This window comes from Pipra filicauda, unplaced genomic scaffold (genome assembly GCF_003945595.2).
Source record: "Pipra filicauda isolate LSUMZ 115617 unplaced genomic scaffold, ASM394559v2 scaffold61_size3293851_pilon, whole genome shotgun sequence".
In the NCBI taxonomy this organism is placed as follows: Eukaryota; Metazoa; Chordata; class Aves; order Passeriformes; family Pipridae; genus Pipra; species Pipra filicauda.
Window position 1 is genome coordinate 1 of NW_024104776.1, and position 72089 is coordinate 72089.

The 72089-nt window shown below is 38.1% G+C and overlaps 1 protein-coding gene across 2 annotated transcripts; it reads left to right on the forward strand.

The window, feature by feature from the left end:
- Positions 1–100: 100 nt before the first annotated feature.
- On the forward strand, positions 101–23610 carry LOC114001115 (F-box only protein 15). Of its 2 annotated transcripts, none has more exons than XM_039388200.1 (9): positions 101–276; positions 2195–2299; positions 6511–6753; positions 7039–7248; positions 9362–9491; positions 11812–11894; positions 13045–13190; positions 18684–18808; positions 22120–23610. In XM_039388200.1, the coding sequence occupies exons 2-9, from the start codon at positions 2196–2198 to the stop codon at positions 22387–22389; spliced, it is 1311 nt and encodes a 436-aa protein (XP_039244134.1). In that variant the 5' UTR covers positions 101–276; position 2195; the 3' UTR covers positions 22390–23610. The 2 variants fall into 2 exon arrangements, with proteins under 2 accessions (XP_039244134.1, XP_039244135.1); XM_039388201.1 differs by lacking the exon at positions 101–276 and adding an exon at positions 2956–3154 and having other exon boundaries at positions 2239–2299.
- The last annotated feature ends 48479 nt before the right edge of the window (positions 23611–72089 follow it).

Here is a 72089-nt window from a genome sequence, read left to right on the forward strand (position 1 = left end):
TTTTAACATGGTGATAATTGTTCAAATCTGTGAGCAGATATTATGAGTTGCCATGTGATGTATTCCCTGAATCCTTCCTTGATTGTCTAGGTGTGTGCAATATGCATATTTCTTCATTTTTTGAAGATGTGACTCCTAATGGGTTTTCTTTCTTAGAAATAGGCTAAGGACATTTGCTACCAGGCCTGGGGAATGTTCTGAAACTGTAAATGCTGGAATTAAAAGTCTGTATTTGACGCCTGCTCTAAAACGGAAACCAAGGGTGTGCATTGAGAGGTGAGTATGTCTTTAGTTTAGGAGTAAGAGCAGAAGACCCCTTGCAGACTCTAAGCCGTCTTTTGACTGCTTACAGTAATTATGTTCATATTTTGAAGATTTCTATGTCAAATGTTCTGAGTTGAAAAGATTTGCTTTCCTGGCCTGCTTCGTGATCCTGTATTCACCTTCTAATATTTACTGTCATGATTGTCCTTTGCCACCTTTTCTAAGTTCATATGAAATATGTAGCTTTTCCAAGTCATGTGAAGCCTTCAGCAACTCCTTTGCATGTCATGAGCAGTGTTGTTCTTTGAGAATAAAAATTGTTGTTTTATTACTTCAATAAAAGCCAATTTGGAATTAAACTTTGTATTTTTCTCTTGATTCTTGGTTTTTATTTTGTATAGAGAGGCTGAGGATAGTGGAGTGGGATTGAGGGGGGAGAAATAAGGGACTGTTGCATATTTGCTGAAAGGTAAATGTTTCCCTTCCTGTTTAACAATGAAAGGGCACTTTCAATATAATCCTGAATTTTCTTTTTGAAAATTAGTTACATTTTTACAAAGAACCCCATCTAAGAATATTTTACCTGAAAGATTAATTAATTTTCCTTGTTTTATTCATTTGGTAGCTTCCTGTGTAAGATTTCTCTGTTTTGCATTGGATGGCCAGTTCAATACCTTTATGCTGTTATTCTGGTGTGAAAGATGACAGAAAAAAGGAAAAAAAATCCTTTCAGCTTTCTTCAAAGAAAGAATAATATGGTTGTGAAAACTGCTGTTGAGAATTCTCGATCAAGTGTATTATTTTATTTAATTTGCCTATTTTTAAGGGATCACTTCTAAATTCTTTTTGGAAAAAATGCACTACTTTGGGCTTTCAGTTTATGGGTTATTTTGCATAATAACCGTGCAAAGTTTGGCATGTTGCAAGTTTTGGCACATTGCCTCAGTGTTGTTACAGCTAAGATTCTGAGGTTTAATACAAACATTGGAGTATTGGCATTATCGTGCTACCCTTGACAGCCCTGTGCTTTTGGAATAAAGTATTATAAATCAACAACTGTTGTAAATGACACAGTAGTAAAAGGATGAGGCACAGCTGGGGCACTGACTTTCACAGCACCTTGTATTTTCAGTGGTGATTTTGATGTGACCATACTGTATGCTCCAAAAAATTAGAGTATAAAATGCATGTATTTTAAATTCTGTGCAGTTATGAGGTGCCTCTTGAAGGGTATGAGGTTTCTGTCTGTTAATGATAAAATCATGGTGGCTTATCTCCACGGTATCTTGAGCTTATCATGCTTAGACTGCCACTTGCATTTCAGGCAGCCTTCCAGATGCACAGAAACCTTAATGATCTCAAGATGCCACTTGGCTCTTATGTGAAAGTTCATGTTTTTCTGGTGAAAACTGCATGAGAGCTCTGAGCACATGCTGTTTGAAGATTATGATGAAGTAGAGCATGATCTTACTGTTTGACTAGGACATTTCTGTCCTGTTCCATCCTGAAAGCTGATGCCACAGTCAGGAGGAGAGATATCTGCAGCTTTGGCAAATACTGGTGGTTATGGACTAAATGTTAAAATCGTGGTACAAGCAGTAAGAAACTGAGATTGAATGAGGTAGTGTCATGTCAAACTGGGTTAAAGTTAATAAAGTTAGTGAAAATGCAAACCAATAACTTTTCATGTAATTGTTCTGTGCCACTTCAAAAAGTTGTGATGAATTGTTTTACGCAGATGCCATATATAAGAGAGTGAAATCAGAACCCAAACTCTGGGTTAACTCTTTAGGTTTTTGATTTGTGTGTTTACAAGCTGATAGTTTCCACCTCTTTTGTTTTGCTCTGGTTTGAATTTAAAATTCTTTGCCTGTGTAATTTCTGGAATTTGCAGGTAAGTCTAACTGTTCTTCTTTCTCCTGTTTTCCAGCATGCCATCAGAAATGCTACTGAAGATATTTTCGTATTTGGATGCTGTGTCCCTGTTGTCTGTCGGTTGTGTGAATAAACTCTTCTATGATCTGGCTAATGACAAGTAAGGAAGAGGGAGGGTATAGGTGCTGGTCTCAGTCAGGCAGCTGTTGAGTTACCTGAGTTATGGGTCTTTTTAATTTAGTTTCTCTGATGCCAGAGCACTGATGCATGAGCCTATGAGCAATTACTCTGCTGCAAATATACTTCATAGCCTGCAGTACAATGTATTATATGGAATTCTAGCTGTGCAGGCCCTGTTGTTTAGTGGGAGTTATGAAGTGAAAACTAAATACAGCGCTTTGAAATGTTGCTATTTGCATTTGTTTTGTTGTAAAATTTGCATATATTTGTTTGTATTCACATGCACCTGCACAAGCTTTTTGAACTGGGCAGTCCTTAGTGATGTGTAGCCAGTGGCTTTCATAATTTTAAAGTCCTACTTATTAGGTCTTTCATCAGGTTTTTGCAAAGGGATTGATTTAATCAAATGATCCACTAGTAGGTTTTATGTGTTGCTCTTTCTGTCAAATTTTGGTGACTTCTGCATGAAAACAAAGAGACGAACATAAATACCAACATATTTTTTGTAAGCGACTGCTTATACAGAGTTCACGAATGGCTCCTACCAGTATCATGATAATTTTGTGAAAGGATAGAGAGGAGAGACCTGAGTTGGTACATGATAATTGGGATGTCTGGGTATCCTTTTTTTTCTAGGATTCTGCTGCATTAGTGTTGTTTGAGTGAGAAAATGTCTTCCTGTATAGGAAGTTGCTGTGTCTAGTATGAATCCATTTCTCCCTTATTTGCTGAAACTTGTGCAGTGAATTGGTTTACATTGGCATTGACACCTTTAGAACTGATTAATCTAAAGGGAAGACTGTAATCCAGATTTATGTTTTGAAGCTGTCAGCAGGTAAGCGTGGATAAAAATTGCATAGTTGACAAATTATGTATCTTAGTATGTGTTTTCCACTTCAAGATAGTAAGATAGGATAAAACCATTGTGACTCTACAGGGAAGGATGATTCATCTGTCTCCATCTCAACAATGTCTGTTTCCATTTTCTGATCTTGACAGAGATTACTGTATGTGCACAAATGGAATTTGGGGAAGAGCTACTTCCTTTATCTAGGAGATTGACTGGTTCAGTGGGACCAGGTCATTTTCCTGCTGGATTTTCATGAACCTTTTTGAGACCTCAAATCTTGTTCTGAATTACCAGAAGTTTTAATTGAAGTCCCTGCATATTTCTCTGACAAATCTGATCTTGTGTTTTAGGCGGAGTATCTATTTTAGGTTTTTTCTTCTGTCCTGGATGTACAGGGTGCTGTCCTTTGTGCAACAGGACCATCAGTTTTTCATTATGATGTGTCTGTGCTGCCTAATGCAGTGCTTTGTCTTCGGGCTCTTCAAATTATGTCTGCGCTTGAACAGTTCCTTGGCGTTGATGGCTTCCAGTATAACTGTCAAGACAAGGAAATGTTTCTGAGCCCCCTTTCTGCACTCTCCTTGCCCCATATGTTGTTTTTCCAGCCTTCTTGTTATGCCTTGTGGGAAGCTCACATAGATGGTCTGTCTGAAAGCCTGCGGATTTTCATCACCTGCAGATTGTGCATGCGCGAGAAGTGAGAAGCCAGAGCATGGGGGAAGAATCTTTTTGCTCTTGTGGTCAGGTGGTGATTGATGATGAACTGTGTCTGATTCTGGCATTTGAATTAGCAGTAAGAGCTTTGTTTGGCTTGTAGTAACATCCAATAAGAGGCCTTGAGATTAAGTTCACATTTTGAGGCAAAAAGTGCATGTATTCTGCTGTGAAAGAGGCAAACCTGTACTTCCCAGTTGGATACCTTTTTGATTTATCTGCCCTGACTTCTTCAGAAGTTGAGAATGAAGGGGCAGTGATGCTTTCCTAAACACTTGTAATTCCAAGTCCTTCTTTTTCTCCTCTACCTCCCTGCCCTAACTGAATTTTAGAGCTTCTTGAACTGATTTCTCATCTCCTTGCACAATGCTTATTTGGAAAAGGAAGAAGCAACATGTAGCTGCGAGTGAGGACAAGTCTGCTAGGTATTGGTGACAAATCTGTCTTCTGTCACCTATATTGCCTGAACCTGAACCTTCAAAATGCAGGAAATGCCTATTACTAAGCTCTGTCTTTTCAGCATCATGCAGTCAGATGTGGAGTATCTCTCCCCATGAAAGAAAGGATGTCTCTCTTGGAAAGGGGTTTCTAGTTAACAGGAGAGTGTTATAAGGATATCTTACTGGGCTATTTAAACTGGTTAAGACCAGTGAGACGATACACAGCTCAGTTTCCCCTGATGATGATATGTCAAGGACATCTCTCCTCTGTTTTCATTACCCCACAATTCTAAACTGCTTTGGAATTAAATAAAAATTTTCTCCCTCTATTGGAAATGTTTTATATTATGTAATAACCTGGTCGCTTTTTCTGGTCTTAAAATAGAAGTATCTTAAATCTTTGTTTTACTTATGGAATTGTTCTTTATGTTCCCCTGCCCCGATTTCGTAGAAGCGAAAGTCAGATGGTCATGTTGACTGTGAACCCCCACCTTTCCAGTCATGGAAGCTCGTTGCTCTGTGTTTTAAACAGCTTTGTCTCAAAAAATGACAGTGGAGCATTCTGTATATATCTGTACAGCAGCAGGCTGGAAAGTTTTTTCAAAATTCCTTAGTATGTTTGCATCAATAACCAGAACCTGACTCTCAGCATGTAGGGGCTTATTCTTAGCTGATGAATTGAGAATGGTTTTGATGGATAGGAGGCAGTGTGGGATGGATTCAGTCCTTGAATGCTTTAATGCTTCAAGGAGAGAGAAAATGCATTACAAACCACATTAATGTAAGTTTGCCTGGGGATAAGTGAGGGCTGGTAAAGGTAATCTTGCTGATAAATGGTAGAAAATGTCTCTTGAGAATTTGTTTCTCTTGCTATTAATTTTCTTTAGTGCAGTTATGTAAACTGTGTGTCTAGTACTTCAGAATTAGAAAACTTATTGGAAACCTTTATTCACAGATTGTTGTTTAAATTCTTGTAACTTCTTGTACTCAGTATTCCATGAACTGTTCTAGAGATATGGGATATGAGGGGCGGAAATGTGACCTCATAGTTTTCCTTACATGGAATAGCTGAAGCCATTATTCCTGTCATGTTTCTTTGTCTTCAGAAGGTCATGTCTTCTGTCAGGTTTTCCAAAGAGAATGCAGAAGGGACTGAAGTGACACTGGTACCACCAAACATAGGTGATTCTAATTGTCCTCCTCCACCCCACTTTCAGTTGTGTGAGGAACTTGAGGGGTACAGGTTATCTTTGTTGAGTAAGAGTTGTTAAACCGCTTTTTCCACTAGCTGATTTTGTGTGAGGAGGATGCATCGTTTTGGGGAGGAATTTTCAAAAGTAACTGCTTAACCCTTATCAGTTCTCACTTCACTTGCTGAGTCTGAGCTTTGTCCTGGATCCCATATTTTCAGGAAAAGAGACAAGACTTACCTTTTCATAGTTTCCTTATGATAGCTTTATCTCAGATCTGTTTGTTTTGTTGTTGTTTGTGTTATCATTTTTTTTTATTTTTAAATCTGCTCAGTGTCTATCTGTGAAGGAAGTAGCAGCATAAGGGGAAGGAAGGCTTTTTAAAAACCACATGCTCTGGTGTGCTATTGAGAGATATAAAACAGTGGGAAGTTCTCAATATCCAATTAGTCTATTTTCTAGAGCACTAGTCAAACATTTTCTGTGTATGTAATTGAGATGTTTATTAACCTGATTGAAGTATCATAAGACTTAACTGAATAACTTTTTCTTCCCCCCTTCTTCTACCATGGTAGAGCAGAAAGTTTTAATTGGATTTCATTTGGTATGTATAATCTAGAACAAGAAATGTGTTCTGGGATTCCACAGTCTTTTAGATAGCCTAGTAAGCCCATGAGAAATGCTGACATCTAGCATCCTTGGATTCCTGAGCCTTCATGTTTGCACCACGGAAACTGACCTTACGTGGGCTTTTGGAAGGTCAAAATGGGGAAAAATGTGCAACCGTGCCCTTGTATTTTCTTAACTCATAGCTAGGAGGCTCCAGTTACTGCTCTTCTAGAAACTTAGATTTAGATCAAATGTAGTTTGCTGATAATCTGGGACTTCATATTTTTCTGCTAACATTATGCTCAAGCATAGGTGAAATGTGAGTACAAAAAATTGACTATTCTTGAAACTTATGTGGTTTTCCTCTTTATTCTATTTTTATTTTCAGTGGAATTTGGCTGAAAATCTATTCCAGTTGTTTGCAGCCAAAAAGGACAACTTGGAAAATGAAGTCTGAACAAACAGAAGCTGTTCCCTTGGGCTGTGCTGCTCTACATGATAAAAAGCCTGGGTACTGGAAGAAAGAATACATCTTGAAACAAACAGCTGCTGTCAAAACTAGAGTAATGCGACTTGCTAAACCTCTAGATCCTTATACAGGTCTTCCGTGTAAAAACAAAGTAGCTATGAAGTAAGCAATTCCTTGTCACAGAAGTGGTTTACTCAAGAACAGTGTACAGAATATTAATGGCTTTGGAAATGCTGGGGTGGGGGTATGGAAATAGAGTTATAACATGAGTATCATAATGAGAAGATATGATAGCCTATAAATAACTGAACCTGAGAAACATAAGTAGCAGCTAGTAGAAATTTGAAAATTCTCTTGCAAGCATAGTTTAAGTTTTGCGATTTTTTTTTTTTTTTTTTTTTTTTTTTTTTTTAATATCCCTCTCCCCTCTCAATTCCTAAATAACAGACTCTCTGGCTTGAGTTGGATAATTGTTCTAAAGGACAAAAATGGAAAAGAACATGTAACGGAGAAGGCAAACCTGTCATTTAAGCACACATCTGTTACCATACTTTGGTATGGTACAAACTGGCCGTGCTTAGACGTCGTGTCAACCCTAAAACTATTTGGAGTTACACCGTTGCTTCTTGACCAAAATATGCCTCCCAACAAGAATGGGTGAGTTTTAACATAGGATTTTTGAGGTGTCTTTTGGTGTAACTGATTGATAACATATTTGTAGGAGCTATCTGACCTTGGTTTGGCTCAACAAGTTAGTTCTTTGTTAGAAAGCCTGTCTGTAGCGTTTCTTCCAAAGCCTATGTTCTTCTCTTCATTAGTAGAGCTTTTTAACAAGAAACAGTATAATCTAACAAGCTATGACATTAATTCATAGGTTAATGTAGCTACTGGCATGTGATATACAGACTGATAGCTCCTGCCTTGGAAAGCTGAATCTAAGGCATAGATACAAATGGGTGTGAAAGAAACATGTAAATCTAGGAGAATTTAATGTGAGACGTTTAGCTTGGAACAGTTCGTCAATATTTATATGGCTACAGTCAGGTAATATATGTTGTTAACATTTATTTTCCATGTGATAGGTATGTGAATTTAGGGAATTTGATGTGTAACTGTGAGTACAATCTAAGTACATGCATTTAAAAAAAGAGTCCACAGCTTATCTGTTATTTTGTAGCTTAAGCTGTACAATGCTTTTCTGAAATTATATTCTGAGAAAAAATATTTAAATGAGAAGTGTCTATTTGAGATATATTTGCTTGCTGTCAAGGAGTTTTGCACATGTTTGGGTCTGTGTGTATTGTATGTGCAGTATCAGCTACATGCTTCTTACACAAAGCTCTTAGCCATATGAGTTCTGAAAAGAGAGAATTGTTCTCCTACAAAAAAACCTGGTTCCTCAAGCAGAAGCAAAGTATTTGCTTAAGAAATAAATCAAAAGAAGCCTTTTGTATAAAGTCAGTTGAACAAGTCTTGCAGTCAAATTATGTGGGAAATATAGTTGATTTACCAATATGATGATTCATAGGTAGAAAATAGTAAAAGAAAACTTGCAGGCAGTTGGTGTATTTATTTCACAGAATAAGTTTTTGGAGCTTGTGAATGTACATGAATATAATGGTTTCACCAATATCAGAATGTCAGTGTTAAGACTATAAGGAGCTGTTGCAGGGACTTCGGGAATGTTCCTGTATTGATGTGAGCCTGATTGACTTAGAGATGGGAAGTGTTGATGTTGATTAGGAAGAAATTCTTTACTGTGAGGGTGGTGAGACACTGGAAGAGATTGCCCAGGGTTGGATACCCCAACCCTGGCAGTGTTCAAAGCCAGGCTGAATAAGGCCTTGAGTGACCTGATCTAATGGGAGGTGTCCTTGCCCATGGCAGAGGGCTTGGGACTAAATGATCTTTAAGGACCATTCCAACACCTTAACATTCTGTCTGTGACTCTGTGATGTCCTGTCACTGCTGCAAATATTACAGTTTAAAGTAATGTGATGAAATTCCTCTTGGTTGCTGTCTTCCCAGCAGTGTGTGGTAGGTGATACTACAGTGATTCTAATGGTAAATCTAGGAACTGTTTTGAATATAATAAGAGCCCAAGTCTACAAAGGGTTTTAGAAAGACTTCTCTCTCCATTCTGAATAGGTAACACAGACTCTGCTTTCTGGTCTTTTTTTTTAGTGCATTATTAGTTAATAATAATATCTGTGAAGTCTGAACTTTAGTTAAAGGGTGTTATGGATTTTATATGAAATTAAGACATATAAAGATATGTAAAATAGCTTTAATTACAGGTAGAAAAAATTGCTTAAAAAGAAAAGCTTGCTCTAACAGAAGCTTTTAATTTATTATATGTACAGTTTGATCCTTTCCTTTGGATTTTGCTTCTGTGGAGGAAGAATTTGCATTAGCAGCTTGCTTCATACTGACAAAACTTCAGTGATTCCATTTAGTACCATCATAGTATTAAAAACAAATGGTGAAGTAATTCTGTGGGTATTTTGAAAAACTGGGCAAGCACATAAGTTTTTCTTCATTTTTAAGAGTATAGTAGAACTTCTTATGGTGTTTTTGTTTCTTTTCTTGTTAGGGATTGAGTTCCTGCTAATACACTGTAGTCGTTCAGACATATAGTTTATGAGTGTGCATGCTGAAACTATTTCCATTGCATGCTGTTGGTCAGATTTCAGAGTTAAAAATGAAATTGGGCTGAACTGTAACATAAATGAGACATAACCTTTTTGCTACATTTATGTTCTGTTCAAAGACCTCGACGACTTTCCTTAATTGCTGAATACCATCTTGCTAACCTGACTGAAAGCAGTGTAGCGGTTGGTGCTGATGGCCTTGTTCAACTCTTCAGTGTGAATCCAGGACTCTTAATAGGAATTTGGAAGGTAAGATAACATTACATTTTGTTTCAGTATTTTATTATGACTTGAAGGAACATATTTTTTTGCCTTGTAGTTTGGCATTTGGGGACATTTCGAGGGTTTTTTAATCTTTTTTTTTTTTTCCTTTGGATTTTGGAAGATCTTGTCTAACCTAGTAACAGCAAAATGCAGGTAGGGACAGCTAGTTGATGATTTATTGTATTCTAAAGAGCTGTCTGTACTTTTAAAAAAAATCCACCTCTAATCATCATTAGAGGTATCATACATTATTAGATACCGTGTTCAGTTTTATTTATGTTGCAGTCTTCACATGCCAAAGTTTGATATCCTGGAGTTATTTTAAATAGAATAGTTGGAGGAGAGATGTGCTTCTTCCCCTGATTCATGCCATGCCCTGTCCACATCACTCAAAGTGATGAGTCCCCACAAGGCAACTTAGCTTTAATCTACATCAACAGGTAGCATTATCCTGTGCCAGCAGTAGGAGTGCTGTAAATCATGCCCTTTTGGGGGTATTAAATTCTTGGTATTGAGGGTCTAATTTAAGCAGTTAGTCTCTGTAGGCTGTGTGTAGAGATGAATGTCTTCAGAGAGCAGTGCACAACATATGAAGTAGACTTGTACATGAAAGGAATCTGTATCTCTGCAGAGAATACTCTGGGACCTTGGTGACTGGCTGAAGTTACATTAGGCTAGGTGCTGTGAAAGCCTATCTCAGGGGTTCTGCTCTTGGTCTGATTTCAGAGGTGGCAGCCCTTTCTTCCTCCCTCAGCCATATTACTGATGTAGATCTATGTTACTTGACACTGGCAAGAAACTTCCCTCAGGGAGCCTGTGAGCAGTTGCTCAAAGCTGTGTCTAATTTCCAGCTGGAATTGTGGTACCTCAAATGTGCACAATCACCAGAGGCATTTAAAACCACGGAAGGAATATTTCTTAAAGATAAGAGTGAAAGTCCATTTCCTAAAACAATTGACACTGGCTGACCTGCATAAACCTATTACAGGTTGTCTTAATCTGTGAAGAACTCCAATAAATGAACAACAATTTCTTTTGTGTCTTCAGAAGTTTACTAGGTTCTTGGCTCTATAGTCTTGCTAGTGCACTGCCCCCTCCCATGCTTGGAAAGATAACTCTTTCAGCACCTGGAAATGGTTCAGTCATAACCAAGTTCCACACAGTTGTTAAGCGTCAAGTGCCTCACTGTAGGAGCTTTTCTGAACAGCAGTTCTTATTCTCTGTGTAGGCAGTTAACTGTAGATGGGTGTAGGAATTGCAAATGCCACATGTCTTGGCATTTTACGCATAGCTCAGCTGCATAGCAGAATCTGTTGATGCTGGTAGTTTTGGCAACCAAGGACAGGTTGTGTGGCCCTTCTGATATTTGGATAGAGAAAGAGTGAGAGACTGTGATTGATAAATCTCTATTGTTTTATCTTTTAGAGCTGTAATTTTGCACTATGAAACTACAGGAGTAGTTAAGAACCCAAAAGTTCGAACAGAGGATGTCATTTTCTGGTAACCCAGAAATAAAAATATCTCTGGTAACCAGAGATAAAAATAATAGTTGCCCACATTTCAGGACAGTGATAGACTGCTAGCTGTGAATAGTTTTACTATTGACTTATGTGTTTGCAAATGTAGGACTTAAAAAATGCATTTAAAAAAAAAAAGAGCTGAAATCCTAGCATTCTGTATTCTTGGAGTAAATAGATACCTTTGTCTGTATTTAGCTCCCACATTGAGCTCTGATGTTTTCCGTGAGCTATGTTAGGCCAATAGAGAGTTATGTCTTAACATTTTCCCAGGAGTATGTAATCTGGTGAAGACACCTGAGGTTTTACTTTGAAATTTACCATTTCTGTTGAATAGTTCTGTATTCCTTAGTGATGTTAGCCCTCTTTGCAAATAATTCCTTACATATGAAAATAAACTTGATGCTTAGCTATTCAGTAGCTGGGGTTAAGTCCTGTTTAATTCTGTTTAATTTAGGTATCCATTTTAAAGTGGTAAGTAGAGGCTAGAGGAGTACAATTCATGGTTTTCTTTCATAACTTTTGCCCTAATATAGCTTGTTTCCCTCTCTTCTCCCCCAATATACAAATGCTGTAATCTTTAACATATATTCTATGCTCTTGTGAAAAGACACTAGCAGTTGTTGGAGTCCAAGTGTTAAAGCAAGCTGTTATTAACATTATTACAATAAAGGGCAGAGTAATAAGCCGCAGCATTTATCTATGAATTTTAATGCTCAGAAGGACTTTGTGGGGAAAATAAAAGGCGTTTCCAGATGAAAATACATCTACTTTAATTAACTTTTCAGGAGAAAAATGAAATTGCTTTTGTTATGGTGAGTCTTCATTATCATCAACTTCTTGAGAGAAGCATTCTGGGTTCTGCTACTGTGTAAGTTTGGTTTCTCCTTTGTGGTTAATAAAGATAACCTTTTGAATAAAGCTTTTGAGTTTTACAGTTAAAATTGGCTGCTGGTAAGAGGTTTATATTTAGGCAGTATTTAACTATTCTTGTTTAATATAAACAAGTTACAGTAACTATATACAAGACTGTAGAAGCATTTTCATACTAAAATGTTGCAATTGTTATGCTGCTGAGGAGATAATTTAGTTTTACAAGTGTGCTAGTACTTGCTGTATTGAGAAGGTTAGAAATACACTGCCAATACTTCCTCCCTTTTCACAAGCAGTCTTTCTATTCCCTCTTCCAATCTGAAAGACATAGAAAAGAGAGAGACATTTTAGGAAGTAGGAAAGTAATCTTTAGCTGTGTAAGAGGGGAGAAAAAAATTCTGATAAACTGGTAAGGTGCCTGCATTTATCTTTCAGTCCTACTGGGAAATTAGCTGGATTTCTAATGAGGTATTTGTATATATGTGTGTATTGCAGCATATAATATAATACAATACCTGTTTATACACTGTAAACTGTTTAAAAGGATGGAGTTTGTTAGCTTTGCTACAATATTTGTGGAATTTATTTTCCCCTCAGCTTTCTATTCAGATACTGTTGTATCTACTGGTAGTCTTATGTGCCCACTGTAACTTAATGTGGCTCTTTTTAGCACAGAAGGTAAGATTTAACACCGTCTCCCGTACTACCAAATAGAATCCTAAGTAGAAGGTGCTCAGTTGCCTCTGGCATTTGGTCTCTTCAGGTCATTTGTGTGCAGTAGTTTTTCTTTTGGTTAGGCACAGACAAAATTATTCCAGTAATTGCTATTTCAGAGAAGTCTCTAGTTAGTGGACTTTTAGATTGGTACTTAAGCTGATGCTTTTTTTCTTTTTTGGCAACACATCCATATTTTGGAGTTTAACAGATGCACCTTTTAAAGCTGACTGCCATTATTTTCTGCCTTTGCTGAACAGCTGATTAGAAGTATTATGTACTGTAGAAGGTAGCTTAAAAGAAGTGTGATAAACTAGAGATGTTTGATTTCAGAACTCTCTAAAGATGATAGTCTAAGTGTTGGGCTGTGTATTATATCTCTTTTTATTAAGTCATTTCCTCCTGCTTAATCACATTATTATTATTTTTTAAAGTCAATATGCCCCTCCACCTAATAAACCTGTATTGGATGATATTGACCCAGAATATGGACTACATGACTACAGCCTGCATCTGGAAATGCATGGTAGAAGCTGCACCTACCTGCGTGGAACATTCAGGAACCTCTTCTGCAGAAAAGGTATAGTTGACAGAACAGTAATGTCTGGTTTTAAAATAATCCCTGTTATGTCTTTCCCTCTTGTATCCAGTGTCTCTGTTTTAAGGGCAGAAACTGAAATGGATTTTTAAGAGCAAGCTGTCTCTCCATTCGTTTTGTCATTTCTTTATATCTGCATGGGGTGTTGTGTGGCATCATAAGTAAGCCTGCTCTGTGTGAACTCTGCCTGCTGTTAGGCTGACATGGTGTCAGGCCTGAGACACAAGTTCTGCAGATTGTCAGGGTGTTTTCGTTTGGTTCAGTGCTGTGTTAATAATGCAGTGGCACAGCTTTTGGTGCAGGTTGATGTTCCTTCATCTCAGATGCTATAAAGGAGAGACAGTTTGTCCTCATACATTTTGGAGGCCTATTTCTGTAGAATTCTGCTCAAGTATACTTTAGGTGCATTGAAAGAGTAAATATTTAAATATGTTTGTAGAAGTTACTGTGAACTCTTAATACTTACAGGTTTTTTATCTCAGTCAATTTAAGGTTGTTCAGATTTCTCTGACATCCTTTCGTTGTGCAGTAAACAATTTCAGTGATTGTTTTGAACTTTGCTGCTTCTTTTGGTTTTCAGCATTTCCTTTCATAAGACACAATGGACCATTTGTGTTGTTTTTGTACAGCTCAACTTCATAATTGTACTATGGTTTTGCACATATATGGGCGATTTCTCCTTTGACTGAACTTCAGCACAGTCCTTCCTACAGCTACACGGCTGTCTTTCTGTCAGCAGATACAGATTAAAATATTAAAATAGAGCAATTAAAATTAAATACTCTAAGTTAATTATTGCTCCCCAGTATTTTTTGTGATAACGGCACTACTGAGCCTCCTGTGGATTTCAGAAAATGCTAGTTTTGCAGACAGTAGAGGGCGATGTTGTCAGGCTCCAGTGCATTTACGGGGTTACAACAAATTTCCTGTGATTCGTTTTTGTTTTTGTTTTTCCTTTTGTGTTCGGTCACTCCAAAACCTATCATTTAGATTTCAACCTTGTGCACAGTGTGGAGTGTTGTAGTCCTTGAATCTGAAATATGTATGTTTTCAAATTCCATAAAAACTGCAAGCTTGAAATAAAGGAATACTTCTAAAGGCTAAAACTTCAGTGAAAGTCTATCCATATAGCAAGAAATCTTACCTGAGGTGTTGTGCAATACAGGAGTCCTCTTTATACCCTCAAAAGAAAATTCTTTTCTAAATTGGCCAGGTGGTTGGGGTTTGTGTTTTGGTTTCTGGTTTTAATTTTTGAAGCAAATATCATGTTTTGTTTTCTCAAAATTAAATTTTATGCTCCTAGCAATACAGTTGCACAAAAAGAAGCAGTATTGTGGCACACTTCACTTTTTTGCTGCTTAGAATCTACTTCCTTAAAAGATTATGCTGATGTTTATGCAAATGGTAGCAAATGTCTATGACCTACAGTTGTGATACCATCTCACTTTGCATGTTACAGAATCTGTTTTATGATCACTAGTGTTTTCTGAATTGTTTTGGTTTTGTGACCTTCAGCAGTGTGACAGCCACTAGAATCTGGTCTTATAGGACATCGGACATCTGAAGCCATGGTTCTGCAGACAAAAAGCTCATTTGTCATCTAGTCCCTTCCCCGTGCTTGCACAGTAATTACAATAATTTGACTTTCTACGAAAATGTTGTGAGGCAGCTTAGGGCTGTCTGCTTTCACATATTTTCATTGTGATTTATTGTTCATTTTGCTCTTTCTAGTAAACATGGTGTTTCTGAATGTGGCTGACAGTGTAGATTAGTCCAGGCTGGTTGTATTTGAGGATTTGTGCTTTGTTTGTAGGCTCCATTCTAATAATACCCTTTGTCCCATTCTCTGGGTGGACTCTGAAGCATAGAGGTCTCAGGCATACTGAGAAGTCTTGCTATTTCTTAAAATTCTCTACCCGCTCCAGATTTATTTTAAATTATGGATGTGACATGCCAGTGGCAGTTTCCACAACATGAGACACAGTTGTCAGGTATTATACTGGTGTTTTCCTTTTTATTGGTTTCCATTAGGAATCTGTGCGTTCCTAGGTTACCAGAGAATACCCATTTGTATTCTGCAAAATAACTGATTTATATGTTTGAGTTTAGTTTTATTTTTGTCTGCTTTTTGTTAGTGCTTATTAATGTTGTGCTTCATCTTTCTGCTCTATTTTCAGTTCTTTTTTCAGAATTCTTACTATTAAATATAAAAAGTTATATCACACTTCATTAAACCAAGCAGATGGAGTATATATGGCTTCAGATTTTTTTTTTCTGTTATTAATACTTGCATTGCAGTAACTAGCTGTTTTGTCACTTTGTTTTGGTTAGGTTTTAGCATTTTATTTTATGCTCTCTTTCATGTAAACAGCATTGGTAATACAGTCTTTTTAACAGATAGTGTAGAGTGAATATGCTAAATACTTTAAAATCGAATTGAAAATATGTAGAAAACATCCCTTGTTTTCAGGAAGCTATGACAGGCTTTTCATACGATGGGCCATGAATCTAGCTTCTTAATAAACATTCTTGAAATGTATTTCACTAAGTTTTCAACCTTTAAGAAAAGCTTTGTAGCCACATGGTAGTTTAAGCTTTGGCTTTTCAGTGTTATTTCTTATTGATGTAAATTGATGTGTTGTGCTTGCAAAATATAAGGGGTGATTTTTGTTTGTTTAGAGAGCTGTTAAGATTTGTTTGTAAAATTTCGTATCATGTATTTGAAATGTTTTGCTTGACCTTGGAGATTGATTTGCAAGTTTAAATGACCATTGCAGTGTGCTAAGGCTGGTTGTTGGCACCAGAAGTAGTGTTAAGCACAGCCTTTCCTCTGAAAATGCCAATCATATTACAATTTGCACTGAAGGCTTGGTTAGCAAAACAAACTTCCTTGGCTTTTAGCTAAAATAAGTGCCTTGGAACTATTTGGCTGTTTGCTTCTTTCCCCTGAGGTTTGTGTACATGATACATGATACATGTTCTTTTTATTGGTATTACCTTTATCTGAAAATTTTTGTTCCCTATTAATTATTCTGCTACTTTGCTGCTATATATGTCTTGCATAAACCCTGGACTGTAGGTATTACAAGAGGGCAATGAAACAAAGTATAGATCAGGCTGAAGAAAGCCCTGTCCAGTTTGCTTCTTCTGTGTTTCTCTTGGTATGTTTAACATAGCTTGTTCTGCCCCTTAATTTCTTTTTCTCTTCTGACTGGGGTGAGGAAGAGGAGATATTAGTACTTAGCCTTCAGCTTCTTGCTCATTTCTAGGCAGACTTTTCCTTTTTTCTGGTTATGAGGGTTGCAATGGACCTTTTATATTTAAAAAAAAATATATAAAGATTGGATTAACTAACCCATGACTAATTAGCCCTCAGATTCCTGATCTGTTGCCTATTTCTGTTCTGGCTAAAATTAAGAAGTAACTGCAGCAGGAGGTTTATAACCTTAGCCAGGTGACCCATCTAGCAATGCTGTATTAATGCCATGGTATAGTAGTGATGTCCTAGGCTTTGTGAATTTATTAGCAGTATGCTTTTTACAACCTGCTTTTATTCCATTCAAATTTTAATTTTTTTGAATAAGAGAAATAGCTGTTTCCATTCAAATCAGAATTGCAGATAACTTTGAAAAAATGCTTGTTGACCGATGTTTTCAAGTCTCTTGTATAAAAGCTCAATTTTAAATGTGAACTTTTAGTGTTCACTCAGTAAACTGTTTATTTAAAATATTTTTACCTCGAATGAAATCAAGTAATTGGATTTGATATATTGAGGTTTGGAATTGAACCATTTGGGTAGGTATCAACTTAATATCTTTTTTGCACTTGGAGCTAGATCCTGGAAATGAATTCTGCTTATGTTTTTCTCACCGAGTTCTTGGAGACTTCACTGCAAGGACAGTGGGTGTCACTGTCTGGAACATTGCATATTCTTTCAACCATACAAAATATCTCCTGGACAAAGTCATGTTGGTTTTGCTATATTCACGCTCCTATTCCTGATAGTGTCTGTACCTGAAAACCTGCAGGTTTTGTCCTCTGTCATGCTGGGCTACTTTCTCCCCAGAGTAATTATTCTTTGAACTCCCCACTTGTGAGTGATGCCTTTCCAGCATTGGTTTGTGGCAGGCATCTCTCGGGAGTTGCTCGGCCCCACAGTACCGATACAGAGGAGTTTCTGGCTTCTCTGGTAGACTGTGGGCTTTCTCCGTCACTGCCTCCAGCTGTCTGCTTAAAGCAGCCACCAAGCAAAGGTTTTGCTGCCACTACACACAGGCTACAGCTGTTTAACTCACAGTCAGCCTTTCTGATGTTGCTTCTTCTGTCTGCAGCCTTGTGCTGTTACTTGGGCTTGATTGAAGGAGAATCACAGGCAAAACGTTCCTCTTTTTTCACTTTCATCACTTTCTCTAGGCCCTTCAAGCCCCTTCAGCTATTATCATATCATCCAGGGCCTGCTACTGGATCCCGAACAAGCAGTATATTCCTGGGAATTCCTTCTCTCCCTTTCTGTATCTCCTGCAAGTGCTAGACACTTACTTCCTTTCTTTATATTGAAGTTTCTAGTGCTTTTGTTTGCTCTTTTAAGGGAGTCTCTCTTGTTCAAGGAAACTTGTTTAAGGGGTTTCCTACTACGAAATGTGCTTGTGTCATGATGTGATGCTTTTATTTTTACTTTTTTTGTAGTCAGAGATCACGTTCATTATGATGTACCCCAAGTTATAATTAAACCATTGGACTGTGTGGTTAACTTTCCTTCTCTGATAACAAGGGAAAAAGAATAATTAAAAACAGTTGATCTCTTCTGAAAAGAGAGGAAGAGATACCAAAGAAATATGGCTATATGTAGTAATAAAAAAAATCATTAATCATAATAATTCTGTCAAAGAAAAAAAGAAAGTGAGCCTTTGGAAAGCTGTTTAAAAAAATGAACAAATCCATAATTTAAAAACTTGATTTAAATCAAAGCATACTGCATGTCAATTTAAATGATGCAATATCCTTTCCAAGGAGGATTGATAGTTATCCTTATACCCTGTTGCATTGTGTTATTTGAGTTACCAGTCAGAGTTGAGAGATTTAAATAATTTTAAAAAAAGGGCAGGGAAGGTATCATAATTTGTTTCATGTGTTATGTGTTGAGCTTTACTTTTGGGGAGTGGGCAGTAATTGAGGCACTGGTGGCATGAAAATGAAATGTTGCATCCTTGTGTAACTTCTTTAGGTGCCATTCATATTTTTATACTAAAAAATACAAAAGACCATTTAGCTGCTACTTCTACTGTGGATCACAGAATTGAAGCCCTGATCTGCAACTTAATTTCTCTATAATGTGCTCTATCTAGCTGTTGAAGTATGTCAGGGTTCCTTATTGGTGAGTGAGAAGAAAATAAAGACATGGAGAGAAAATAAGAGAACATTTACAGTGTATTTGATTTGTTCTGGTATAATGTTATATATTGTTTGTATTTTCAGGTGACATTGCAAATGGATACTTGAGGCTTACAGTTGTAAGCTTAAAGGATAATAGGAAGCACTTGCCTCTTATTGGGACACCTGGCTTATCCTGGGAAACAGATGTGTTTAAAGGCAATGTAAAGGTCAGAAATATTTTTTGTTTCTGGAAACACTTATCTCGGAACTAAGTTTGTGTATCCTAAGTATGCTAATTTTTAAAACAATGTTTTTGTTTGTAGAAGGTATCTTTAACTAGAAAAAGACCTCCATTCAGATATTGCAAAAAATATGTAAATTTTGAAAAAAGACCAGTTTTATCCTTTCTGTCCTGTAGTCTAGGTTGCATGATAGAATCACTGTGTATATGTAATGACTCCAGTGGTTTCCACTCAGCAAGGTGCTGTGACTGACCAGCCCTGCTTGGAAATGCTGGACAAAAAAACTGTAATGCAGATGTACTTTTTGTGGGTTTGTTTGGTTGGTTTGGTGATTTTCTTTTTTTGTTTGTTTGTTTGGAGGTTTTTTTGCAAGCAATAAGCCTTGAACCCCTGGGGAAATACTGTGCAGTTCTGTGCTAGTACATATATGCAGTGGAAGTTAGGAAATGCTGGAGAATGTTAAAATGCCAATGGACACATGCAGAAAGTTACAGTCCACATTCACACAGTCAGCACCTAGCTCAAGTCGTGTGCATCGGTCAGCTAGTTTAACTCTTTGTGTTTTAGAGGAATGCTCACTCATTCTATTGGATAAAATTCCTAAGAGCATTATTTCAAAGAAAGTTTGAGAGTAATTCTTCAGATTTTGCAGTAGTGGTGAAGGCACTTATTTTTAAATGTACTTCAACTGCATGAATATTTCAGACATTACAAAAATTCTGATAAATGTAATGTAAGCACTACTGAAAAATTATCTAGTTCAACACTTGGTTTTGATTTTGGCACTTGTTTTGAAAAAAACCTAAAAATTAATAAAACTGTTGTTTCTGTTAATCCTGCATAAATGTGGAGTGGAATATTGTTTGATAACATAGTTGAGGGAGACTTTTTTACCAAGGCCTGTAGTGACAAAACAAGAGACAATGTTTTTAAACTGAAAGAGCATAGATTTACATTGGACATCAGAAAGACTTTTTGGGTTTTTTTACACTGAGGGTGGTGAGGCACAAGATCAGATTGCCCAGAGAAGCTGTGGATGCCCCATCCCTGAAAGAGTTCAAGGCTGGATGGGTCTGGGAGCTACCTGGTCTAGTGGAAGATGTCCCTGCCCATAGCAGTAGAGGTAGAACTAGGTGATTCTTAAAGGTGTCCTCCAACCCAAACTGTTCTATGGGATTAACAGCTGCTTGGCAGAATTTTTTTTTTTTTTTTTCATGAGTAGCACAAAAGAATTTGGGAAGTTAACTGTCAGAGGAAACAGAGAGCTATGGCTGTAGTTTTTAGTTTTTTAGTTTTGGTCTCTGTCCTGTGTGCTTACAGCATAAGTTATACTGAATATTTGTTTCTAGGAAAAAATAAAGAATACAAGATTTTTTTTAAACTCCTCGTTTTGTGGTGAGAGATTGAACATGTCAGCGTAAAGCTGTGGGTAGAATTCAGTGTGGTTTTTAACATGAATCTCTAAAATTGTTAAAATGTGGAGGCCAAATAACAACAGCCACAGAAGCAGGATGTGCCGCTACTTTGAATTTATTTGAATTTTGCTCAATGCTCTAAAGAAAACAAAAAACCCCAAAAGCTTTTTTTTGCACTTCTGGGTATTTTTTATAAAAAATTAATTGCTGAAGTACAGATAGTTAGAAATTGTCATGATTTAGGAATAGTATTCTCAAATTTAGTGTTCCCACTGCAAACACTTCAAACCACACCCCCCTTATCCCTCCCCTGTCCTCCTACCCCTCCCTTGCAGTGGCTGGAGAGGAGAACTGGAGTCACAAAAGCTAAACAACATGGGTTGAGATAAGAACAATTTACTGGAAACAGCAATGAGATAAGAAAATGAACAGTAATAGCAACAGTATTAATAACAATAGTGTACAAGAGAGAGGCAAGTGATTCCCATGGAAATGCTCACTGTGGAACCCGACCCAGCTGTGCCAAGCTGCCCTGACCTGGAAGTGTGCCCTTCCCCCTTCCTGGAAATGGTGTGAGGTGGTAGAGAATAACCTCCGGGTCCTAGTCATGCCCCTTCCTGGCTATTGCAGAAATTAACCCTATCCTGACTGGAATCAGGACAGAAATACATGGGAAGAACCCAAACATCCCAACACTCAACACCACCCTGCTTTACTTTTCATAATTGGCCTTTTATATATGCAAGTTGTCAGACCAGAAAATAGTAATTTTTTCTTGTTTCAGCTGATTTTATAGCTCATGTAAGTTTATTACATCATCATTAGGTTTGATTTGAATTTTGTATTTTCAGCATAGTCTACAGTAAAAAGCTTAGGAAAATTGTATGTATCGTATTGCCTTGCATTTGTGCCATCTGCTCTCTGTTGTTTGATTGAAGTAAAGTAATAGTGAAATCAGTGTTAAAGCAACAGAAACACAACTATGTAGTACAGAGAAATAAAGCATTCAAAGTTATTTTTTTCTTGGCATGGCATATGTGATGTTGGTTTGTTTATGCTATTGGAGCATTACTCCTGGAAGTAATGCATATATACTACATAATTAAGATAATTTGATTTATTTAGTGATTTAGAACTCATGAGAATAAGTAACAGCTGATACTAACAATGACACGCAACTCCTGTGCTTTTAAAGGACGTGAAACTATCAGTTTGCAAGTGCTGAAGAATTGGCTTCCTGCCATTAGCATTATAAAATGCTGTAACTTGTAATGTTGTAAAGAAACATTTTCAAGAATTCGTAAAAGGAGGAATTATTTGAAGGGTAGAAAGGTATATTAGTATTACCTTTTTGGGAACCGAAGCTTGGAGCCATTCAAAAAGTGCTGTAAAGCTTCCTTTTACAGCTGACATGTTAAGGGTAATAGTGTCTGTACACTTCCTTGGTGTGGTCTCTGAGTATCTCTGCAAACACTGGTGCATTCACACAAGTTCTAAACTTGATTTTTTACTTAAGTTGCTTTCTCATATTGGAAGGACTGTCATTTGTTTGCGTGGTAAGGTTACTAATAATTGAGAAACACAGATGTTAAAGGCTTAAAACTGTTCTAGAAATAATGTCTAATTTGGGTTGGCAGTGCTACCTTCTGTAGTACAGCTTGTGATGTCTGTACATTGCAGTCTTGATTTCTGTAGGAAACCTCTAAATAAGTGTTTGTTGCTTTGCAGTAATCAGTGAAGCACTGTCAATTATATTTTGAATTTTTAGCTTTCATACAAAAAATTACTCTCTGAACCCTTGATACTTCTCCTAAAATTAGGGACAGATCTACTTACTGTGCCACGGCATGGAGAAATAATCTCTTCTGCTTGTGTTTGTAGGACTGCTACATGATGAATCTTACTCTTTTTGATGAAATTGGAGAGCCCTTCTGGTGTTTCAGTGCCCCAGTCTGCATGGAACTGTCTTCCAAGACATCTGGCCTTTATGATTACATGGGTCATATCTATACCACAAACTATGCAGATTCAGAGGGTAAAGTTTGTGTTAAGTTGGTATGGCTGGAAGAAACCAGGCAGTATATTATAGTCAACTTGGTGCTTTATGTAAGCACCGAAAAGGTAAATAATTGGTATGGAACAAATTACTGACTTGATTGGGTCACTAATTTCCTTGCTTTAAAAACCAAACCAAACCAAAAAACACACTAAACCTTTGACGCTCATTGATACCAATGAGCAAGACTATTCCTGCAAGTTTTTCACTAAAAAGTGCAATTGCATAATTTGTTTAATTGGTATTGGAGAGATCGAAGAGACCTATTGATATAAATGATAGTTTTTCTGCTCTGTTGAACATCACATGGTTAATCTGTTTCTGATACTGAGTATATTGAAATTATTTTTATGAATATTTATAGACACTTGTTGCTGTGGTTAAAAAACTGCTTCTTTTGAGAGCCATACTTTGAAGATGCCTTATGTGATGTAAACTGCAGTTTTTGAGAACATTGACTTTTATGCATAGTAATAAAACAGCATGTGTTTTGTTGCCTTCAGGTTTGTTGAAGTGTTATTGCTAAATGACAGGTTTTGTTAAATGCAGAAATACTTCCTTTTTTTTCCCCCCCAGAAAATACTTAAATGTATTCTAGTAAAGGATTGAAAAGGTAGACCGGAAGTCACAGATCCAAACAATATGGCAGTCAAGACATTTGTCAAGAAAATCACTTGTAATATCTATGATGACATTTCTTTAAATTCCTGTTTGTTATCTTTTCCCATTTTCTAACCTTTTGTCTGATTTGAGCCCAGGTACTTGCCTTATGTATTTGCCTTTGACTGGATCCCAATTATCAGCTCATCTGCTCGTACTGAATGTATGTAACATTCAGTTCTTTTGGAAACAATGCATATCTGATACTGTTTGTTTAACAATACATATAAAAATTGAATGTGTCTGCCTGATCTTTCTGGTTCCTTGGAGTAACTTTAGGACCAAATTTTTTACTTGCTGTATTAAAAAAAAAAATTATGTGATATTGGAATTCCACTGTCATTACCTTTTGTGTTACAAACCACAGCAAATTCAGTTTCACAGAATTCTGTTAAGAAAAATGAACAATTATATTGTTGACCGCTGTGATTTTTGTTATGGCAGTGATTTCCTTAAAGTCGCTCTTTTCTTTATTTGTTTACATACATTAATTGGTTTGTGCAAGCAATGTTTGTATGTAAGTACTTGTGTTCCGTGCTGCAGAGGCAGCAGGAGATATATACCACTGCCATAAAGGTGTTTCTTAATGTAACTTTCCAAGATAATAAAGCTGAGGCTGATACAGCTCTAGTTGGCCTTGTATAATATTGCCTGAAGAAGAAGTGGAAATGTTTCTGTGTTTGGTCATTAGCCAGTCTAACAAGCATGATCAGCTGCATTTCGTGTCCTTTCTTACTGACTGCTGATGGTGACTGTGATCCCTTGAAGTGATATAAATGTTTTAACAAATGGACTGGACGTGATGAATGCCAGAACAACAGACACTGAAATTCATCTGAACAGACAAGTGGCCAGTCAAGCTTTTTTTTTGGCTGAAGTTAGACTTTGAGGTACTACCTTTTACAAGGAATGGAAGCCCTCTCAGTCGTTGGCCTCACTGCTAAGCCTATAAACAAAGATGTACAATTATTCTGGCTGCGCTGATCCTTTGAGATGTGCAGGTATGTTCTCTGACTTGCTGTAAAGCTACCAAAGTCAGTAGGCACTCAGCAGCCATAAAATGGTAAAAGATCTATCACTGCTCATTCTAGCTGAATTTTTGTTGCATTTCCAGTGTTTGTGGGTTTGGATTTTTTAAAAATTAAAGTACTTCCTTTTAATAAGCAATTGCTGTTTCTAAGGCATTGATGGTTTTATACAGTTGAATGTTTTATAGAACATTTTGGTGCCACTGCTGGAAATGAAACAGGAGAGTAATACTGTCCCTATCCCTAATACGCCACTTTAGTAGCCTGAAAGTTTACTAACTGAATTGATGAGGAAGAGGGTAAATCTTTAGCAGCACTGTCAACCTAAAAAGTGATACAAGGCATGGCAGAGTTTCCTGACTATTGCTAACTTGTGCTGTTCATAAACAACAAGTGTATGCAGCAAACCCAAGCAAACTGTTCCAAGACCTTAAAAAATGGACCCAACTGTTGCAGAGCTGTTTTCACACATCTTTGCTGAAGGAAAGGACCGTAATCATGTGTTTTCTGAAGATATGAAGGCTAATAATCCCTATTTATATCTTGAGATAGGCCTTAGATGGACCTAAACCTGCTTTAGTATTTATGCCATGTGAACACTCCTTTGATTTCAGTTGACAGTTGCTTTTAATTGCACACAGAAATAAACTCGGTAATGACCACCTGTATGATCAAATCTGGAAAGCTACATGTGCCTTCATTCAAACTGGCATTTCTTCAACATCTTCGTTTCTTTGTATAAGAAAGGAGATACACTAAACCTCCACAAAGAAAAGGGATTACATTAGGTAACTGCAGTGGCCCATTTCATGAAAGAAGGTATCTGTTACAAAAAGCTACGTTTTGATAATATCTTCATCTAATCTTCTAAGTCCCCTTTTATACACCTATTGCAAAAGGCAGTAAGATGAGTTGCATGCCCCATTCTGCAATAAAAGATTCTTATGTATAAAAGACAATTATTAAGACGAACAGGAAAAGTGGAGGCACCAGTTGAAATCTGATCATCAAAATACACAACTGATTGTGACACTAAGCCTTACAGCACATTTTTCCTTTAATGCCTCAGTGAGAGGAAGTATAAGCACTTCTAAGTGGGAAAAAATATGAAAGGTTTTACTTGTATTTGTGTGCTTCAGGTAGCAACTCATCCAGTTAAAAGGAGAGCAGCCTCTAACAACTTCTAAATGTGTATGTTTAAGCAGTCTGCAACAGATAGAACTGTAATATTTTTAAAGGGTGATTTACCTGGTAGGCAAGCATAAAAACAGAACTTATATTTATTTTATTGCAAATATAATAGTGTTCATTTAACATAATGAGCTTAAATTGCATTGAAAAGGAATCAGTTAGTATGAAAGAGTGATTTAATGAAAGGGCTTTTATGAGACTATTCCAACAGTGGAGAAGTTGTCTTTCTAATAGAACTGCATGTAAATGTTAATCCTGCCACTTATCTTTGTTTTGCCAGACGTCTGCTGTGTACCTAAATGCTTCCATATTCTGTGTTCTTTATTTTTTTTTTTTTAAAGAGGTATTTCTAAAGGGAGAAGGTTGTAAATGAGCAATTGATTAATATTCTTGGACAGTTAATGCGATCTTCCATTGATAATAAGCTGGAACTGTGTTAGTTTATGTTATGTGAACAATTGTCTTTAATTTTAACACTGCCACTCTGGAATCACTGCTCTTTACTGCAGTTGGCTTACTTTAGTGGGGAGCTAATAGCAGCTATATATTTCTGAAGTCTTTGTAGTGTAGGCGAGTAATCACAGTATTTTTCTTCAAACTAGCCTTTCAGTTGTTTTGGTTTTTCTTCCCTTTTTGCTATTTCTGTTAGAGAACCACCTCTATTACAGAACATTTGCTTTCATAGTGCATTTCTGTTCCAGTGTGCTTTTTATATGTGGAGTTTAATACAGTAAGCAGTTGTACGGTGTATAACCTCATCACAGATTTTTTTTCCCCTGCCTGGTCTCTCTCTGTCTATTTAGAAGGTATGTTTTGATTTGCATTCATCCGTTAGATATTTAAGTCTGGTCTTGATTTGGTTGAAACTGGTCTCATTATCTCGTGCTTGCTTTTTGAGACAAGGACTGTCTTCCTTTTTTATTTTTTTTCTTTTTTTTTTATTCAACTACGTAGCGATTTGATACTGGTGATAGAGTACTTAACAAAAATATATGTATAGTATAAGGATATCATGAGCTGAAATGGATTGATAGATTAAGAATCTAGACAAGTGATCAAGTTTTATATCTTCAGTATGTCTTAATGAGTTACTGTCCAGCAACAGTCATGTGGTAGCCTGCTTTGTATTTATGAGATGTTCCAACTTATTCAAACAATTAGAAGGAGATTTAGGTAACAGCATTTGCTCTTCTGCCTTTCTGACATATTAGTACAGCTCAGCTGATACATGTTTTCTAATTAAGTTGTGATAACTGAATCTGAGCTCAAACATAACTGTATTAGAAACTGCACAGATAACAGTGTTTCAAGAAGTTAAAATGAGAACAAGCTATGGGTTTTATTCTCTGCTTGTGTGCAGTGAGTTGTAGGGGCATTAATATGAAAAGGTAAATCCTGTCCTTGTTTCCTGTCTCTTGCATCCATCATAAATCAAAAGGGTAAATGGTGGCAACAAGGATAACTAGTGAGTTGGGTGTGGTGAGGAATTTATCAAATTGAATGTCAAAGCATTGCTCATTCTGTTCTTTCTTCAAATTCTAAGACGTAAGAGAATTTCTCATGCTGTGCCTCTTAAAATGTTTGTGAAAAAGGAGTAATACTACTTGGTATTAATGCTGCTTCAGTTGTAGAAGTGTTTATAATGAAGTTGAAAACTGTAAGGCTTTTAAACATACTGCAGACAGCTGAAGTAGGAGGTACTCTTTCTGGGTTTAAGTTGTTTGTCTCCTTTGAAGAGATTTCTCCTTTTGAAAGGAAATGCATGTATTAGTCAGACACTGATCATCTGTTGGTGGGTGGAATTACTTTTGTTCTGTATAAAGGCCACTTAGAATATATGTTAATGATTATTTCCCTCCTGAATCAGTTAAAGTTAAAGGCAACTGTTTTGGTGTAAACTTATAAAAAAAATGCAAGGTAGGGAAGAATGTAATAGCTAGGTAATGTCCTGTTTATTCACTGAAATACTATAAATCAGTTCAATCTGCAGGGATTGTAAAGTATTTAGCTATTAAACAAAAAAACCCACCACCAAGTCCCTCAAGCTAACATAAATGCTTAGTATGTCAGAGTTCAGTATCATAAGTATCTCTTCTGTACCAAAGATATAAAATACATATTTACAAATAGGGCAAAAACCCCTCTTGATGTTCAGAAGAATCTGGAAATAATGATTAAAGATTTAAGAAAAACCCCAGGAACTTAGAAAGTATACTGCAAGCTCTCCATTTTTGGAAAAGTCTGGAAAGAATGAATTAAGTAAATATTCTTATCCGTGATTATCATTGTTATTTGTTTTTTAACACCTCGATTTACAACTTCACCTTTTCTGATAGAAATGTGCAAAGAGTGTTTACCTAGTGAAAACGTTTAACGTAAACCTTGAAAGAGGAAAAATACTCTGACACTAAATAATTTTATTCCAGGTTTACTACCCGTATGGCATGGTAAGTAAAAGAATGTTTTGAGAAGAAACCTCATCATAGTAACTATGCCACATGTCCACCATGTTCTGTTCTAATGACATACGTATATAAGGATCTTTGCAGTTTTAATTCTGTTGTACAGTACTTAGCGGAATATTCTGGAATATTCGCGTGTGAGGAAGGACAGAACTTTGTATCAGTGGTGTTCTGCTGTTCCTGAAAAGACATTTAATGAAGGTTAATGGAATAATTCAGTTATTAATTTTTTAATTTCAAGTTTTGCATCTACTTTCATATATTGTAGGACATATGGTAAAGACTGAATTGGAAATACAGTGTCTTTAGGAAGTAGTGGAAGTAGTAGAACTAATTGACAGCCTGCTTCTTTTTTTAATCTCAGCATTTCAGTTTTACAACTTATATTTTCAAAGCATGAGTAGAAGGCAGTTATTTTGGCCTTTAATTTTCACTAAGTTTTTAACTGTGTAGGAATTTGTGGAGATCGCGGATTCTTGCCCGATTTTACTCAGTATACCTGAAGCATCAAAAGGCAAGAATTGGGGCCCTAGTTGCCGTTGGAGATCTCTACATGTGGGTTTGTTTGGAGTACTCTTTCAAATTGAAGTGCTAATTAACCTGTTTGTTGTTGAACTGTATATCACAGAATCACAGAATATACCAAGTTGGAAGGGACCAACAAGGGTTGTTGAGTCCAACTCTAGTTCTGCACAGGACCATCTCCAAGAGTCACATGAAAAAGCTTGCATTGTTCTCTGCAGCTCTATTCTGTTAAAATCCAACCTTCACTGGGTTCTTTCTCAGAAACATGAATTCAGAATGTATCCATTCCTGATGAGTACATTCATGCATTGCCTTATTTTCATTAGCCAGCAAACCAAAGTGTGAAAAAATCTCCCACAAAGTTTATAGTTTTTGAGAGACAGAGGCTTTTTTTCTGGCATCTCCCCACAACCACTATTTGAAAGTACGCTCTAATCTCTGGGGTACATGGGGCCTTCCATTTAAGCTACTCAGTGCACTTACATGTGGAATTTTAATTTACTGTCATAGAGCACTCTTTTATTTCTTCTGCTGTGCCTTGATCCCTCATTTTGCACCTGCAGTAATTTTGTGCAAATTGCGTAGTGTAATGTTGCAATGCAAAGAGGAAAATGCCTGCAAATTTTGAAGTCCAAAGAGAGTCTCATCTGCAAATCAGACTGCACATCCATATTTGTGTTACATGGGACATTTATTCTAGGATTTATTAGAACTGGAGTTTTGGTTGGTGCTTTAGCTCAGCTCTTTATGTTTATTCGTACTAATTCAGTAAGGATTTCCAGTGTAGATGTTCTCCATAATTTCATATCTCTATGAGAGCTGAAATAAATTATCTAGCAATGAAACTGGACAGAATTATATTCAATAAGAAGAAGGAGCTTTAGATTTTCTGGTTTGTGTTGATGATTTTGTCTTGACTGTTAAAAGTTCAATTTAAGCAAATGACCTGTTCCAACTAATGCTTGGGTAGTTGCATAAAAACAGTCTCGATTCTTGCTTTATGTGCCAGAATTTATATAGAAACTAAGACATTATCAGACTGCACCAAATTTATGACTGCTTAATCAACTGAAAATATTGCACACCATTTGACTGTTGTAACAGCTACTGTAGCTTCCTGTCACAATCTTCTTTGAAAAAATAATTTATTCCCTTTTAGAGATGAGAATAGCAGAAGTTGATTTACCCCTAATTAATAATTATATTTGTGTAATATTTTTGTCAAGCTTCTGTTATGCTTATGTACTTGTAGTGTAGACACACTTACCTAGGTAGAGCATATGTGTTGATCTGTGAAAACTTATAAACTTATCAGGTTATCATAAGTTTTTCTTTCTGTGAATAATTTCCTTTAAATCTGCAATTTGAATCTTTTTCCAAGGACTGACTTTTCGGAAGTTATTTTGTTCAGAACCCAGATGTGATTTTAAGTCACTAGATGTCTGTGTCTCCTCCCTACTCCCACCTTCCCCCCTCCCAGAGGCTTATGTCACATCATTGTTGTGACAAATTCTCATTTTACTTCTTTAATGATTTTTTTTTTTCTAGTTGTGTGGAAGCACCAGGCATTTGACATTCCAGGCAGCTCCTATGTAGAGCAATCTCATTCCTTTCATTCCCTTTATCTTTCTTCAGTTATATATAACATACACTAACTTGCACACAAAGTCCTGCACATAGAGAATGGCCCATGACAGTTCACTCTGGTTCTGACACGGGCAGCAGCTGGCATCTCTGCAAGGTCACCTGCAGTTAAGCATTAATTTTTCTACCATTAGGATGCTGCTTCTCGAGACACCAAAATAGCTGGTGGTCTGGCCATCCTTGTAATCCGTTTCCATTGAATGATTTTGTCTTGAAGATGCTTGCCTGCACTCTCCATTAATTTGTTGATATATTTATTTCCTGTAAGTATTCGTATGAGAAAGCAAAGAACTTTTTTATTACCAAAGGAGTGTGGGTTAGGCAACAACTAATAACTTTTAGGCACAGGTTGCTATCAGTGTTTCCCATGTGGCAGGCTAAGACTTTAACTGAAGAGTTCAAGTTCCAGAGTTGTTCTGTCTTGGAGGAAAATGAATGCTTCCCCCTCCTTGGCTTCCTTCATGTACTATGAAGGAAGCGTGTACATGCTTCCCCATGTACAAGCTTTCCCATGAAGGTAGCAAATGACTGTAGTAACAGGATTCCTACCTTTGGGAGCTTGCTGAAGCAGGTGAGATAACTCTAAGGTCTTTGAGCCTTAGACATGAACTTTCTTAGACCAAGGTAGAGAAAAGAGCTTATCATAGAGCTTGTCATGAGACAAGTCCCAGAAGAGTGATGGAGTTCAGGTGGAAGCAGAAAGTAATTTTGGGTGGCCCATGGAACCCACTGGTTTATTGTAATCCTTATGGAGAGTTTCATTTCTTATATTTCCAGGATGTCTCTCAGAATGCAAAATTTACCCATGAGCAGTTTACTGAGCAGTAATTTACTGGAGTTTTTGGAGTAGCCCTTCTGTGCTGTAGTTGTGTTACTGATGATACCAGTCTCCTGTGCTGTGGACCACTGTTGAAGGTTCAGAAAATGCAGTGCAGGACTGGTACAACAAATGTAGCCAACAAATGTAGCTATTTGCAGCTTGGAAACTACAGCAGGAGACCACAAGATACAGGTCACTGGGTAACAGCCGGTACAAAGGTTGCAGTTGAAGGTGGAAAGAAGTTTTGTACTTCAGGCTTCAACCTGTACCTCTTTTTCTTATTTTGTTCTGTTGCTTTTGCTTCTTTACCTGTTTCTTCCCACACTTTACATCAGTTACTGCCCTTGTCTTACCATAATCCAAGTGGTATTCATAGAGGGAATCATAGAGGGATTGATTTATCTGCTGAATATTTAGCAGGTTTGCTGTTGGGAGCTGCCTTAGCTTTTTTAGCCTCATCAGTGTCAGACAAATTGTCTTGCCACATAGTGACTACCACAAATCTTGTTTGATCTCTTCCCACAAGTATGGAACTGACAGTCTTATGCAGTTGTGGGTCAATTCCTGATGGCCTTGAAAATAACCATCTGCCCACTAGATTACAGCAACTGAGAGACAGAAGATTGCAGTATAATACAAATGTATAAAACAGCAAAGTTATACAGAGTATGTCACTCAGGTAGCATCAGTTTACTACCAGCAGAATTGGACAGGTTATAGAACAGTTTTAGGCATTTGTAAGGAAAATGTGAATTGAAGCAATAATTTAATATGTGTGGTAGCTACAATGTGGCAACAGGGACTTAGTGAACTTTCTAGTCATCTATTCTCTAAAGGACGTAAATCATAAACCAGCACTTTTCCCCTGCCACTTTCGATAATGCTCATTTTCACATTACACTGCCATAACTTTGAGAGGCAGTGAGAGAAGTCACAGAGGCATGTGAGATTTGTCTCAGCTGGCAGAACTTTCTGGATGTAAAATAGGGAGAGGGGAAAAGAGAGGGTCCTTTTGTGAACATACTCAGTTTTAACTTCTGTGGCAGCTTACTGATTGTCATGGAAATACCCAAAAACAACTACACTCCCCCCCACTCCCCTCATTCAGGGGCACCCAAAGGGTTGAAGGATCACTCAAGGGTATCCATGAGAAAAATAGTCAATCCCCAGGAGAAGGGTTGAGGGCACTCAGTGCCAGGAACTGTCCTTGCATGACATCCCAGCCCCAAGGGAAGGGCTTCCCCTCGCAGACCTGCTGCTCCCAGGAAAACCACACTCAAGGGGGTTTTCCAGCAGGGTGCCATGTATGACCTGGCAGGGTTTTAGGGCTTGTGGTCATGCGTGGTAATGGTCCAGAACTTCTCTGGGCCTCTGTGTGTCTGTGTGTGTGTGTGTGTGTGTGCCTGCCACTAAAGAATGTTAGCATAAAGAGGAATTTAATGAAAGCATCTGAGTTTAATGAGTTAATTTCAGCTAAAAGGAATTTTGTAATTTGCACTGAAATTGGTTAATCTTATTCATTGGGTTTAGAAAACTCCTGTTGATATTACAGGTGATGCTCTTCCTAGTTAGCATTTTAAGTGAGTTTAAGGCTGTGGAAAGTACTTCCTTTAGGCAGAGATATTCTAAGTGGATCAAGAATGGTGCAGGGTGCATCAGCAACTTCAGCCTGGGAATGTCACCTCCAGGCATAGGCAAATAGCTCTACAGTGATGTCCTTTCAGCTTTGCTTCCTCTAGAGATACTAAGGATGATGCAGCATGTTAGCAGCATCATCATCATCCAGAAATTCCACCTTGCAATAGCATAAACCTGCAGTTTCATTACTTTCACATTTCTTCAGTTAACTGTGGGGAGAAATAGGTTTTGACATCAAGGAGTTTCTGTCTGTGTTCCTGCTTTTCAGTTATGTGACTGATCTTATCCTGCTGCCTTGAAGTCTATAAGGTAGCATATCTTATCTGTTAATGAAAGAAGGCTATGTTGAATTTCTTTGACTGTATTTTAACCAGTGACTTGAAAGTACTTTCTACAAAATCTCTCTTTGAGTATCTATGCATACATCTAGTTTGGGGTTTTGTGAATAAAATCACCACCTGCTTCTTCCATAGTCCCATATTCTTTTTCAGTGAGAATATTGACAGAAGCATATCTGCAGGAAAGGGTTTGATCCCAGCAGGGCTTAAGTGATAAGCATAGTTAAATGTGATCATACATTTGAAGTGTCTAAAGTTCAGTCAATACATAATTTACTTCTTGCTATTCTCATTTCCCTCATTGACTTTTTGAGAAGGTGTATCCCTGTACTCTTTGCAAAATTTCTTTCTCTGTCTTTCTAGCATTACATTGGAGGCACTGATCTTGTGTTGAAGCACCTGCAGTCATGTAATGAATGGTAAATTGCATCTTCTTGTAATGTTTCATAATCAGATTACTGTAGGAAAGACAGTTTTTTAAGGTTTCTCTGAAAAACAGATTTTTCTTTCCCTAAGAAGTGAAGATTAGGGGTTGGAAATGGATGCTGAAAAGAATTCTGAAAGTAGCTGAAGTGCTGCTCCAGTTAGCTGGGTTAGCTGAGCAAAGTGAAGTTCATGTCCTTTCCCTTTTCCCCTTTCCAGCCAATGTATCTTGAAACTGCAGCAGTAAATCTAGGGATAGTCACACAAATGTCCTTTCCAAGTATCTGCTCTCCCCATGGGGTTGCACTGATGAGCAATCTTTAGTTTGTAGGTCAGGATTCATTTGATGATATGTGCTTGGTTATCACTGCCCTACAGTCACTCATTGAAGAGCTATTTACTGAGTGTGCAGTTCTAGTTCATCCTCATTGTTGACCTTGGAGCTTCTGCACTTTTTGTCTTGAATAATGTTTTCTCAGATTTCACAGAATATTGGAAGGGATCTACAAGGATCATTGAGTCCAACTCTTAAGTGAATGGCCCCTAAAGGAATTGAACAGGGATTGAAACCTTGGTGTTACCAGCACCAGGCTCTAACCAACTGTTTTGTTCAGTAGCAATCCAGCTCCCAACTAGCAGTTCCTGACTCCTCAGTGAATTCTGTTCCAGGCTCCTTATTTTCACTGTACCTGAGTCAAACCCAGTGTTTCTACATCCTGCTGTGTTAACTTCTATAGGGTATATGAAGTAATTTTCTTTGGGTGGAAGACTCAGGATGGTTCTACTGTAAAATGTGTGAGAGGAGTCAGAGTTGGACTTTGCTGCAAAGGTTTGCATAGAAAGTGGTTTGTATTTCATTTCTTCTCAGTTAATTTGTATAGTTGAAATGTAATTGTTCAGCTAAGCTGAAGCAAGAGATTGCTTTGAAATGTTTCTTATGCCAGCAGATCTTTATCAGCGAACCAAGAATCAACAATTTGTCCAGATTTTAAAATTCTTCACAGCCCCTCCTCTGCAAATGACTTATATATTTCTCTTGATATCATAATAATGTTTTTGTCTAGTTCTCTCTTAGAACTGCTCAGTTTTCTGTACGACATGAAGCTGGATAGATTCTGAAAATGTTCTACTTTCCCTAAAAACCTCAAAAAGGCAAAGTTTCTAAGGAGTAACCCAAAGTATTATTTTTATTATATGATTTGGAAGGTCTGATAATTTGTGTTAAGCTTTTGGCAGTGCAACCTTTGGCAAAGTGGTTCCTTAGTGTAGATCTGTAGAACTATGTGCAGGTTCAAACAAAAGTACAGCTACGGCATCACAGGGTTAACTTGTTCGTATGGGACTGTGTTGATGCAATTCAGGAATGGAGGCATAGTGTTAGCTTGGGTATTCTGAATTATTCTACACAACAGAATGTTAAATTATTTGATTAAAAAAAAAAAGGCAACCCCAAGGCTGAAAATCTGTAAGCATTCTGAGTTATTAGCAAGTCCTCCTCCTGAATGAAAAAAAAATAAAAAAGTAAATCTACAGGCTACACTGATTCTGAAATTGATTTACAGCATCCAAAGGTAGCCAAGAGCAGTCTATTATGTATGTGATGAGGTTAAATAAGACACAGCTGTAATGTGACACAACTGTACAATATTTCTTACACCTGATGGACAAAGATAGTTCCGCATGTGTTGAAGCCCAGTAATATGGCACGTGGATGTAATTTGCAGTAAGTAGGTTAGTCTTAAGTAGTATGCAATGCCAATGATAGCTGAAAGATGATTCTAGCAGGTAGCAAGAAATAAATGCTTTTCTGAATTAAGAAGCAAGATGTGCGTTGTAACAGCAAAGTTTTAATAAGATGGAATCTTATTAAGGAAAATTGAGTATAATGCATTATAGTGCTACAGAAAATGCTCTGGTTGCAGAATGGATTATAAACTTTGCTATTATTAATAGTAGATTATGATAGTTTGGCCACACTGCCTCAAAAAAAATGACACATTCAATGTTCTGGTGGAGAACACTCAGTGGAGATGGTTTTAATCAGGCATTTGCATGGCACGATTTGTTTCAGATGTTCTCTGTTGTGCATATAAGAATAATTTATTTTAGCAGCTGGAAAATGCACTTAAGTCTGTGGTATACATTGATTTGTAATTTTCTATTTTCTTGCATGCTGATGGCATTTAAAGACTGAATTGTTCACAGCAGTAGATGTTTATTCTAGGGGAGGTAGAATAACATTCTTATATGCTCAGTTGGATCTTGTTAGAACGCCCTACCGATTTTGGTATGTATTTGAATAAATGGATAGATATGGACAACACAGACTCGTGCAAACTCATAATTATCTGCACCACATGAGACATTGTAAAGAATATTGTCTCAAAACCCCATTGTCAGCATTGTGGGGAGTAAAGATAAAACTGCAGCCCAAAGCAAACTATCTTTGGCTGACAGGGAAAAGGTATGTTTGCAGAGAACAAAAAACTGCATTAGATAGGGGAATGACTTAATGGAAATTTGTCTTTTCATCTGTCAATGAAAAATTACTGCTCCAAAGGAGTTAGTCTAATAATGTCTCTAATGGAGTCGTCATGTTTCTTTAGAATGTGAATGCATAGTGCATCTTCCTCAGTGTACTTTGTAGTCTTTTTGCCACCTAGCAAAAACTAGAGAGGAGAAGAGGAACTGCCTTCTTATTTTAAAGTAATAATGTCCCATTTCCACTTTTTGTACAACTTTCTTTACCTAGGTAGCTGTGTTTAGTAATGTTTACCTCTAAAATAATAGTGGATGTGCTGTTATCTCACGTGTTGAATACAGGTAATTCTTCATTTTGCCCCTTGCATTTGCGCCCTCTGTTCTGGGATCTGTGGGAGGAAAGGATCCCTTTGAGAGGGATAAAGAAGCTGGAGATGACTGGAAATTATTTTATAAGAGCTGATCTGAAGTTAACTTCTAAGAAAGTATTAATGCATGGTTCTAGAAGGCATCTGGTTCAAGATTCTGATTCAGTCTTTAGATCCGTAGTGACCAGGCTCTGTTGAAGGCTAACTCTTCCTGCATTACTGTGCTTCTGATGCTGATGCCTTTGAGGTGTTCTGGTGTCCTCACAGAAACCACTTGAGTTATCCTAAATCTTTCAAATCGATAGCTTTGTAAAGAGTAGTTGATGGTGATAGTTGCCACTTCTTAAAATTTGCCATTTTCTGAAATGTTAAGACAGAAGTTTATATTACAGTTTTGTTTAACATTTTTAAACTCTGCCTTTTTGTTTTTGCAAGGTGCTTTACAGTAAAATGACTGAAATAATTGCTCCATCACCCATCCAAAAAAAAGAGAAAGCCACTGTCAAGCAGGTACTTTTTGACATTTTGAAAATGTGGGTGGTCAGAATAGAAAGATGCTTTGATATAAGAAGATCAACGTAATTAAGGCTCTCAAAAAGTTCAGCTGTTAAAATCTGCTCTGGTAAGATGAATAGATTTTAAGGAGTCTGACTTGGACTGGATAAAAAAGACATCATCTATATCTCGTGCAGTGTACATGACATCAATTCAACTAAATCTTTTCTTACAGCTTGTTTTTGTGACCCTCCAGGGGTTTTTTTATTGTGAAAAATTCTCTCCAATTAAAATAAGTATTTGAGCAGTGGCAGGGAATAAAGTCTTTGTATTGAAATAGATTCTCATAGTGATTAATAACTTGTGGGTTTAGAACCTAATTGCAGGAGTAGGGCATTGATAGAGACAGGTGACAGATGTATTCTTCTGTTTGTCATTATCGTGTTGTAATAGTTGAGAAGCAAGAGTGAACTTATGGAAGTGCTCATTGATAAGAGTTACGTATTTCAGTCCAGTATTTTGTGCAAAGCCTTTTAGAATGCAAATATATTAGAAATAACTGCAAAGATTAAAGGTTGTTGTGTGCAAAGCCTTTTAGAATGCAAATATATTAGAAATAACTGCAAAGATTAAAGGTTGTTGTGCAAATCTTCTTCCTCTTTATGGCAATTACTCACTTTTTTCAAGCTGACTTCCATGACTTTCACCTCAGTATTAATACTTTAGCTGAGGGATATTTTGTCCTACATTTCCCAGAACGCTTATGTGGCTGACATTTGAATATTATTAAAATAACTCATATTCTCTCACTTTGGTGCCAGATTGATGGCTTATGACTTTCTCATGTAGTGTCATAATCAATTCTCCTACAAAGTGCCTTATTGTACAAAACTGCATAATAATGTATAAAACTGTGTATTATTTATTATTTCCATCTTGAGGCCTTATTATTTAATTAACTCTGACCTTTTCTGTCAGATCTATTGTTTCAGCAGAATCTTCTAGCAGAATTAGAAGTTTGTTCTCAATATTGATATATGTTCCTGTCTTATCTTATTTATATGCAAATAGACTTTTCTTCAGTATTTTTAGTAGAGACTGCCTTTTTTTTTTCAGTTCTTTAAATTTCTGATAATATTTTCTTGCTCACTTATATGACCAAGACCTACAGAAGCTTTGATGTTTAACAAAAAAACCTTCTTGCTAAGTATCAACAAGAAGCGAAGATCTGCTTGAAGTCACCTCTTTAAAAAGGCAAACAAAATAAAATTGTTATAGTTTAGGACTCAAATTCTTCCTATGAAAAACAGCATTTTAGTATCAAAAACTGCTGTGCTAATTCTGAAAGTTTTGATTTCTGAGCAGATTCATTGTGTTTATCGTGAATCTACAGAATGAAGAAAAATGCTGTGATGATCCTGGTATTGTGTTGCTCTTCTCACTGCTTAATTTCCCTCTCTTCCCTCAGCCTTCTGTAAATCTCTCTCCTGATAGTAGTTTCCAACAGTTTCATATCTTTCAGGGCTCTGCTGGATCACCACGGGAGTAGAGGAAGACCCTGTGCACAGGTATACAAATTTTAAAACACAAGTATACAAATTTTAAAGCACTCTTATTTTTCCCTAGGGTTTTTGGCAAGGAAACCATAAGTCGTACGCTGGTTTTTAGGGCCCTGGGCTTGCTAGCAGCTAACAAGAGCAACATCCTTTTAATAGTAGGTTCGAGTCCTACCGGGAGGATGCATATGGCTTTGATTGTGAGTTAAAGTCTCACCAAAGCTATACCAAAAGAGGAATTTTGGGCAGAGGGCTGCATCCTTCTGAATATGGGTTAACAGTCCCATTAAAGGGTGGCATAGGTTTTTGATTGTGACAGATGTTTTTGAGTTTACCATTGTGGCTAGATTTGGGACTTGGTTTTGGAATTGCAATTATTATAAGTTTGGTAATATATTATATCTGGGTTTTTTTTAAACCATCTGTCTGTGTTCCATGTGTTTGCTGAATTGTATTGCTTGCTTTTGTCTGTGAGTATTGTCTCTTATGGGAGGGAGCTTCGCCGGCGTGACCTTGTGCCCTCGTGAGAAAGGAGAGAGAGGAGAATTGAAGCCTCGGAATACACAGAGGTTTGCCGGTCTGGTTTGGGGAGGGGGGTGGGGTACCAGGCAGGCTGTGGGGGTCCTCGGACTGGAGGGGGGTCAGGTAAGTAGTGCGTGGGAAGATATGAGGAAACACGGTGGGGGGAGGACAAGATCAGAGTGGTTAATAGTTTCCTCTGGGGCTTGGAGTTCTTGGTCGGACTGGGGCCTAGAGAGGGCCTCGAGCCCTAGATGGGTACGGTGGCCAGAACAGTTTCGCTCGTTTGTTTGTTTTTGGTTCACCCGTGGCTACTGCCCAGGTTTGGTATGTCCTGGATTTATCTGTTACATCCTGTAAGGTTGGTCAGGACAAAGGGCTGTTCCTGGGTGCTTCCCTGGGATTGAATATAGACAGATGGCAGAAACCTAGGTAGTGTAAGACTTGGCCTAATCATTTTTAATAGTAAGAATGCAACCTGTATACCCCTATGTGGTTGCGAGCTACGCTGGCGATGGTACATGCCTTCAGTAGGGTCACCCATGCCAGACAGGTCAAAACTACAGGGTCGGATACAATAAATCTGTGGGCAGGATGAGCTCATTAGCCTTCTGGCAGTCATCCTAGGAGAAGGTCAACTCTAATTCCAAACCCGGGCAGATGGAGCTCGCTTAGCCCTGTAAGGCCATCCATCTAAGAGAAGGTCACTCTAATCAAACCTACATCCTGAGGACCTCACTGCCACCGTCCAAGCTCGCTCGGCCCTGGCAGATGAACCTCAGGATTAAAGGGTGGGTTCAGTTCCGCGCATACTGCATCTCACCTAAAAAATCCATTGCGCAGGCTTGAAGGCTTTACCCACATGCAAAAAGTCCTGTAGCGACGGGCGAGGGTCAAAACGGCAGGTGAAAGATGCACTGGGAGCCGCAGACTCAACCCTGCATGCAGGCGGTTCAGGATATTGGTCAGTTGAGACTGACCGGAGATGACAGTCTCTTGAGGCAGCACCCTGAACGACCAAGCAGCCTTTCCAAGGACAGCACTGCTTGCTCCACTCGGAGAGGGGCCTAGAAAAGGTGGCCTAAACAAAGCTCATCTCCACTTTCACCCGGTTGGTTAACCGCAGGCCAACGGGCATCTTCTTCCAATGCGGTCGCACAAAGAAAAGTCAAAGGCACGCACCTGCCTCCAAAGGTGTACCTAAATTAACTCTAGCATGTTGGAACATCAGAACCATGCTCGATTCTGCAGATAGCGGACGTCCTGAGCGTCGGTCTGCCCTAATTGCCCATGAGCTGGCTCGTCTCAACATCGACATTGCCGCTCTCAGTGAAGTTCGCCTTCATGAAGAAGGCAGCCTCAGAGAACATAGTGCCGGTTACACACTCTTTTGGTCAGGCAAGCCCAGAACCGAAAAACACCTCTCAGGAGTCGGCTTCATGATCAAAAACTCTATTGTTCCTAAACTCGAAAATCTGCCGACAGGTCACTCTGACCGCATTATCTCCCTACGCCTTCCACTAAACAACAAGCAATATGTTGTCATCTTTAGTATATATGCCCCAACTCTCCAAGCTGACCCTGCTGAAAAAGATAAATTTTACACTGACCTGCGCCTCCTTACCCAAAAGGTCCCTGCAGACGATAAGATCATTATCCTTGGTGATTTCAACGCCAGAGTAGGCAAGAATTTTGAAGTTTGGAAAGGTGTATTAGGCAAGCATGGTGTTGGAAACTGCAATGATAATGGTCGACTTCTGCTAGAATTCTGTGCAGAGCAACAACTCACCATCACTAATACTATCTTTCAGCAGAAAGATAGTCTGAAGACAACCTGGATGCACCCCCGTTCTAAGCATTGGCACCTCATCGATTATGTCCTGGTGCGACGGAGAGATGTCCGTGATGTCCACCATACCCGCGTGATGCCCAGCGCAGAATTCCAAACAGACCATCGGCTGGTGCGCTGTAAACTCAATTTCAAGATCAAAATCAAACCAAAAAGGGGCAGCATCCCAAGGAGAAAACTCCAAGTTAACAATCTCCAATCAGCCACAGTAAGAGACAGTTTCCAGGCAAACCTTCATACTAAGCTCGATAACATTCCCACAGTTTCTGCAGATTCCTCTCCTGAAACAATCTGGCATCATATTAAAAACAGCATCCTGCAATCCTCCGAAGAATCCTTAGGGTTCTCCCTCAAGAAGAACAAGGATTGGTTTGACAAAAACAACCAAGAAATCCAAGACTTGTTGAGGAAGAAGAGAACCGCCCACCAAGCACACCTTGCACTGCCATCCTGTCACGCAAGAAAAACAGCCTTTCGTCTTGCATGCAGCAAACTCCAACAGAAACTCCGTGACATCCAGAACAAATGGTGGATTGATCTAGCTGAAAAAACTCAATTATGCGCAGATACAGGTGATCACAGAGGTTTCTATGAGGCCTTGAAAACAGCATACGGGCCTACATACCAGGTACAAAGCCCTCTACTCAGCGCTGATGGTCAAACACTTCTGACAGATAAAACCTCCATTCTGAATCGATGGTCTGAACACTTTCAGACTCTATTCAGTACCAACCGCACAGTCCAAGACTCAGCAATTCAGTCCATCACACAACAACCAGTAAAGTATGAATTGGACACTGCCCCCACTTTAGGAGAAACCCTCAAGGCCATACAGCAGGTGAAAATCGGCAAGGCAGCTGGGATTGATGGAATTCCACCTGAAATCTGGAAACATGGGGGCCCTGCACTCCACACCAAATTCCATGAGTTCGTGGTGCGCTGCTGGGAACTCGGCGAACTACCATCTGACCTTCGTGATGCAGTCATCATCACCTTGTATAAGAAGAAAGGAATTAAATCTGACTGCTCAAACTATCGTGGTATTACTCTGCTCTCCATTGCTGGCAAAATCCTGGCAAGAATACTCTTGAACAGACTAATACCCACTATAGCAGAAGGCATCCTTCCTGAAAGTCAGTGTGGTTTCAGAGCCAACAGGAGCACCACAGACATGGTATTTGTCCTCAGACAACTGCAAGAGAAGTGTAGGGAACAGAACAAAGCTCTCTATGTAACCTTTGTCGACCTCACCAAGGCTTTTGACACTGTGAGCAGAAAAGGTCTGTGGCAGATTTTGGAACGTTTAGGTTGTCCCCCTAAATTCCTCAAAATGATTATCTCACTCCCTGAGGATCAGCATGGCCAAGTCAGATATGGCAATGCACTTTCTGAGCCCTTTTTAATTAAGAATGGTGTGAAACAAGGCTGCGTTCTCGCTCCTACCCCATTCACCGTCTTCTTTAGCATGATGCTCCAAAGGGCCACAGCAGACCTCAATGATCAGGACGGTATCTACATTCGATACCGTACTGATGGAAGTCTATTCAATCTAAGGCGACTGAAGGCCCACACTAAGACCTTAAACCATCTTGTCCGGGAGCTGCTTTATGCTGATGACGCCGCCCTTGTGGCCCACACAGAAGCAGCTCTGCAGCGTTTAACATCCTGCTTTGCAGATGCTGCTGAGCTCTTTGGTCTGGAGGTCAGCTTAAAGAAGACAGAGGTCCTCCATCAGCCTGCACCTCAGGATGTCCCCCATCATCCCCACATCACCATTGGTCAATCAGAGCTCAAATCAGTCCAACAGTTTAAGTACCTCGGTAGCCTCATCTCCTCAGATGGTAAGATTGACGGAGAGATAGACAACAGGTTAGCAAAGGCATATAGTGCTTTTGGAAAACTCCATAAAAGAGTATGGCGTAATAAACACTTGAAGAAAAGCACCAAGATCAGTGTTTACAAAGCCATAGTGTTGTCTACTCTCTTATATGGATCTGAATCATGGGTCATCTACCGCCACCACCTGCGTCTCCTAGAACGCTTCCATCAACGCTGCCTCCGTACAATTCTGAACATCCACTGGTCAGACTATGTGACCAATACATCTGTTCTAGAGCAAGCAGCTATCACAAGTATCGAGGCCATGCTGATGAGAACACAGCTGCGTTGGGCAGGTCACGTCTCCAGGATGAAGGACCACCGCCTCCCTAAGATCTTGCTTTACGGTGAACTTGCCACTGGCTGCCGCATGAGAGGAGCCCCGAAGAAAAGATACAAGGACTCCCTGAAACAACTTCTCAACCTTGGCCATATTGATCACCATAACTGGTCTACTCTGGCATCAAATCGGGAGGCCTGGAGACACACCATCTATAACGCAGCTGCCTCCTTTGAGAACACACGCAGGATCACCCTCGAGGAAAAAAGGCAACGCAGAAAGAACCGTGTATTGCAGAATACACCATCTAAGGAGTCTTTCTGCTGTGCCTTTTGTAATCGGATATGTCTGTCACGTATTGGCCTCATAAGCCACCAGCGTGCCTGCAGCAAATGTGGATAGAGCCTTCCCAAATCTTCGTTCGCGAAGCCTAGCCATGATATCTTTCAGGTATAATGGCTTGTCCTGTCTTTCTTGGTTGCTTTCTTGGATACAGTAGGGATTTACATTGGGACTACTGCAATTTTAAGGAAAGTTAAGGAATGTGAGAGCTAAGGGAAAGTTTTGGGTTTTTTGTGGGTGTGTTCTGTTTGGTTTTTTTAATATGTGTTCCTTTTAGTTCGGTATCAAGTTTTCTATCCCTTGTTTTGTGTTCTCCCATCCTTCTATCTTGATTCCTGTCTCTGTGTTTATTTCAGCACTGGAAGAGTGTCTTTTTCAGTGAGGATCAGAGGACTGTTTCCAGTTCTGTTTTGCAGTTTTTTCTGGTTCCAGACCTTTCCTTCACAGCTACTTTTTTCACCTGAACATTTGGAAGAGGTTTTTTCCTCATGTGTGTCCTCCTTCTACAATGTCCTCTCTTCCTCAAATTTTTCTGTGTTCACTCTTATTCAGAATTCAAATGTTTATAAACAACGGGACAAAATTTGACAAAAGTGGAGCATATAGCAGTTGGGTATGGTTGTCCTGGGCTCTCCTTTTTTTTCTTAGGTTGATTAAGAATATATGGGACTGCCAGGTCGTTCCCTCCACTGAGGTATTAGAGTAGGCAAACGGCTACTTTTTTGATCTTTTTACATTTAATGATTATGTATTATTACCACCTTTATTTAGACCATTCTTCTCATGACTGTTTTCCATACAGATTATTCTGAAGGGCCTTCAGCAGTTGGAGTAGACTGTTTCCAGCTGGATCTTCTTTGTCCATTTGCTTCTTGGTTCTTTCCTCAAACATAGAAATCTGGGAGCTGTGACCCCTCTTGACAAAAGCTGTGCCAGTTCTTCTTTGGTGGGACATACTGATTCATATGACCACTAATACTGTTCTGAAGAACTGCAGGTTTATTTGTAGTTTCTAAATCTCACTTGGAAGACTTTAAAATTTGGAGCATGATTTCAAATCTTCTTTTCTTCTGGTACGGAGGTATTTTGAAACGATTGTGAATTTGAGGTCTGTATGCTAAAATTATTGTCTCTTGTGTCATTTGTATTGTTGAGTAGTAAAGGGGTGGGGGGTACACTGTAAGTGAAACAAGGGTCTTAGTGCTTGTATTTCCCTATTTGCCTAGGGAAAAATAAGAAGACTTCCCATTCCAATACAAAAATAGAAAATTTGCTTTTTTTTGACTTGATTAATTCATGGTATTGACTCAGTGATTCACAGAGGCTACACAAAAATACCTGCTGAAATTTCAGGGAAACCTTTTAAGTATAAGCCTACTTACACCACTAAGCTACAGACTAAATTAAAACTTTGAGTGTTGAAACCATTCCTGTTTCCCAATATCCCCTCTTTTCCTTGCCTCCTTCCCAGTTAAAACACTGCAATAAAAGATTGCTGCCCTTTCTAATTTGGTGTTTATTACGTCTTCTAATCTGCAGTTGTAGCAGCTTTCAAAGTGTCTCCTGTGGGGAGAGCTGCTGCTTCCACATTCTTGGTTTTATACTTGGTTGCTAATACAAAATATTTGATCTCCCTTGAAGGAGGATTTTCAAGGAACTGTAGTATATTGCTCTGATCAAAAAACCAGAAGTCTGTAAGAAAGCCTAGGTCTTATAATTTTCCCATTTCAGAATCGAAGTTCTTTCCACTTTTCTCGGAGTAAAGTTCAGTATTTTCGTGAGGGTACTTTGTGTTTGTTTCCCACCCCAACTTTGTTAATGAACCGTATCTAGTAAGGGAGAAGTAAAGAACTGTAGCTTCTATAGTATCAGCTGTGACTGGACCCTGTTCACAGAGCCTGATTAAGCAGGAAAGTTGCAAGTTTGATGGCATTGCAGAGCCTGGTTGTCGTACAGCTTTTTTTTTAAATCCCAGGTAAGTCTTATTTGTGAGATTTCACATCAGCTCTTCTGTAAACTAGAAAATCATCCTTCAAGGGAGATCAAATGCATTGTATTAGCAACCAAGTATAAAACCAAGAATGAAGAATGTGGAAGCAGCAGCTCTCCCCACAGGAGATGCTGTTACAAGAGTTTATTTGAAACTTCTACAACAGAAATATTCTACATGCCCAGCACTATGGAGGCTGCTTAGACATGCGTGTATTTTTCTTACATGAACTTGACCAGTTAAGTTTTTGTTGTCTTGGCTTGCTTTGTGTCAGAGTAAAATGAATTAAAAATGAAGGCGTTCTGAGTGGCAAATTGGGTGTGCCAGGATGCTGCAGATGTAGAGGTGATGGGAATGTGCTATTTATATCCTTTGTTATTTCCAAAGTCTCAACATGCACATTTGCCACAGGCTTTCATGAGCGCTCAGTCAAAGAATTTTTTGGGGGAGATATATTCAAAATTATCAAAGCTGGATTTAAAAAATGAAAGTCAAAATAATAGCTTAGAAGATGTGGGCTTTTTTGATGAAAACTTGGTCTATATTGATCTACAAGGGTTTTATCACAGGAAGGTAGTATTACACTTTTTATAAGTTAAAAGGAGTTAGAAAAATACTTTTCTACTGCAATAAGCCCTTACTGAACTGCAAAGAGAAGGCTTACATAGTAACTTACAACTGCAAAGACATAGACTTACAAGCAAGGTGAAGTTTTTCCATAGCACAAAATATCTGTCTTGCAATTTTGTTTTAGTACTAGGAAACAGGAGAGCAGGTATTAAGTTGGAAGGCACCTACAGAGAAGCTGGTAATAAAGATTTTCAAACATGAATGGAAAGAATATATATGGGATGGTTTGTGTGCTGTAGTTGTACTAGTGAATTTATAATTCGTGTCACATTCTCACAGTTGGAAATAGTTTTTGAAAGAAGAAACAATTTTGTCTTTTAAAAGATTATTGCTTTTGAAAGTATAGGGGCATTCAGTTAAGGGAGTATTTGCTTGGAAAGTAACTGCTGTGACTCAGCATGTAGCTGCAGTTGCCTACTAGAGCTAAATGTAAAATAATCAGTTAATGGCCTTGCATATCTTAAATCATTACCTCCTGCAGCCCTTGTAAAGTACTCACTGTGGTGGCAGCATTTCTGCTGGGTATAGAGTCCTCAAGCATTGTTCAAATGCAGGAGAACCATTGGAGTGAAAGGGATATACAAGCAGACAGGCAGATAGCTCTGGAGTTTTTTTGACAGTATGGTACGACTTCCTTCAGGGGTGGAAGAGGACTTCAGAGTTACCATTTATAAAGTTGTAGGTGAGACTCTCAGCTGTTCTCACCAGTGGAAGTATGGAACTTGCCTGCCAGACCTTGCTTTGGGCTGAATTTTAGTCTGAATCTGACCTGATCTTAGAGCCCATAAATACTTATTTTAAAGCTTATAGTATTTAGAGCCTGTAAATACTTATTTTCTGCTCATTTCTCTCAGGCCTTCATAAACTGCATTGCTGCTGCTTGATTTTATTCCTTTCCTGTTCAGTTTGCTTTTTTTTTTTCCCATCAGCTTATGTAAACTTGAACTAAAGAGTCTAGCATAGGTTTTATATTTTATTAAATAGCTCAAGGCAAAACCCCTTTATGTAGTATCTATACTTCCTGATCTTATTAGTAGTGTCTTGTTCATGCATCACAATATTTTATTAGGCAATACTGATGTACCCTGTGCTAGTGTTCCCTGTTCATTCAGTTTTTCCTATAGTACCTGTTAAATTGTGATAACAAAGTCTTTGAGCAAAGTTACTGTTTTAATAAATTTGTGCCATGATATTTAAGGCACAAGTCCAATGTCTTAGAATGTGGCAGCCAAAGGCAGAATTTGTATTCCTGCACAGCATTTATTTTAAAAGTCATAATTTCTGGTAATAAGAAAATGAAAATAAGAAGATGTGAATTTAAAGACATTAGGGTGGTGGTCACGGAGTGAATTGTTTGGCTACAGTCCAAGTCTTTTTCAGTGAGTTATCTTTGAGAAGACTTTTTTTTTTCTTCTACTTTTCTCCCTCGACAGTTGCTAAAAGGGTTACCTTTGGGGAGAGCAGAAGACTAGAGCAAGCCTGTAATGATTATTTCACCAAACGTTCTCCCACCTATTAACCATTTTCACTGTAGGACTTCTAAAGCTGAATTTGGTTTCTATTCATTTAATAGCTCTTTTTGTTGTCAGGGAACTGTCTGTGAAGGATCTACTATTGTTGTGCCTTCTGCTGCAGATTTCTTTGAGTCTCTCACTGCACTTTAACCTGGGAGTCATTGCTCAAGGAGTACTTCCCACCACCTCTGGTTTCGGGGCTTCTCTGAGGAAAAAGACACCGACCTGATTACCTCTGATATTTAAAGCCTCCCTGTAAGTCCTCTGATATCAGTACATGAGCCAATGAATGGATGAGAAGAAAGAGATAACAATAAACATCCTCAGAAACACCTTTACAGTGAATGAACAGTGAAACAATGAATTATGCAGTGTGTGCAGCACAGTAGAGTATCCTGCTCATGTTCTGTCATTTTTTATTGTAGTATATAATTGTGTGCCATATGCAAGTAGAGCAAGGTTGAAATACTAGGTGTGCCTTATGTCTGCAGCTTCAAGAAGAATGAACCCTGTTTTGAGTTAGTGAACTTAATTCTGTTTCTGTAGGAAAAAAGAATGACCAAAATATGTTAATTTAGGAAGGCAAACAGGTACCTGAATTTCTTTGGTGCTGAAGTCTTCCAAAGTTATGTATTCTAAATAATAAGTGCCATTATTATATTCACTACTGCAGTGGTTTGAGGGTTTTTTTTGGTCTTTGCCCTGTGAGGGTGCTTATATGCATATATAAAAAAAGGAGTTTACTAGTGATCTGATTTGACAACATGTGCACCTATGGCTAAGCGCACAGGCTGTCTGTTAATGGCACTACTCATTTTCTGAAGTTTACCTGCATGCTCATTGCTGAAGGTCTGGATGGGAACCTAAATCTTTCTGCTCAGTGGTCCTAGGAGGGTGTTGTGGATGCAATCTGGCATCTGTATAGTGCCAAATGCAGGCCCCATGTATCATTAGGGTTAAACAACGAAATGGAAATCTTCCTTGCAAAAAGCAGGAAGAGAGAAAACTTAGTATCTTTGGAAAGCAGTTGTAAATATTCTTACTTACAGATTAGCAATAATTTACAGGTTTCCTGTCTTTTCTAAGCACAGAATTTTCTTAGCCTTACAAAACAAGCGAGGTGGAGGAGGGAAGCATGGGAAATATGGGTGCATTGTTTTAAAGACAGCATTTTTTTTTAAGCTTAATTAAACTCAGAATTTCCTATTGCTGTTCTGTTAGAAATAATATAAGAACAACTAACATATGTTCCACTTTCATGGGGTTTCCTTTGAAAACTATTTCGCATGAGCTCAAGGCAACTGTGCATTTGCTAGTCAAGAAATAAATGAACCATCTTGCACTTGGATTCATTATCCTGCAGATCACTGCAGTTGGTAGGGAAGATACAAGGTAACAATGCCCTTTCTAACTGCCAAAGACCCATCTAAATCAATTAATTTTTTAGACCATGATTTTTTGATTTTCTCATTATTAGTGCCATTCTAGGGGTGCTATGTTTGTTTATTTGAAGTAATATCCAAATTATACCTTAAGTAGTTTGTGTTCAAATATTTCCAAGAACAACACTGATTGCAGTGAGTTCTGGCCAGTCTTTGTTTAGGCTTATCTATAAAGAAAATGGCACAGCCAGTCTTTGTTTAAGCTTATCTATAAAGAAAATGGCACACATCCCTGTTTCCTGAAACCTCTTATTTGAGAGGAATTAATAGTTACTGAATATTTTTTTTAAAACAAATAACAACCTTACTGCAGAGGCTACACAGCTGCTTACTTGCTTACTGTTATGGGGAAAGAAACATCAGTGGAAGGGGTTTTAAAATATATATTGAAACCATTGCTATTGTTTACAGAAATAGTTTTTTTTAAGCTATGTTTTTCTCTTTAGAACACAGTTGATTTAAATATTTCAAACAAATGTTTTAGTTCAGACAGATCTAATATTTACCTTAACTGTTTCTTTCCGTTATCACCACTGACAGGATTACATAGCCCTGCTTTTTCCTTGAAAATTAATTGCAATTAAATATGGACTGGAAGGACTTAAATTTTTTTCCCCTACCTGGGTATGCTCATCATCAGAATATGAATTGCTCATTTACACCTAGCATTTTTTTACCTTCTAAAGAAAAACTGTTTGGCTAAAGTATTTAAAAAGTATTTGAAACTAGTTAATGAAGCATGGACACGGGGGGTGATGGCAGTTGTATATTTCTCCACAATGACCCACCTCTGGGTCTAGCCTTACCACTGTTTGGAGGAGAAGGTAGTTGTCTTCTATATCAAGTCTTCCAGCTGATTTGCCAATTAATTCCAAGTTTGATGATGATTTTTGTGATATTGGCACTTGTACATGGAGATTTAATTGGAGTGAGTTCAGCAATCTTGTTTCAGATAAGTTTTCAAGCTCTCCTGCTGTCTCATAGATGCTTGGGAACCTGTGACATGGACTCAGTTTAAACTCTTCATTTATATATTCCCCCAAAGGTTGAAAGAAAACAAGGGTACTCCCAGAGGAATTAGACTGAGAACCAGCATACTGTGTGTGATTGTATTACAGTTTCTAGAATAGCTGGACACTGCCAACAGCCTTTTCCACTGAGCACAGTGTTGGCTGTAACACAGGTTAGGGAACCAAACAGGCTATTTGCAGTCAATGGAAAAAAGTAGGTTGCTAAGCTTCAGTGAGCACTCAGATGATTGTGGATCAATTGTGCAGAGAATTTGAGGAAAGTTAAACCAGCTTTTAGTACATTGGCAGTTTACACAGAGCTTAATGCAGTGGATAAGCTGTTGATGTCTTCTGCAATTGCATTAGGCCTTGTATCCATTCCAGTCTCCTTTGCCTTCCTGCGAGGATAACACAATGGTGTTTGTCTCTTCTGTAGCACTAATCTTAAAACTGGCAGTGTGTGTGTAATGAAGGGATTGGGTCTGCTGCTGCCCTCATACAGGATGGGGCAAACCTTAACTGGGAACACAGGCCTCTTGCAACTGGATGTAGCACTGTGGATATTTATTCTTTGAGCTCCCCAGTAGATTATGGTTCTCTGAGGGACTGGAAGGGAAGGTAAATGCTACTGCTGTTGTAGTTGATTTTGGTTTTTTCATTAGCCTTGGATTTAGGACAGCTGTGACCTGGATCTTGTGTTGGAAATACCTAATCTATTGCAGTAAAGCTTAATTTACACCTTATAATTTAATTAGTGTATGATTATGATCAGGAGTTTATTTCTTCACAAAATGTATGAGAAACCTCAACCCCTTCCTGGAACCTTATGGAGGATTAATTTCCTAAGTTGCATAACCCTACTCATCCTTTTCAGTGAAGATCCTGTACCACCTATAGCAATATCAGATTTCTTGAGAGAATTTACATCATGTTACAACTATTGGTTGTTTTTTAAGCAGCTATTGTGTTATTGTTGGTTGCTTTTCTCAGTAGTCTTGTGCTATGACAGCTTTGTTCAAATATGTAATGCTTGTATGGCTTTTTTTGTCAAGTAGCACGATTTTTTTTTTGGTCAAAATGCTACTATGACAGAATATAACCATACTTCTGTTTTAGGGCTTTTAGCCTATCATGAACCCACAACTCTGTGCTATTTGGAATGACAATGCATATAATTGGCCGTTAAAACCTTCTGAAAAAAGGGAGACAAAACATACTCTTAATATTAAATGCATCTCTCATAAGAAACAACTAAACACTTTTGATTGCCTATTTAATTTGCATAGATTTACTCTAGACTTTGGGCTTTCTCTGCTCAGGTGGACTATAAGGGTTTATGTTTGTATCCTCAGTAAAAGTATATAGCTTCAAGTTGGTGATCACAGTAATGATGGTCAAGGAGGTTTGTTTCTGAAGAGTAATTTAGTCCTGCTGTGGTTATAACACCCCATGATACACAAAAGACTAATATGTTCAGCTGCTGTTCCTCCTGACAGAGTGTTCCTGCAGCCCAGCCAGTTTTTCCTTCCATTAAAAAGTTCCTGCCTGCATGCTTGACTTTTATTACCATTATGACATAAAACAACATGGGTGAGCTTAGAGAGTAGTGAAATATAATAGTTGTGAGAAGTCCTTATTTAATACCCCAGGATTTAAACTGATTTCAACTGTCAATATTTTTCCCCATCTGTCAAATTTTGATTTTTTTATTGGCATTGAATAGCGATTGCCACTGTTCATTTGAAGCTGTTAAATTTCCAATATGTTTCAGGCTGTTTGTAATATCTAAGAGCAAGCATCTAAAGAGCTACTTGCCTAGATTGCAGTAGCTAGTCATTTGGACAAAATACATTTATGCATATATGCTGATACAGACACACTTATAATAAGTAGCTGATGCTTTCTCAGTGAACATTTAATAATTTATTTTTCTGAGTTATATTGTGATTATTTTCTTTTTTAGTTCATGGAAGTTCATGAATAGGACTGTTCTTCATGAGAACAAATATCCCATAGGATTCAATGTGCCTTAAGATACAGTACTTGCTTCTCCACTGCCTTGCACCTTACATTGTTTTATGCTTACATAGGGTGGGTATCAAATAGTATCAGTGCAACACAGTACAGGCAGTGGCAGAAGACTGGACAAAAGGAATATTCAAGACAAGCATGGCCCTAATTGTTACTTGCTCATAAATAAACGTAATAAATCTACGTCTTCTGCTAAGCAAAGCAGAGGGATTAATTTATTTTTGGGATGTTGACATGATGAATCACATCTTGAGCCTTCTGATGTTGCAATAAGATAGTGATTTATAGTTTGTCATCTATAATTAAGAGTTCCAAGCAGAGGTGTTTATACTCTTACCATGGCAGTAAAACAACACCTGCATTCAGTGGTTGCACAAGTATATGACTGAGATTCTCAGTTAGCACAAATGAACTGAAAATCAAGCTTATAAGTGACTTTTTTATTGCCTTCAAATTGAGCTCATTTTCTTTGACTGTAGTGTACCAAGATCAAATTAGTGTCCTTACCTTTCGTGGTTCTAAAACTGGTTGACATAAACCCATATTTTTGCTATATTTTCTAATATATAGGGAAAATGATTTAGGAATTCAGGTTTCTGTAAGATCAAGTTTTCCTGACTCTGTTATCTGTAGGCTGTATCTTCAGATATGCATGTGATTTTCTTTTTTTGACTGCCTTTCTACAAGTATCTAGGTGAAATAGGTAAAGTTGATTTGTATTTGTACACTACTCTACAAGGTATAAATTTAAAAACCAGAATATGCTATTTGTTTTCTTTGTTTGATAGTTTTAAAATATGTTAGCTCCCGTGGTCTTTTTTTTTTTTTTCTCACCATGTATCATTCTTCTTAGATCCTGTGTGACTAATCATAATCATAATAATTTTAAAAAAAATTTAGCTGCTTGAAAATGACACTCATCTCTGTTAAGCCTTCAATTAAAAGTCTTCAGGTACCTCACTGAGCAGTTTGTAGGTTTTCATGTTGTTTTCTTTGTTCTTGGTCTTGTATTCTTTGGTTTCTTAAGGTCACACAAAAACCAGTTCGACTTAAAATAGGAAAACAGGGGGATCATGAAGGAAAATGGTACAAGGAAAATGCTGTATAATGGAAGTGTTTTAAATGAGTGATGATGTTTGGGGAGGGAAATTTATTTCCAGATTAGTAAGATAGCATACTATTACTTTGATTTAATTATGTATTCACAGCTTCTTGCTACTATTCTTTGTTTCAGAGTAAATATTTAAAAACTCACTGTTTCAAAATCTTTACATTTGCCCTTGCATCCGGCATAAAATTAAATGCTTTCCATATCTAATAAAATGGATTGCTATATTTTTTTATTATATAAGTGTATGTCGGTGGAATCAGGTGTAAATATATATTTAATACTAGAAAAAAATCTAATGTGATTTCTGGTAGTACCAAATTTTCTCTTTCTAGAAAGAATCAGTTATTAGTCTCTTATTTATTGGTTGGTAAATAGATTTGTTTAGATTCTATGTGACATTCCCCCATGATTATTCAGATTGGTTCCCGCTCTTGCAATCTGCTAGCTTGTTTTCTGCTGCTGGAGAGCAGTCAGAACTGAGTGTTTAAGAACAGAAATAAATACTTATAATTTAAGGGAGACTTCCTACATTCTGACTATCTTTTTATACTTTTCAAAATTCCATTGTCATAACAAATACCCGAGACCTCACCCTGAGATTTTGTGAAAGTTTTCTCTGGTAATCAGTAACTAATATTACTGTGCAGCACAGGAGAGAGATCAGTTACACTATCTTGCTGGAGAAATAAAAGTCAACTCTGAGTCAAAGGGAAGGATCACCTCCCTCAGCCTGTTGGCAGGACCCTTCAAATGCTTTCTAATATTCTACTCCCTTATGGCAGAAGACCCCCTTCTTTCATAGTCTCTCATCTTAAGCCACACAAAGCAAAGTTTTCCACATAATCACAAATAATTTTGATTAATTTAATTCTGACTTTGAAGACTTCTAGGGTCTGATTTCATATCAAAGCCATATAAGCTCAGTTTTACCTTGGCATTCTTGAGCAGGAAAACTCAAGGAGAAATTCAAGTGCTTAAGTCCCTTTGAGCACACTTATTGGCCCCTAGCTTGACTTTTCAACTTCTCGGGGAATTCCGAGGGCGGCTCAGAGAGACCGTCAACTTGCATCGTGGAGAGACCCTCCAACAAGGTTTATCAGCCAAAGGATTTACCTGGAAAACAAGATCCTTTGAAGTAAGGCTGCAGCATATTATTTATTGCATTGCCAACTGCAAAATGCTAACAGTTTTTCTGTCACGGGTTCTGTTCTGCCCAATACTGATCATATGAATGGTCTTCGGTAGGGCTTGAGAAAGATGCAAGACTGAGAATAACCGAGGGGTCTGCAAGTGAGCTGAGCAAAGTCAGGGAGCAGAGAACATCAGGTTTGTTATGAGAGGAATTTAATTCAGAGTTGCTTTTAAAGTCTCAGTAGTGCACTTTTCTGATGAGAAGTGGTTATTCAAGTCCAACTTGAAACATTTTGCAGGAAGCCTTTCCTAAAAAAAACCCCTTTTGATAGCTGACATAATTATATTAACATTGATATATAATAACAGTTTGTGTCTAAAATAATTGAGAGAGTGACTGTTAGAGTCAATATATGAAAAATGCCTTTCAGTATGATTTGGGAAAGAACCAAGTGTCAGCATTTTGCAGTGATTAAAAGTGCATTTATATATTTCCTGTCTCTTGGGGGCTGTTACAATTCACAACAGCACTGACTGTCACCACTGGGAGTGAAAAATTTCACTTTATAAGAAGTCTATTTTTTGCTTGATACTCTTGAGTAATTTTATGTAATAATTGCTCTCAGTGGCTACGATAAGTGCAACTGTTGTATGCCCGTGCCTTGTTTGTGTCTCTCTGTTCTGAGCCTCCTGCAAGTTGTTTGGGATACCCTTTTTATCAGGTATTATTAGACTGAAAAGCTATACAATTTTAATGACCTGTGTTATGGCTAAGTGCAGAGTAGAAACTGGATAGTGACCGTTTCTTGAAAAGACAACTGTATAAAGGGAAGGGACCTGCCTACTTTACTTATTAGCCTTCCTATAACCAAAATGACACTTGGGGATTACTGTGCTGGATCGGGATAGGCCCCGTTTATTCCAGGGGCTATTTCTATGAGGAGACAGATAGTGGTCAGTTTTGGAGGCAGAATCTGCGTTAAGGAAATAGTGCAATTAGAGATTGGCCAAGCTCTGCTGAGGATGGAATAAGTCTGCTCAGTGACCACCACTGGGGGTACTGTTCTGCAGGGCAGGATCTCTCCTCCAGCAGCTTCCCTGATACAGAGTGGACCTTCAGCAGAACTCTGGAGCTTGGGCTGGGGCAGGGGAGATGGATGCAGTGACCTACCTGCAGGAGGAAGGGACCAATCTGTGCAGAACCAGGAAAGATGGAAAACAGATTGATATTTCTGTGTGGAGACCTGGCTAGAACTGGTGTTTTAGGTGGAAAACTGGCTCGTACATCTACAGGACCCTTTTTGAAAATCAGAGACTGCTGTGGAGAGGAGGGCCTACCTGACCAAATGGGGCAACAGCACCTTTGCCAACAGGCTCGCCAACTTGGTGAGGAGAGCTTAAATAAGGGACAACTTGGGAAGTAAGGATACCGTAGATGAAGACACAGAGTGACAGTTACAAGGGAGACCTCAGGAATGATAAAACAGGGCAAAAGAAACCTGTATAAAATGTATGTATGTGAATACATGAGGCTTGTAAAACAAATGGGAGGAACAACCACTCTGCTTTCATGAAACCTACAGTCAAGCTGCATCAGTTACAGAAAAGGGGAATGATAAACTCCCTCTACTTTCCACTTGTTAGGCCTTATCTGGGCTACTGCATGCAGCTTTGGACAAGCCCGGTCCCCAGTGCCATAAAGACATTCAGCAGAGGCCCCCAGGATGGTCAGAGTTGGGAGCCCTTGTCCTGTGGGGAGAGGCTGAGGGACCAGGGCTGGTTCAGTATGGAGCAGGGACAGCTTTGGGGCTCTCTCAGCAGCAGCCCTGAGTGCTTGTGGAGAGGTTATTCAGGAGAAAAACCAGCCACACATGGGCAGAATGCGAAAGGCAACTTGCAGAAGCTGAAATAAGAAGTTCCGACTGCATGTGAGGAACAAATACTTCCCCATGAGGACAGCCCAGCAGTGGAGCAGGCTGCACTGCTTAGGTGCATTTTACTTAGTAGAAATTGGAGGAGCTACAGTCTATCACAGTTCTGTCTTGGCAATCTAAGGAGAGTCAGGAATGATTGACACGTACCTGGCTGATCCCATCTTCATGCGTGTATCAAACGCGCAGTGTCATCTGACGGGCTTTGAGGAATAACGTCATGAGCGCTTTATGCTTGTTGCTGCTTTCTTATTCATTTACAGAATTAGCAGGGAATGTAATGCTTGTCTTTCTGAAGCCACGTCTTCTGTTCACAAATTCATAAACTCAGTAGGTATGTTGGCCTCTTTTAAAGCCTTAAAAGTATTCCAGTTTTCTTTTTTAGAAGGAGGATTGTAGGAGCACTATGCTTGTAGAAGTCCAGGGAAGCTGATTAAGCATACAGCTCTCTGCAGTTATAATTTAGTTACTAAATCTGGTCTTTCTCATTTGTTAACCATAAGTGTAGAATATAGGAATTCATTTGGCTCAAGTAATATCTGAATCTGCAAATGCAGAGATTTTACTGTTCAAAATAAAATATTTTGATTTTTCAGTAAGTGAAACCTATATTCCTCTTCTGGAAACAGTACCTTGATCATGCACTTCACACACTTAGCATGTCATAAGTTATTTAAGCAATTCCATTTTAACATTAGAGATATGACAGTTCTATCTAAAATAAAACTTTAACACAGACAGATTCTGCCAGTCTGGCTTTAGACCTCTGCCTAAAGCTGTAATTTAAGAGCTTGTGATGTTTCAGCTCAATTTGTAGAACCCATGTAGGGCATTCAAAATAAGAGATTATAGAATGGGCACAGAAGACTGCTTCAATCATATCCAGTCCTCCCACAGTACTTTTTTCTCTTCTCAAGTATAAATTCAAATTATTTTCCTCCTTTCAGAGGAGTAAAGATTTCAGTAACAGCTTATACCTACCTTATACATTACAAATAAGATTTTGCTGCTGCTCTGCACGTACTGATGAATCCACTTAGGATGTTTTGGGTTACACCAGCCAGTGAACCAGAGAATGCGAAGTTCATCTGTTTCCTCATAGGAAAGTTAGTGTAACAGAATGCTGATTCAATTATCTCCAAAAGATGGTACATCATTTCACTGGTGAATAATTTTCTATATATTCTAATGTATTTCTCTCCAGTACAACATCAGACCTATTCATTGAAGTCCACATTAGTTTGAATCGTCCTTGGGATATTTTCTTGGGCTGTATTACTTTTACTTGATCGCTTCTTGCAGAGATTTAGTTGCTAATTGCCTGCTTGACAGTAGAGTTAGATACTTGACACTGGGGAAAAATCTGAAGCAGACATGGAATATTTCAGGCCTCTTTTCATATAGCTTGCACTTGGCCATATCTTTTTTTCTGTTTTGTCGAAAGAATTTGTTCTGTATTTTTCGACTCCTTGTGGCTGTCTCTAAATTGTGCCTTATATGTGGTAACTGTAGCTGTACTCTGTCTAGAGTTATGTATAGGTGAGTATTGTTTCCAAAGGGATTCACACAGTGGTTCACACATCATTTCTTTTATAAATCTATTTGGATTTTACACTGGGTTTATGTTTTTGGTCTTGGTATGAAATCTGCCTGTCCATACATAGGTACATATATCCTGTATTTAGTTTACAGAAAAGGACCCTAGGGACCACATAATGATACTCTGCTTTTTACTATGCTGGAACATAGGAAATGTCACATGCAGTAAGGTCATTGATTTACCACTGAGTTAGTTTCTTCATTAAGCTACAACATATGGCTAAGTAATTAAAAACTGGAGCATAGTGGAGGCTGAAGAGCTGAAGCTCCAGTGAACACAGTGGGAAAAAGGCTGAAGAACTGTTTTGGGCCTCCTTCTTCCACCCTGTGGAGACTCTCCTGAAGATGAAAGAGTTTGATCAGATATTCAGTAATTTTAGCTTTATATTTCAAACTTGTATCTGGTAAGTGTAGCATAAAGGCTTTGGATGACAAAAAGAGCTGATGATGTAATGAGACTGTTAGAAAACTCAATGAAAAGCAAACCCAACCTTTCTGTAATCAAAGTGCTTTACAAACTTAATTCCCAAAAAGAATTTGAAATTCTAGGAACAAATTTTATCTTTATGATTTAAATGTGTGTGTATACTATTCTGATTTGAATGTGCAAAGAGTCTTATGCATAATAGATTTTTTTCCCCTTAGCTAAAGTTTGATGCAAATGTAGTTTAAATGTCTGAATCAATACCTAAAATCAGTGTTTTGCAGGAGTGTGCTGTCTCACTCTGATTACTCAGCTACCTTGATGTTTTAATTAGGGGTCTGAAGATGTTTTTGGTCTGAACATAAACCAGGATATGTACCTTGCTGAATTTGGCAGGCATACAAGTTTCTTTACTTTTTTTTAGGACTGTTGAAAGGTTAAGCATGTCCTTAAATAAATTCTGTGATTGTGGCAAAATGTGGAGCAATTTGATCAATTTTTTTTTTACCTGCACAGTTGGACAGAGCAAAGATGATCTTCAATTTCTAAGCTGATAACAGTTTGCCTGATAAAGAAAGTGAGGGAAATAAAATCTCTCATACTTATGGGGCTTATAAAGACCTCTAGATAACCAACTTTGGATGGTAAGATGCAGTATTTCTTATGTGCGAGTAGCCTGATGGCTTTGGTGTAGGTTACCTAACACTTTCCAGATTTGCAGATATTGCTCAGAGAGCCTGAACAGTGCCCTGACTTCATTTGCTCTCAAACTGTTCCCTGACAAGGTAAATCTAGTGCCATATTTTGAATTGTTTGGAATGTTTATGTATGAGTAAGAACAACTGAGTTAGTTGTATTGATTTGTGACTGAGTCATTCAGCTATTGATTCAATATGTTATTGGCAAGTAGTTCACTCTGCACTGCAGAATTATATCACTGCTAATCAGCTTAGTTTTTCACTCCTGAGTCATTGGTTTTTCCTTTCTAATGGAAACTAAATCCTTAGCTGGAAAAGGCTAAAAACATATTTCTCTGAGATTAGCTCAGTTGGTGCTAATAACATAGAGATTGGAGGTTTGATCCCTGTGTGGGCCATTCACTTAAGAGTTGGACTCAATGATCCTTTTGAGTCCCGTCCAACTCCGAATATTCTGTGTTTCTGTGATTTCCATTGCTACCTCTCAGTTTCTTAGCTCTGACATAACACTTGCTGTTTGCCTGGTTCTTGCCACGCAGCTGCATGCCAGGGGGCGGTGCAGTTGGTGTCACAAGTTTCACTTGGCTGACAAAGTTTGGAATAGTTTAGACACTCAGAATTTCCTTCTGAGAAAAAGGTTCCACTTCTGACCAGCTGTATACTGCATGGCTACTTGGTCCACCTGGCCCTCATCTGGCAAAGCAGGATGCTTTTGAATATGCAAGGAGACAGAACATATGCCTTAGGGCCTTAGTGCAAGTAAATGCTTCAGGGACACACCCTCTGCAACTGGGCTGGCCTGTGCAGCAACTTTTTTTTTTTACCTATACAGTTGGAGAATAAAATTCATGCAAAAGGCGGAATGGATGTACTATCTTAAACTAGCATCGTGCTATATTTGTCTGGCTACTCCCATGGGACTTGTCTTGTGCTTTGTTTTTAATCGGGAAGCTAAAGGGGCAGCTCCCTACTAAATACCTGTGATCGGCATGGATGGTTCAGGGAACAGTGATACTAGCCACAAGCCAAGGGAAGAAACTTTCCTGTAAATAGTTTTTCATGCCACTTAAGAGAGACCAGAAACTTAAGATAAATGGACATTTTTTAAGTTTTTTTGAAAGCTGGCACTTTTTTCAGGTTTTGCAATATTTTTTAGGTTCTATAAAAATAGTTCCATGTGATGTACTGTTGTGTTCAAAGACTGACTTGGAGAAACCATGAGAAATCACATTTCTGGCTCATATACCAGCACTTTTCTGAAAGTTCTCTGAATGCTAAAAAAAGGTTTATTTGGAGGGAGAGAGTTGCCCTCAATCAGTGTGTTTGACTTTCCCAAAGGCTATTAAGCTGCTAGAGAGACCAGGGGACAAATCACAGTACATTACTACAGGGATGCTCTTCTTCCTTTGAATGTGAGAAGGCTGCTGCATCACATAAGTATAAAAATCTGTTAAATAAAATGGTGTAGTAGATGTGAGATACTAAGCCTGTCCTTGTTTGAGTCTCCGTATTTCTGTACTGAGTTACAGTTTTAACAATTACCCCTGCATGTTTCAAATTACCATAAAATGGGCATATAATAAGGAATTTTAAAATGTGATTAGCCCAATTACCTTTTTTTTAATGGAGGAAGATGACTTTTAGGAAACTATAATGTTTGGGACTAGAGGTATTTTTTTTTCCAATGAAGGCTTTGTAAAACACAAGTATGTTTCTTGAAGTACCAGGTTGGCTTTTTCTTCCCAGGTTTAGAAACTTAAGATAGATATTTGATTTTAATAGCTGACGTTCTAGAAATGAAGCAAAGAGGATTTTTATTATGATAAACATATTTTAAAAAGTGCAGGGTTGTCATATTGTAAGAATATATGTATGTATGGAATGATTGAAAGCTTTAAGTTTAGTTCAAGGTATATATTCTAATTAAAGTGAAGTTAAATTAGTGACTGATTGGTATGCAATAGCAATCTAAAGTAGGTTTTGATTGTTTCATTTAAATATTTAATTCTGAATTTGTTCTTCTGCAGCTGTGATAAAGATATGAGAAGCTGAGCAGCAATTACAGCAGTTGACATAAAATTAATCATTAATGTAGGACAGGCAAAGTGCAAATTGCACTTTCAGCATGTTCTCTCTGGCCTTACAGATACCCTTCAATTTCTGCTACTGTCAGTTAGTTAAATATGTTCCCCATTGCAGTGCTGAATTTTCCCTGGGTTTAAAAGAACTGGCACAAGCTGTAGAGTTGCTGCTTGCTAGTGAAGGTTGCAGAGCTCCCAAAGAATTCAGCTTAGCTTTTAGAACAGTACTGTGAAGTTCTTTCTTTTGCTTCTGGCAGAGAGGTAAAAAGAATGACTGCAGTTTTCTCCTTGTGAAAATAAAACATATTTAGCTATTATTCGTCATAACAACTATCTAGGGCAGTTGGTTTTGACCTTATTGATTTATGGAACTAAGAATGACATTCTTCAGTGAGAGCATTTCAAACGTATCGAAACCATTTGATTTTAAATCAATGTTTTTGCATTGCAACATTTTTGAGTCTCTATTTTTAATTGAAGCAAAGTGCTGACTTCAGAATGAAAGAAGTTAGATTTGATTTGGTGGGGGAAATGACTGCAAAACTGAAGTCTTTGCACGAAAATGAAAATTCTGTCATATGGTTGTTTTGGTTAAAATTTTTTGGAAAAAAAAGCGTCTGGGAAAGGGAAGTGTCCAGAGAGAAATTTCTGATATTCCTTGTTTTGAAATTCCTTAACCCTTTTACTAAAGGAGTAAATCTGGTATCTTACTGTCCTGGATGTTCTGGAGTCTGCCTGACAGGTGGCGAGAAGTCTTTTCATGATCAGCAGGTTGCTTTTGAGGTGCGAGAATTTGGATGATTAGTAGCTGGGACCATTTTCAGTGATCTGTAGCTTTACTGAGGTGTAACAGGAGATAAATATTTCATAACTGGGAGATGTTTCAGATTTGTTTCTTGGTTTTAAGATGGCCATTCCATCCGCCAAGCAATCACTTTAATTTATGTTCTCTACAAATTGCTTGCTGAGAAATCTTTGTGTGTTTGCTTTTAATCTGTTCTACCTGAAGCATCCTAGAAAAAACTGACAGATGCTAACAGTGACTGTACTCCTTTCCCTTTTGCTTGGTGCTGGGGGTAGGAAGAGAGCTGGATTAGATGCAGTGCTTTCTAAATGAAGCAGTTTATAGAACTCATGAGAGCTAGAAGAAGAGATACATATTGAAAAGCAGATGGGAAAATAAGGGCTATGGTAACTATTAGAATTTAATCTGCTATTGTTATTTTTTTTACCTAATCTTAGACCAGTTAGCTGTTTTCTGTACTATACTATATAACTTTATAATGGTATTACAGGAAGTTTAGTGGTGATCTCTCACATTAGTAAAGGAATTGGTGAACTAACTGCAAGTCTTAATTATTTCTGAAGAGCTGTCCTGGCTATGCTCCCTCTTAGCTTCTCTTGCACCTGCTTGCTGGCAGAGCATGGGAAACCGAAAAGTCACTGACATAGGGTAAGCGCCAGTTAGCAACAATCAAAACGGTGTGTTATCAACATTGTTCTCTTACTAAACCCAAAGCACAGCACTGACTAAGAAGAAAGTGAACGATATCCCAGCTAAAACCAGGACAGCTACATTGGTTGACTAGACGATTCCTTGCTCTGTGTTGGTATCTGGACAGAGATTTCTGGAGGTGAGAGAATAGAACAAGTGGAATATGAAACTACTTTATGTACCTATGCTGAAGTAGAAACAACTTTGCCTTTTTTTAAATGTGGAATGTATGTACTGGAGAAGTCTCCCATATCTCTTTGCTTTTCTTGGCGCAGTAGTGATGTTTAAGTCCCTGAAACAAGTTACTTTCTGGCACAGGAAATATGACTTTGTCTAACTTGGAACCAGTCGTTTTATTCAATGCTGTCTTGTAAGAACCAAACACATGGTAATATTTATCAGTTTCTTAGTGTATAAATTGTAGTCTTTTGCAAGGCTTCAAAATAAAAGTGAATGCTTTTAGTCAGATTGACAGACTAGTTCTTTTTATTGCTCTTCAGAATATTGATATATTTATCCCTTCTTCACACCCTCAGTATGTCATTTGAAACAAAATAAGAGAACCTTCAGGTCATTGTTCTCTTCCTCTGAATCTTGGCTGCTCAGCCCGCAGAAGCTGTGCTGCTTCAATGAACTTGGGGGAGGCATATGTGTGCAGGTAAAATAATTTGAAAATTCTGACAAACTAATTTAGCAGTGATTATAAACAATTTACAGTCTTGTGAGTGCTCCCTTGGCAACCCTCACTGACGTTGCACCTAGGTCGTGTTGTACCTGCTTTACACAGGAGAACTTGCTGCTTGTGTCTCACCTAAACTTTCAATTTTGGTTACATAAGGTCTAAGAGCAGATTAACTTCAATGTTCCATTAAAATCCGACACCTCATTAACCATTTTTATAGCAATTTATTCCTTATTTAAACTGTATTTTTTTGTTGTTGTCCAGCAAGTTCCTCAGTTTTCATTCAATTTCTCAGCTGACTGAATATGTGAGATGATGAGCTTTGGTAGAATGTGAATCATCTGTAAATCCTTGCATTGCAAATGCTTTTGCAAGATCTGCAGATTCACTTCTAATTTTCTTCCCTCCCTCCCCGCCCCCCCCTGCCCTCCGTTTTGGCAAGTGTGGGACTCAGCTTCTCTCCTACCTGGAAGATAGACTTGTGTGACTTCGTTAACTGTAAGCTGAATGAGAGGTTTGGGCTGTCTTTTGGCCAGTCATTCTTTAGGATTGTTGACTTGTTATCATTTATGAGATCAAACACTGTGTTATTCCTCTCAATTTGCAATGAGAAGGGTTGGAGGGAAGAGGAAGCCTTTTAAGTAATTAATTATTTTAAAGAGTCCATAAAGATTTTATATATTGCTTGCTTGAGGTCAGTGACTTAAGGTTTTTGTTATTCAGGCCATCAGTTCTGCATCTTTTTACATGCAGAGGGTAAATGCGGAGCAATTTTACATTCCTTGATATTATAGTGCTCTTAGAAATTAAAAAGAATATGGTTTTGTTTTGGTGTTTTCTGTTAAACTGAATTGAACATTTTTGAATCTCAGAAATGTTGGGAGGAATAATTCATATATGACCCTCTATCCTATTTTCATTCCAAAATAAGAGGTACTAAACAATTATACGTGCAAAGACCCGCTCGTTTTATTCAGCACAGCAACACGTTGGTGTGCAAGCAGCTCTGCTGATTTAAGGCGTGCTTCTTGTCAGTAGCAGAGGGAGTTAAACATCAGTCTTCACCTCTTTAAGTGAGTAAATGATGAATTATTGCCTAGAGGTAATGGACAGTTGTTTCTTCTTCATTTGGGCCTTCTGCATGTTGCTGTGACTGTGGGCGTGGAGACAGACAAATGGCACCTGATTTTTCGTTAGCCATTCGATATACAACAAGGGCCAGAGAGTAGGGTAACAATAACATCTTAAGAACATGGACTGGAACTCTGTCTTCCTTTTTAATAGTCACTTGTTCTTGAAGCTAAAGAACTATTCACCTTCTTGTTCATTACTTTTTCAATAATAATATTTCCTTCTACAAAGGGCTGGTAAGTCTCTTTTTTTCTCTCAGTAGAGTGCTGTCAGAACATTTCCTTAATCAACTGAAGGACAGGAGGAAATCTGTGAAGCAATCACAAGGGTTCTTGTGGGAGAAGAGGGGCTGCTGTGACTGCTAGGTGTGCATTTTCTTCCAATGAGACAAGAAATACTTTGGAGTGTGTAGATTTTCTCAAGAAGTAAATTGACCTAGTGGGCAGGAGGAGAGAGGGATATGTTTTTATAAATAAATTTCTATCAGTAAATATGCTTTTCTTCATAGAAGTGAAGAGGAAGTGTGAACCAGTACTATGTTAAATAGGAAAAATATAAGCTGGATGGAAATGCAAACTCAAGTTTTGGGTTTTTTTAAAACTCCACAGAAACATTGGATTAATGTTTAATCCTGATGATTAAATCCATTAATATATATTTCTACTAACTTAGATAAATGAGCTTTTCAGACCATTTTATTATTCCCTCTGGGTACAGTTTCCATTTGCCTGAATATTGCTCTAATTAGATGATGACATGGTATCCCAATAGCTATTTTTAAGATATGGTACCTCTGCCTAGTGGCAGACAATAAGTTTAGTTTGATTTCTTCATTTTCAGTTAATGAGAAGTATGTCTTTTGTTTGAAGAAATCAGATGATACTCTTTGGGGATATGAGTTATTTAGCATGGTAAATATTAAATAGGGTAGGGTAGAACAAACAGACTGAATTTGGAAGGTATGGAAGATCTTTGCTGCAAAAGGTAATTCCCATAAGTTCTTCTATGTCCTCCATTTTCTTGACTCTTGAAATAATTCAATTTTTATTTTACCAAAACAGGAATGATCCCACTCTCTAATTGGCTTTCACAAAAGTTATTGTTTGAAGTTCTGTCGCACAAACAAAGGGGCACTGGGGAAGTTGAACTTCTTTGTTAAAACAATTTGATAGGTGCAGTTAACTGAAACCTATAGAATGATTGAACAGATGGGTGTAGGCTGTTCTTTGTATTCTGTGATAGCTCATGATCGGAATGTGTGCTACTAACGTGTGGCTGACATTGGAGGAGACAGTCGGGCTATAGATAATGCTTTGGAATTAAAAAAAAATAATCCTTTTTAATTCGGCTGCAAAGCCGTGGCTACAATGGCTGGATGTGTTTTCCAACAGTTGCTACATAAAGGTTTTTTGCCTGGCATAAGACCACTCTGTTTCTCCCACCTGTTTGTGTGACATGTGTCTCTGCTGTCATTGCTCTAGTTCATGATCACAGCAGAATGTGAGTCCTTGGGTGGGAATTACCTTGATTTTCTTCATGCCTGCTGGATGCTTCACCTATGTAGAATCATTCTTAGCACTTGTCAACACAAAATAATAACTTGTCTAGATTTATCTGGAGAATAATATTGGGCAACCATATTTAACAATAAAGACTGGAAATCTGGAATTATAGAAAGATAATGTAAGAAGCCAATGAAGATCATCTAGCCCTGCTTGAAACAAGGGGTGACCTAGCTTCAGAATTACGTCTGGGTACTTATGGCCTTGTCCTGCTGAATTTTAAATAGCTGAAAGAATGTAAATCCTCAGACCTCTCAGGGCAGTCTGTTCCAGTGCTTATTCATGCTCACTGTGAACCTTTACTCCCTTTTATGTCTAGCAGTAATTTGCAACGTTGCAACTAGTGACTGTGGCTCTTCTCCTTTCACTGTGCTCCTTTCACTGAGAAAATGGTGGCATCTTCTTTATAACCACCCGTGAGGTAGAAGACGCTATATTTACATCTGAGATCTTGAAGTTAGGCTTGGTCTGAGTAGAATTAATAGATAATATTGGGAAGACATGAAGAGTAGAGATTTCAATAAATAGAGATGGAAACAGAAGTCTGGTGATTGGCTGTTGGGACTTGAGATACACAGGCTCGAGTTCTTGCTCAGCTTCAGTCAAAGTTTTTTAGTGTAGGTCTTTCTGCCTCTGGCAGAAAGACAGTCTTTGAACTTTAGTTTGTCATGGGCTAGGCTGGGATTGCAGCACTCAAGTGAATTTACAAAATCTCTCCAGTGCCAGTATAGGTCAAAACCTAACTTTAAGGACTACCACAAGACTAAATGGCTTTTTATGAGTTTTCATGAGAAAGGTAGTGTGATATTAAATAACTATTTGTTTCCATAAAATACATGACTTGACAAGAATGTTGATATGAGTTTTGACTTATCCTTATGGGAAAATCATAAACCAAGAAGTCTAAAAGCAACCAAATAATCTTGAAATTTTGAGAATAAGCTCTTTTTATTTTTATTTTTCTTGAGTCAGCTGCACTTACTTCTGTTTTAATTCCATTTTCCTTAGATGAAACAAGTCCTTTTCAGTCTCATTTTGAATAAAGACAAACAGTGAGTTCAGCAAATGAGGTGTATAAATGTGTGAATAGGACATAAAATGTCAACACACATTTGGCCTTTTTTGTATTTGCAGTTGTCATTGCCAAGGGAGTAAATGACATTCAGCATTGGCTTTGGTATTATAACATGGCATCCCCTATGGCACTATCCCAATGAGGCAAACAGAGTTTCCGAGTGAGAAGTGCAGAAGCAAATAATTTTTTTTTAATGAGAGGTTTCATGGTGTTTTCGTTTGTGTGAAGATAATACTTTGATATAGCATAATCTAAGACAAGTAAATTAACTACCAGTGACAGACTTTGTTCTAGGGCAAGAGTTTTCAGCAGACAGGAGCACAGAGAGGAAGGATGCCTCAGTGGCTACAATGCTGACCTTGGAAACTGAGGTTTATACAGCTTCTTTCTCTGAGAGAGATTTCTTATTAAATAGTTCTTTCCTCACTACCTCTGCTGTTTGAAGGGCATTAAAAAGAGAAAGCTAGAAGGCCCATGAAGAGCTGTTGAAAGCCATGTTCACACTTTCACTATAAAAATTCTGATTTCTAGGGCCAGCATTCTGGTGGAGTTCAGCATGTGGGGTAGCAAAATGACCAGGTTCAATGGGCAAGATCATCCACTAGCCTTTATAAAAGGGAATGGTACACCTATCACTCTCTGTAGAAATCAGAGAAATCAGGTTAAAGAAGGAGACATTTTAGACAAATCTGGCAATTTCAGGGTGCATATCTTGAATGGTGATCTGGATCATGCCATCTTACCAGTCTTTCACAATCAACAGTAGGTGCTAAAGTGAAACGTTCCCCTGAGCAGTGCTAAGTTCCTAAAACCCCTTAAATGCTGCATTGCATTCAGTCTTGCACCAGACCAAGAGACGCTGCGCTGCCTTACCTTGAACTTACCTTCAAAACATGGATGCAAAAATTAGGTTGTTTTCTGAATGTGGATCTTGTGGTTTAAAAGAAAAAAGATAGAAGGGTTGGGAGGGCTGGCTTTTATGAATATGGTTGGATAAATTTGTTTTTATTGTGTCTCAGTTGCAAGAACTACAAGAAACTGCTTTTCTATCAGAACTGGCATGCCACCACCTTTATTGCCAGGAATACCTGTGATTCCACCTGACATACCTACTGAATACATGTGCCCTTTATTTACTGTCCCGCAAGGGAGGTATGCTTCATATCAGCCATGCAGATGAATTGTCTGGAGGACATTGGGAGAATATGAAATTTACTTTAAAGAACAGTTAGGTAGTGCACTGTCTTTGACCTTGGGCTTTCCCGAGTGTCATGATGATGACAGAGTAAGGAAGAGGGTTTTCTTCCCATTGTTGACCTGCTGCACAGAGTGAGGCATGCTGTCATATGTTGCATTGCCCAGCCCCTACTCATGAGTATGTGCATAGTTAAGTGACTTGCTCAGCATTACCCTCTTTTTTTTCCACCACATAATAAAGATATTCAGCTGTTTAGGAAAGAGTCTCTTATTTGTATTTCAACAGTATTTTTGATTATTGCTTTAAAGCTCAGAAAGAGACTTTTTTTTGTTGCCTTGTATCTGATCTCAATAAATTAGAGAGAGTTTGCTTATTTGATTGTAAAACTATCTGCTTTTGTGCCTAAGTTTATGCCTTATCTACTTTTGTGTAGTTTCAAAAAATTGAAGTGCAAAAATTGAGACTTCTGTACACCTTGAGCTTGGGTTTCAATAAGTTTTTTGTATTGATTTACAGAAATGAAAGTCTTTATTTTTGTCAGCTAGTAATTTCTTAGGATTTTTCTTGAAAAACTTAAATGTTTTCTTCAGTGTTAGACTGTCATGAAACAAAGAGAACAACATAACTGAAATAAAGTGAGTTCAGGAGAAGTTTTTGGTTCCTATGTTTGGTTTATTCAGACTGCTCAGAGAGCAAAGGTCTGACAACAGATTTTTGATTAGGTTCTACACTTGATAAGTGTTTTCAATATGTCCATTTCTATTACAGAAAACAGAAAACTTGCAAATTTTTTTCTCCCCCCTAGTGCGCAATCACACCTCTTGGTGTCTTGATGTGGACTTGCTTCAGGGGAGAGTACAGTAGATGATTTCAGCCATTAATCCTGACATGTAGTATTCTGATTTTGAATTATTTTTTTTTAATGTCATCTTCACTGACTTCCTTAATGTAATTTGTTATTTTCTTGCCCAAATATCTAAATATACTCACAAGCTTTTAAATACTAAATTAAATAATTTAAGGAGTAAAAATTAAGTGCTCTGACACTTGACCTTATCTGATTTGTTCAAAGCTATGTGGAAGATTTTTCAAGTGTTAAAGTGCTATGCTTGTGATACTTATATGGGAAAAGAAAGGAACCGTATCTAATTTAGCAGAAGGAACGGAGACGACTTGAATATAGCCACGTTCTAGACAGGTAAGATTAAATTAGACCTTTACAGCTGAAATAATATGCCTTATTTTACTGACTTCCATAATCACCCATGTATATTAAGAGAATAGTGCTACTCTGTAGTGCTACTCTGTAGCACCAATAGTTTGGTCTGTATCTCCCTGCAGCTGGAATGAAATGAAATGAATATGGTAAATTCCAATTAGTATGGCTTTTTGATGCAGATAAGACTTGGAAGACACCTGGCTCATCTCTTGCTGAAATGTTTGGGAATGAGCCTGGTGCTATATTTGGAGCAGAACTGTAACTGGACAGATTATTTTCTGACTCACTCTAAGCCATTTAAACAGCAAGGTTCTCATCCTGCTCAGTGAACGTGGGGTGAATCTGGCAGCTGTTGAAGAAAGGCTGTGGATTCAATATGCAAGAAAAGAGTATGCCATTTAGCAGTTGCTATACTGGTGACTGTTACAGCAGTTGTAATTTAATGAAAGGGGGCGTGTGCATGTATGCACATGGTGTAGATACGTGATTTGTGTGTATAGTTTGATACAGAGGTGTGGGTTACAGTTTGCCTGCAGCTGACTGAAGATCCTTTGGATAAAAGATGATCTACTAATGTGCTGCTAAGTTTATTAGTCTCCAGCAGAGAAGCTATTATCCATTTTATCAACAGATTACAGTGCTTGGTTTATGGCTTGTTTTTTGCCTTCTCATGATTTGTCAAATTGCTTCCAACAGGGTATCAATGTTTCAAATCTACAATACCCGCAGAAGGCACTGCAAGTATATAAAATTAATCTTTCCTGGTGCAGATGTTTTTCTTTGAGTGCAAAACACCAGTTCTTTCTTAGTGGGAGGCATTAATGTCTATCTGCATTTGTTTTTCAAGGAACTCATAGTTGTTTTTTTTTTACTGAAAAACTTCATTGAGGATCACTCTGACTTAAAGAACTTGCTGTACTGAATGACCTTGCTGTAGAAGGGTTTGTGCATCCACTGCTGCATCATATTCTTCTTCCTTTCTCTGGAATGATATGAAGAGGTATCTGCATGAAAATAATATTGCTCCAAAACATAATACACAATCAGAACTCTTGCAATAGACTGCTGCAGTTTTGTATTGGGCCCTGGCATGAATGTCTTGGGGGCACTCCAAGAACACACTGACCACCGTACTGGCTCCTAATGGTAGCAATTTGTGCTGTCATCCATGGTGGATGCTGGTTAGTAGGTCATCTCCCTCTCAGACCTGCATCTGGTTTGAGAACTTCTTTACTGTAAATAGAGCAGTGGACTGTTTTTACAAAGGCTTGATGCTTGACTAGAGTTGCACAAGTGGTAGAAAGTACCCAGAATTGGTTTTTTTAGCTTCCATGAGCAGACACACATTTGGGATATTTTAAGATGCTGAGATACCCAGACAGGACAGGCTGGGTATTCTGTCTGCAGATATTTTTCCTGCAGACAGAATACTTAAACATCAAAGAAAACCACTGTGCTAAATAAGCTTCTCAGCCTGTAATGTGGATTTTTGAGAGTCTTAAAATTACTGTTAACTGCTGTTCCAGTCTGGTTTTACAGACTGGATATGGATCACTTGTACTAAAACATTTGTGGATCATAACGGAAGTGAGTAACTGCTCTATTCCTCTGGATTTAAAACAGGCTAAGATGGCAGAGAGCAAACAGGCTTAGAGATGGGAGGATGAGGACATAAGACTGCATGTTAGAAGTGGCAAAGCTTGCACTTCATGTGAGTAATTCCGTTTCTGCTGTAAAATCACTTAACAGGGCACAGGAGATTTTTTCTTTGGAGGTTTTTGAGCTCAAGGCTTTTTTCTGGTTATCACTTAAAACATGTATCAGCTATGGCTTTTTGAAATTTCTGTACAAACTGAAAATTGAAGAAACTGTTACTATAATAGTCCCACTGGAAAGTGCTTTTTTGCTAGTATGTTTACATAACTGAAAAGGATGGTAGAAATATATGGACAGCTGTGAATACGATAGAAACAATGTTAAATGAGATTGCTAACTTCGAAAACTTCCTGTATGGAAGTAGTGGTTTTATAATTATACTATCTACTTGTTTAGAAACTCTAACTGGGTGCCAGGAAATCTCTGAGTGGTAGGTACTAAAAACCATTGAATCTTCTCTAAAGTGCTCACAAAAAGTGGATTGTTACACATGTATGGGATAATACACACATATAAATATCTACATATGTGTTCAAAGAAAATTAGAGCTGAATGCAAATGACAATCTAGTAGGATTCCACACCACCACCCCAACCCCCCAATTAGGTAGGCCTTGTTTAAGTTAACTTCTGTTGATTTACTTAAATAGGGAGAGGAAAAAGAACCAAGGAGGAGTTTTCAAAATTTATGTACTTCCTCGAATAACTACAAAGGATTTTATTTTGTGAACAGGCTTCCATATTGTGAAGTAGACCCTACAGTTCAGTAAATATCTAAAATTAAGCTGTTTCTGCTGTCTTTAGTGCTCTATAATATATCTGTGCAGTTCTTTCCAGTTGGAACCTTATCTTGTTTTGATGAACTGGCAAGTGAAGGAGGCAGCTGTTAATGTTTATTTTTGTCCTTCATAGAACCATAGAATGGTTTGGGTTGGAAAGGACCTTAAAGATCATCTAGTTCCAATAGCCCTGCCATGGACAGGGACACCTTCCACTAGACCAGATTGCTCAGAGCCCCATCCAAGCTGGCATTGAGCACTTCCAGGGATGGGGCCTCCACAGCTTCACCGAGCAACCTGTTCCAGTGCTTCAGCACCTGCACAAGTAGAGTTACACAGGAAGAAGATGGGGCTGCCTTACTCAGCTCCAGCATCTCTCCTGATGTGACGGCTCTTTCCTCTTCAGTCTACAGAGCAGCAAAGTGGTTCTTTAGGGGCACCTCAGGCTTTGGGGAAGTTTCTTCCTGCTTCCTTGCTCTTGCAAACTTCCATTCTTTTGTATGATAGGCCCCTCTCCCTTCTGTATGTGCCACTGGGGGAGGTCTTAGCAGTTTGGCCATGAGTTGCGGGTCCACTGAAGACTGTGCTTGGAACCAACCTGATGTAAAGGTATTTTTAACGAGTCCATTGGAAGATGTGTTTCCTTTCCAAGTGTCTCTTATTTATCCTTTTTGTTTCAGGATTAGATATACAGCATTATTTAAATACAATTTGGTGTTAGGTGTTCCAGAGCAGACATTATTTCTGCCTCTAAATATTTATAAATATATAAGTTATAAGGAAAAACCATACCTTCATTGTGCTCTTCTTGTACTGCAGAATGGAGATTGCATCATTCTGCTTGAAGTTGGCTAGGGTCAAGGCAGTTTTGTTTCTTTCTGGAATATGGGAGGGCATCTGTCACAGCTAA

What these genes read in the sequence shown, in the direction of transcription:
- LOC114001115 (XM_039388200.1), top strand. Translation starts at nt 2,196, where the DNA reads ATGCCATCAGAAATGCTACTGAAGATATTTTCGTATTTGGATGCTGTG. An exon ending in ATTCTGGGTTCTGCTACTGT is followed by an intron (nt 11,895 to 13,044) that starts GTAAGTTTGGTT and finishes TATTTTTTAAAG; the next exon opens with TCAATATGCCCCTCCACCTA. An exon ending in TGTTTAAAGGCAATGTAAAG is followed by an intron (nt 18,809 to 22,119) that starts GTCAGAAATATT and finishes TTGTGTTTGTAG; the next exon opens with GACTGCTACATGATGAATCT.